This window comes from Electrophorus electricus, chromosome 13 (assembly GCF_013358815.1).
Source record: "Electrophorus electricus isolate fEleEle1 chromosome 13, fEleEle1.pri, whole genome shotgun sequence".
NCBI lineage: Eukaryota > Metazoa > Chordata > Actinopteri > Gymnotiformes > Gymnotidae > Electrophorus > Electrophorus electricus.
In genome coordinates this window covers 16,649,312-16,718,828 of record NC_049547.1, presented here as the reverse complement: position 1 = coordinate 16,718,828, position 69,517 = coordinate 16,649,312, and the positions used below count along the sequence as shown (strand labels likewise).

At 41.2% G+C, this 69,517-nt stretch overlaps 8 protein-coding genes across 18 annotated transcripts in view; 2 read left to right on the top strand and 6 right to left on the bottom strand.

The window, feature by feature from the left end:
• Positions 1–1,594: 1,594 nt before the first annotated feature.
• Positions 1,595–6,868, bottom strand: col10a1a (collagen, type X, alpha 1a). 2 transcript variants are annotated; one of them, XM_027030863.2, is made up of 3 exons: positions 6,781–6,868; positions 6,135–6,276; positions 1,595–3,989 (listed from the first exon to the last, which is right to left on the bottom strand). In XM_027030863.2, exons 2-3 carry the CDS (start codon positions 6,259–6,261, stop codon positions 2,146–2,148), a joined length of 1,971 nt encoding a protein of 656 aa, XP_026886664.2. In that variant the 5' UTR covers positions 6,262–6,276; positions 6,781–6,868; the 3' UTR covers positions 1,595–2,145. The 2 variants fall into 2 exon arrangements, with proteins under 2 accessions (XP_026886664.2, XP_026886665.2); XM_027030864.2 differs by having other exon boundaries at positions 1,595–3,974.
• A 10,717-nt stretch (positions 6,869–17,585) lies between these two features.
• si:ch211-266g18.9 (transforming growth factor-beta receptor-associated protein 1) lies at positions 17,586–24,318 on the bottom strand. Of its 3 annotated transcripts, none has more exons than XM_027030860.2 (12): positions 24,266–24,318; positions 23,298–24,052; positions 22,927–23,121; positions 22,540–22,694; positions 21,943–22,025; positions 21,509–21,853; positions 21,366–21,423; positions 21,107–21,244; positions 20,738–20,878; positions 18,823–18,982; positions 18,265–18,686; positions 17,586–18,120 (listed from the first exon to the last, which is right to left on the bottom strand). In XM_027030860.2, the coding sequence occupies exons 2-12, from the start codon at positions 23,965–23,967 to the stop codon at positions 17,983–17,985; spliced, it is 2,505 nt and encodes an 834-aa protein (XP_026886661.2). In that variant the 5' UTR covers positions 23,968–24,052; positions 24,266–24,318; the 3' UTR covers positions 17,586–17,982. The 3 variants fall into 3 exon arrangements, with proteins under 3 accessions (XP_026886661.2, XP_026886663.2, XP_026886662.2); XM_027030862.2 differs by having other exon boundaries at positions 18,295–18,686; XM_027030861.2 differs by having other exon boundaries at positions 22,951–23,121.
• Positions 24,319–24,430: 112 nt separating this feature from the next.
• fhl5 (four and a half LIM domains 5) lies at positions 24,431–26,844 on the bottom strand. Of its 2 annotated transcripts, XM_027030858.2 has the most exons (6): positions 26,740–26,844; positions 26,351–26,511; positions 26,045–26,219; positions 25,473–25,642; positions 25,123–25,309; positions 24,431–25,000 (listed from the first exon to the last, which is right to left on the bottom strand). In XM_027030858.2, exons 2-6 carry the CDS (start codon positions 26,507–26,509, stop codon positions 24,849–24,851), a joined length of 843 nt encoding a protein of 280 aa, XP_026886659.1. In that variant the 5' UTR covers positions 26,510–26,511; positions 26,740–26,844; the 3' UTR covers positions 24,431–24,848. The 2 variants fall into 2 exon arrangements, with proteins under 2 accessions (XP_026886659.1, XP_026886660.1); XM_027030859.2 differs by lacking the exon at positions 26,740–26,844 and having other exon boundaries at positions 26,351–26,524.
• Positions 26,845–30,114: 3,270 nt separating this feature from the next.
• On the bottom strand, positions 30,115–36,115 carry fut9a (fucosyltransferase 9a). The gene is made up of 3 exons (XM_027030877.2): positions 35,742–36,115; positions 33,903–34,080; positions 30,115–33,751 (listed from the first exon to the last, which is right to left on the bottom strand). The coding sequence occupies exon 3, from the start codon at positions 33,741–33,743 to the stop codon at positions 32,664–32,666; it is 1,080 nt and encodes a 359-aa protein (XP_026886678.1). The 5' UTR covers positions 33,744–33,751; positions 33,903–34,080; positions 35,742–36,115; the 3' UTR covers positions 30,115–32,663.
• A 322-nt stretch (positions 36,116–36,437) lies between these two features.
• On the bottom strand, positions 36,438–39,635 carry manea (mannosidase, endo-alpha). 2 transcript variants are annotated; one of them, XM_027030875.2, is made up of 6 exons: positions 39,448–39,635; positions 39,068–39,239; positions 38,350–38,974; positions 38,115–38,224; positions 37,909–37,985; positions 36,438–37,496 (listed from the first exon to the last, which is right to left on the bottom strand). In XM_027030875.2, the coding sequence occupies exons 3-6, from the start codon at positions 38,864–38,866 to the stop codon at positions 36,860–36,862; spliced, it is 1,341 nt and encodes a 446-aa protein (XP_026886676.1). In that variant the 5' UTR covers positions 38,867–38,974; positions 39,068–39,239; positions 39,448–39,635; the 3' UTR covers positions 36,438–36,859. The 2 variants fall into 2 exon arrangements, with proteins under 2 accessions (XP_026886676.1, XP_026886677.1); XM_027030876.2 differs by lacking the exon at positions 39,068–39,239.
• A 1,473-nt stretch (positions 39,636–41,108) lies between these two features.
• bach2a (BTB and CNC homology 1, basic leucine zipper transcription factor 2a) lies at positions 41,109–56,672 on the top strand. Of its 5 annotated transcripts, none has more exons than XM_027030870.2 (8): positions 41,109–41,390; positions 41,535–41,597; positions 41,751–41,836; positions 45,070–45,177; positions 49,148–49,404; positions 50,754–52,172; positions 53,995–54,201; positions 54,356–56,672. In XM_027030870.2, exons 4-8 carry the CDS (start codon positions 45,171–45,173, stop codon positions 54,800–54,802), a joined length of 2,337 nt encoding a protein of 778 aa, XP_026886671.2. In that variant the 5' UTR covers positions 41,109–41,390; positions 41,535–41,597; positions 41,751–41,836; positions 45,070–45,170; the 3' UTR covers positions 54,803–56,672. The 5 variants fall into 5 exon arrangements, with proteins under 5 accessions (XP_026886671.2, XP_026886670.2, XP_026886669.2 ...); XM_027030869.2 differs by having other exon boundaries at positions 41,535–41,613; XM_027030868.2 differs by having other exon boundaries at positions 41,535–41,836.
• Positions 56,673–59,317: 2,645 nt separating this feature from the next.
• Positions 59,318–63,757, bottom strand: cx52.7 (connexin 52.7). The gene is given in 4 exon segments (XM_035532926.1): positions 59,318–59,485; positions 59,488–59,783; positions 59,785–59,839; positions 63,694–63,757. Coding segments are annotated over 4 exon segments (516 nt in total). The 3' UTR covers positions 59,318–59,384.
• Positions 63,758–67,370: 3,613 nt separating this feature from the next.
• Positions 67,371–69,517, top strand: part of rragd (ras-related GTP binding D) — a 10,086-nt gene continuing 7,939 nt past the window's right edge. The window contains exons 1-2 of one of the 2 annotated variants that reach the window (XM_027030879.2): positions 67,371–67,676; positions 69,110–69,405. In XM_027030879.2, the coding sequence (XP_026886680.2) occupies positions 67,475–67,676; positions 69,110–69,405 (498 nt within the window). In that variant the 5' untranslated portion in view covers positions 67,371–67,474. The remainder of the gene's footprint in view (positions 67,677–69,109; positions 69,406–69,517) is intronic. The other variant, XM_027030880.2, reaches the window with a different exon arrangement.

Sequence of the window (69,517 nt, the reverse complement as noted above, 5' to 3'; positions counted from 1 at the left end):
AATAGCATTTAACATTCAAGGCATTACATGTATCACATTGCAAAATAACATACTTAAGCCTGTGTGTACACAGTATACTGGAGTGCTCCTTTCACTTCCAGTGATGAGTAGACAATGACAGTAGGCATACGGTTTGTAGATGGGCAGATAAATTGTATATTACTTGCTATAAATTGTATTTTGTTACCCCATGCAAAAGCATTATACTGTATACAGAACATGCACTATTATCTATTTTTTATTTATATTACAATATGTTTTATTTTTATGTTAATTGAAACAAGTTGTTATCTGATATCTAAATATTCTGACTTACAGATATTGAACTCACATCCTTCCCTGGATTTAAACTGATTTTTTGTTGTTGTTTCCTCTTCTCTAACATACCTAAGTTAACTTGATTGAAAGTGAGGGGTTGGATCCAGAAAAGAGTGTATTGTACAGTGCCGCTCACTATGAGACTGCAATGAGAAACCCCTGTTCTAATTTGTTTTTACTTTATGCTGAGTTAGTGCAATAGATGGGATGTAGTTGAAAATTAACAAAAATGTGAACATTTTGTAAGTAAAACTTAGCCATATTAAACCTATACAATAGGGTTTGCATGAATGATTAAAGTTATATAGGGTTTCTATGCTTCCTATTTACTTCCCTCACTTTATACTTGGACTAGAAATTACAAAGGTTTCAGCTATAAGGTATATAGATTTGACATTTTTCTCTCAATCCATGGAAAAAAACATCTCCTTTCCCTAACCCATAAAAGCTCAAGTGCTTTCTAAGTATAAATGAGATGACAACAGACACCACTGGTGTGTTTTTAGTACACCACAGCAGTTAAAACCAATTTTAAACCATGCAGTTTCTATATTCCCAGATTAATCTAGGAGCCACAAGAAGGGTGTGTTTTCATCCAGTATCCTGGTTCCTAGGTTGTGCACTGGATGTGCCTTTTGGATGATTGCCTGTAGCCTGTGGTTTCCATCTCATGTTTTTCTCACAAGGAAAAGCACTGCTTGCCCTAAGATAGGAATAGCTCCTCTCACTCCGATTCTTTCAACTCGACCACAGTCTCCTCATATGATCGCGGTGCCTCCGTCTGCCTGTGGCTTGGGGCTACCAGTTGCTTGATTAAACCCCACCCAGTGGCTTCTGTTTGACTTGTCTCCCCAAGGTTGATGGGACTGGCATAACTTGCTCACCAAGGAATATTCCCTACTTCACCCATTGTTTAGATTATATACACTCAAACCAACTAAATATATTCCCTGAGAACCTATTTGGCTTAATCCAGCACAATCAGATATAATTATGGTTTCAGTATTTGTACTTTATCTTTCAAAAACAAATCAAAAACATTGGTTTATCCCTATTGAAAGAATAAACAATTGACTAGAAAGATGATGTGTAAAGTCTTAGAAAGATGCGTAAATGTTAGATACTTATTATGCCTCTTTGGACAAAAGGGGGCATATTATAAGTATTTGTAGTTTGATTATATTATGTTTCATTTGAATAGAATGTCTTGTTATTTGTATGTATTGTATGTTGTTTTACTTATGGTAGCAAGCCAAATCATCAGAGCAAACCAAAATTCTTTAAGACAGTTTATTTCAGTCATTATGGTTTATAAAGCACAGGTATTTTTTATGCATAACACATTTGGAAAACATTAAGTGTTTAGTTTGTCTGGTGTGTTTCTTTATGATCAATTTGACCATTTCATAATATTCAAGTCAGATGCAAGGATGTCAGGAACAACATTCTCTTTTTGTAACCAACAAGGTATTAAAGTCACCAATAACAAGGTTAAAAAACAGATAAAAATTTAAACCACCCTCTGTGATAAAATAAACAAATGAAAAGCAATTGTCAGGACAAGAAATAATCATTAAACTTCACATGCTTTCTTCACCCTCAAAAGAAAATAAAGATAACTGTTCAGGCCTTTTAACTGCCTTTCTCTCCCTGATAACCTGTTGTATAATGTCCTTCTTATTGGCACCCACTACTTGGAATTTTCAAGTCAAGATGCTTCTATTTCTCAACACTGAGTAAAAGCCTGTTTAATTAAACATGCCATTTTTTTCTTGTTTGAGAAATAGCAAGAGGGTTTAGAAGATATGATATGGTCTTACTACCGTATCACGTAGAGGCGATCAGGAAGCCACTGAAAGAGCAGTGGACATTATCAGCGGCAAAGACGCCATTTGCCTCATCATCGGGGACCTGAACATAAACTGTGTCTTGCTCATTAAGATGAAGGACAACACTACCTGACATCTGATCGAGGAAACCCTTGTTGTACTCATCGTAGGTGAACATAACGGGATCACTGTTTTTGTACAGTGCCACCAAAGCATTTGCTCCATTCACATGCATGCTGTAGGAGAAATAATAAATTCCTGGAACCTGGCAGGTAAAGAGACCTGTTTCAGGATCATAGTGATGATCTGAGTTGTAAACAATGTGATCAAACTTAATGGGGGTCCCAGATGGAGGATAAGGTGTCAGAATTGACACAGTAAATGCAGACATTGGCGTCTTGAGCATGATGGCAGCCGGTGCCGGGCCCTTTTCAAAAATTACCTCACCAGGAGGACCAGGTAGGCCAGGAGGACCAGGTGGTCCATTTTCCCCAGGAGCTCCATCAGCCCCAGGAGGTCCAGATGGACCTTGAGGTCCAGAAGCTCCTTTAGCAGTGATACCTGCAGGGCCAGGGAGACCAGGGAGACCAGGGAGACCAGGGTGACCTTTTAGACCAGCTGGTCCTGATGGCCCAGGAGGACCAGTGGGTCCTCTTGCTCCTGGGGCACCCTCAGGGCCTCGCTCGCCAGCTGGCCCAGAATGTCCTGTAATACCCTTAGGTCCAACAGGCCCAGGTGCTCCTGGAGCACCAGTTGGACCTGTATGGCCAATATCTCCTTTGCTACCTGGACCACCTGTAGCTCCTCTTGGGCCTGGTTGGCCTGTTGCACCTGGGTAACCTTGTTTGCCTTCAACACCTTGTGCCCCCTGATCTCCCTTATGCCCCTTTAAGCCTGGAGATCCCATTGCACCAGGTACACCCTTCTCACCTGTAGCCCCCCTTTCTCCTTGAAAACCTCTTGGTCCTTGAGCACCAGTTGGACCCATGGGACCAGTTGCACCTGTATATCCAGTGGGACCCTTAGCACCTGGCTCACCTTTCTGACCTGTTACACCTGGGCTACCTACGGGACCAGTATCACCTTTAATACCAGGTGCACCTGGCTTACCATAACCTGGAATGCCAGGAGCACCAGGTGCTCCACTGGCTCCCTGATGACCTTTAGGGCCAGAAGTACCAGGCATACCTGGAGCACCATTTTCACCTGGTTTACCTGGAATTCCAATTCCAGGAGATCCACTTTGGCCTTTTAGTCCAGGTGGTCCCATAGCACCTGGTTCCCCATCTCGACCAGGTGAGCCAGACTTACCTGGCTCACCTGGGTATCCAGGTTTACCTTGTTTACCAATGCCAGGCTGACCAGGTGCCCCTGCAGGTCCCATAGTCCCAGATGGCCCCCTCTCACCAGGTGGTCCCCGAATACCAATTCCCCTCTCTCCTTTCTGTCCTGGCTGCCCAGATACACCTGGATGCCCCTTAGGACCTGTCTCTCCTCTTGGTCCCATTGCTCCAGGCAGACCTGCTGGTCCAGGTTTGCCAGTTGCAGATATACCTGCAGGACCAGGGATACCAGGAGATCCATGTGGTCCCCTTGGTCCCTGAGGACCTGGTGTGCCAGGCTCTCCTTTATCTCCAGGTGCACCTGGTACACCAGGTTTGCCTGGCCCACCTGGAGTTCCTGGTTTTCCATGTGCTGAGTAGCCAGCAGGTCCAGGTGGTCCAGGTGGTCCCTGAGGTCCTGGCAGTCCTTCAGCACTCTCTCCTGGGGGTCCTGGGGGTCCAGGAGCTCCAGGTATGCCTGGCTCACCTGGGGGACCTTGCTCACCTGCCAGAGGAACAACTGTAAGGACATTTAAATGTATCTTAGTGGCAAAATTGTTAATAAGCTTCCAAATGATTTCTTGACATATTAAGTCATTATATGATACTAAACACAAAACCATTGTAGGTCTATGCATATCTTTGCCAGCTATATTGTTTATTATCATTCTCATAATCAATTCTTTCCACATTCTTGCATCAAGATTGCAAATATTAATGCATTCCACAAACAAATACTTTTCACTCATAACACATAATACAAGCTTTTAATATATTTTAAATAATTTCCTATGGGTATTTTGTCTTCCAGTATTTATAAGGATCTCCTGCAGGAAAATGTTGTTTAGCTGAATGCAATGAAACAAATAATTGCCACGAGGTAATAACCTTATAGCAATTAATTTGTCCCAATTTCCTTTTAAAATTGTATGCAGAGCCAGTATGTATTATAATAGCTTTTGTCTGTTTTCAGTTAAAGTAAGTAAGTTTATAACACCATCTGCTGCAAATATCAGAAGTGTCACTTTATAAGAATAGTGAAAAGCATTGGTGGCTTGAAGTCAAGGCAGTTGATTAGACATAATTTAAATGCATACGATGCATCTTATGGTCGGGATACATGTTAATTAATCTTATGTTAATTAATTTATGTGAAGTAACATGTTTTGTGCATGATTTGATCCCACCCATAAGATGCGTTATATATGAGCCCTGCATATTCTCTGCTGCTTCTGAGATGACTAGCGTGTAGGTCTGATATTTCTAGGCCCCGAGGGCACTCCTAATCCCACTGTGAATGAGAATCAGGTTCAGTTCTCAGCCTCTGGTCAGAGGTGCTTGGGGATGTCATTGAACTTGGATGAGAGAGACAAGTGCACACTGAGTGCTCAACAACACAGCGCGGCTGGTAGAGCAAGAAGACGTAGTGGCAACCTGTGCCAGGGTAGAAGCATGAGTTAGTTTTTCCACAACCAGACTGACAGAGCTGTTGTTTGATTGCTGTGAGACCTACTACTGCACTGTGAAAGTATAAAGTATAATAAACTTTGTTTATTGGCTTTATTTGTTAGTTCTGCAACTGATTTTTAAAATCATTAGTTAATAACAGCAAGCTTAGATTTATAGTCTTTTATAAGTCTGGAAAATCATAAATCAAAAGTATAAATTTCTGCTTTCAGCCTCCCTAAAGTCAGTAGCACTTTGCACTGGATTTTCAAACATATTGCATTGCATTTACAGTAAAAGAGAATTAAACTGAGGCCCCAGGTTTTATGAGTGACTTGATATGGTCACACACACTGGTGTGTAAAGTCCTTGGTTATTATGACCAAAACAGCTGTCATTGTGACACATCCAATTAAATTATTTTTACATTACATGTTACAAGCCTGTTATTCCAGTGGAGAGGTCATTCATATTCTTTTTTGTTGCTGTCATATGTCTATAGTACTAATTCTCTTAAATGTCACTAAATTAACACATTTGCATATCCTACACCATAAGTGTGATCATGTATATCTCTTGCTGATAAATACAAATATCTATTTTTATTTCTGTGAATCTTGTTCCTAATCCAGTCTATCCAGCATGAAGTTTTTAGGTAATAAACTGGTAAGCTCAAAAAACAAACCAAATGTTTGTTATTTCCTTCTCTCATGAAAGATACAACTGAACAAGTCCTTCCTAAGTTCAGTATTAGAAAAACACGTTCAAATGTTCAGTGCTGTGTTTCTTCAAGAGTTTATTTTAGGAAGACAGAAGTGATGCATGAGACTACTGGTTTAAATCTCTATTTGTTGTTCCCTAAAACACCTAATTGTATAACAGTAGTTTGTATTATCAACAGGGCTTGTCTTCCACAGTCTCAAATTCCCTTGAGAGTTTTTAGGCATATACTGAATCTCTGGATATAACATAAATCTAAGCCTGTGCTGCTATTGAGAGCTGAAGACAGAAAAGCTAACACCATTTGGTGATCCAGTGCTTTGCTGTAACCAACTGTGACAATGAATTTCCATCTCAAATTCAAGCATATGCTTTTATGTTCATTGGCTAATTGCAACTTTATTTTTTAGATATGCTTTGAATTAGGAAAGAACATAACCTTATGATTTTAACAGTACATATACTATATATATATATAAAGTTTTGAAGTAACACATACCATGGCTTTTGACTGAATAAGGCTGGTACTGAGGAGCTTTCATCACTTTCTTGACAACATATCTCTCGCCATGGGCAGCCACCAGTGCCACCAGGAGGAGAAGGATGCTTGCTACTCGTAGATCCATTTTCTGAGGTTAAATCTGTGGATTGAGGACATACAATGTGATTAGTTCATCTTGAACAACAGAGCAGAAGTTAAGTTTTGTGGATTAACTTTTTTTGGATCTCTTTTAATTGTATGTAGAAATATTGGAGCAGAAAAAGCAACAAACTGGAAGGAAAAACATCAGGATTAATTAAAAAAAGAGCAGACCTATTTGAAAACATTGTGCTCTGTATTGTCTAACTGGTGGCTACTTTTGATGAAGGGATTTGAAGTACAATTTGGAAAAATATGTTCTCATATCCAAGTACATTAAAAACATTTTAAATATAGCATTTCCCTGCACCTGTCACTGACTGTTATTTCTCATAGTAAAGACATAATTAGCCATAATGAAAAGTTCCAGAGAGAAAAAGGAAAATAGAGAGAGGGATGCACGCACACACACACACACACACACACACACACACACACACACACACACACACACACACACACACACACACACACACACACACACACAGACATACATGATACATACCGGCATGCTTAAGTTCCAAATAAATTAAATAAAAATAGTCAGCACCACTGCGGCCCCCACTGCTGTATATCCTTGTGCTAGGAGCAAGTTAGAGCATCTGCTGGCCTCCACTACAATGATGATGGTATTTATACCATAGCTGGCTGCTGCATCATTAAAAAAAGCACCTAGTACCTCCCTCCTCTTAGCTACACTGTAATTAGGAGGCAGATCTGCCCAATCTTGGCATGACACTTCACGATGCCTGTTTGCTTTTGAGCAGGTGGAGCTGTGATTAGACAAATTTCCCCTCATAAGTAAAAAGTGGCTTGATGAATTCAGGTAAAATTGTTACATTTGTCTGCATGTAGCCAGTGTAATTGCACATGTATTCTGTGAATGTGTTCGATGGATTCTAACCCATTTGTACTTGTGGTTTCTGGTTTTGAGGACATGCACATTAACTGCTAAAAAATATATGTCTTTATTGTGCTTATTGTATATATTTTGATATGTTTCTTTGTACAAATAAAACATTATTTGCATACAGTCATGCATTCAACAGCTTAACGTGACTCCCTCATCTTTAGCTAATAAAGTTAAAGACTAGAAAGAACATTTTAAGTACATGTTCTTTTTGTTCTGTGTAAAGGTATTCTCACCGAATGTTTTGCCAGCATATGTTTAGCATATAAAAGCATGTGTATACATGCTTCACAAAAATGGTGTTGACAACTGTGACTACATTTCCAATTTTATACTGAAACATTTGGCCATGAGATAAACAAATCTGTCACCATTTTTGACTGTCTGGTCCACTTCAATCACTCCCACAAAAAGGTCAATAAAACAGTGGGTCCAGTAGAAGGATTAAACTGGCAAGAGCTGAGCCTAGTTCACCATTTGGTTTTACATCACAACAATCAAAATTAAGAGTAATAAACTCTCTGACCACCAGTAAACAAATTTTGCCTTCTTTCCAGACTCAGGGTGGATACAGAAGCTTCTTGGGCTATGGTTGGCTTGTCTGTCTGGAGTATAGTGAGGCATTCATTACATTTACTATTTTTGACATAGGAGTTTATAGTCTTTTACTTGTGTATTTTTGTGAGTACTTAAACCTAGAAACAGCTAATAAAGATATGAACAGATGCTCTGGAAAACATCTCACATTGGCTTGATTTATTGAGTTCAGTGAATGTTGTGTGAGGACGTGTCACCCACATCCACTAGGGGGCGCACAGTCCCATGCTGTACTTAAAAGTGTGTAAGGGAAAATATGGTTTTTGAATCAGTGTGTTCCTCATCAAGTGTCTCTTGAAGCAGCTGCCCTTTTATCATCCCTTATTCCCCAATCCAATAATATATTCTAATCTACACCACTCTCCTATGCAAATGACTTGCTTGTGCTGTTCCTGTAGTTGAATATTTTTGGTTACGTAGGGCACACAATACTAATGCTCTACAGAAATCTCCATAAAGCGACCTGGAAGCACGACCATCTGTGCTCTTTCTCTGCTTTTTTTTTCTTTTGTATCTTTAGCAATCTTTGTAATACATATAAAATCAGCTTCCCACTTGAAATTCTGTTTCTACATGCCTGTATGCATATTTGTGTTAAAAGTAATGAAGTGGAAAGATCAGGTGGTGTGGAAGTTCCCTGTGCTTCAGATGATGGAGATTTCTGTCACATAATGTATTATTAAACGTTCCGTACAACCTGCTTCAACATCCACAATTTTCAGAATTAGACTCAATCAAGTGCAATTTTCCAAAATGCTGTCTCAACATACACTGTACTTAAATACTTGAAATATAAATGCACTTGAGAAGTATTGTTTGAGCATGCTCTGCGTGTGAAAAAGCACTTCTCTCATTCCCCTGCCTTCATTGCGCACTGTGTTGCTCTGGTTGATAATGTGAGACACCAAGGGGGCCTGGATTCAACCCTGTAAAAGACATGAATAGCAGCTGCCAGCTTCTCAAGTGACTACCTCTCTCCCTCCATCATTGTCATTTTGTATGTTTTTTTTCTCCACCTTTCTGTGTGGTGTATAATTTATCCATTGCATTCAACGGGACTAGATTTAAGAAGTGTTGAACACTCTCGTCTGCCAGTGTTCCTTTCAAAATGGGTTGTTTATGCCTGTCCCCTGCAAACATTTTCTTTTAAACTAAGTTTGTGTTTACAACCCACAAGGGAGACTTGAGACTCCAAATGCTACTAACATTTACTTTAATGACAGAGCAGGAATGGGTGGAGTCTTTTTTATGTTTATTTGTTCATTTCAGTCTTTCTACATTTAAAAAACTGTGAAAAGCAAGCACTGTGAAACACAGCTGTCATTCATTGGTTGTATTCTCTCTAAGCAAAAACGTTTACAGCTGATAAATGCCACTTCATCTGATTCATTTCAGATGTAAAAATTAGTGCCATCAGATCTGTGCCCCATACACATAGTACAATGTTTTGATGACATGTACTGCTTTGAGCTATATTAGGGATAAACCAGAGTGAAGGGTATTCTGGGTATTCTCAGTTTTGGACTTCTCTATGAGTCTAGATTCAGGAATAAGTGAAATATATAGTTTGGAGGGACTCATGTGAGTCTGCTGAAGTCATTACTGCACTTGAGTGTTTTGATGTGGTCGATGAAATCCTTTATAAGAGAGAAATGGCCATTATTAAAAATTTAACAACACAAATGTGACTCCATTTTACCAGCTACAGTATGAATCAAGAGGTGTAACATTAGCTCATTAATTAGATTTTTTTTTAAACCAAATCTGTATCTGCCATAACTAGCACATCATGGTTGATTACCACAGATGGCATTTAGATTTAGAAAAGAAAGGAAAAATGTGTCAACATGAAAGACACTTATAATTGGACCCTAAGGGCAGATGCCGCTGTCTTGGGTTACAGTATAAGCATGTCTCATATCATAATATCAACAGAGGTTTCTATTCTTTTCTAAGTACAGGAAAACACATTGAAATTATGGTCCATCATAGTCATCTACATGCTACAGATACAGTAAATAGAGATTAGATTAGAGCATTGCTGGAGTATTACTTTGACAAGCAAAGAAATTCCATGACATTTATCATGTAAATGTCAGTCAGAAATCATTGGGGTAGAGTTTTTTCATATGTTAAAATGGTTTGAAAATGTCTGTTTTAGACAGTGCTGTAGCCTTAATGAATAACTGATAACCCTTATGAAAAAAAACTGATAATACCTGTAACTTGGATCTGCACCATGACACTAGTGCTCTATCTTTAACGTTAGGAAACACAACGTCTCAATACTGTATTTCTTTCTTGAGCAATATATGATTCTAGCAATGCCTGGAAAACCAGATGGACTCATTTTGTATTTCAGGACTCAAGAAAATATGTTTCTGGTTTCGCTTCCCGCCTAGCACAGGTCTCCCACACCCAAGTGGAGAACAAGTTGTAATTGCTGGTTGATGCAAGATACAACAGAATGAGAGCACTAAAGATAACCCATCTAGATTGGGATACAAATTTAAGCTTTCAATAAACTTACTGCACCACTAAGAGGTAGTTTGAGTTTTATGAATGGGAGGGTGGATGGGGACTTCTCAGAGTTGGTTGAAATTATAAGGTTGCAAAAACAAGTATCTAGAAATGTGTGTGGAGGTGAGGCCCGTCTCTGGGGTGGTATTTAAAAGCAGTGGAAGTGTGTCCCCAGTTTGAATTCTCATGACATTTAACCTCATGGCTACAATTATTGCTAGGCAGCCTTTCATGAAACTCAGTTGTTGTCAAAACTTACAGACACACTGCGCATGCACTCAGTAACTTAACGGTTGATTGGTTGGTTGAACGTCGTGAAACCAAATCACAGAGGCAATTGTGAATTCACAGCAAAAAGAAATGAGTGCGTAGAAGGACCAGTGTCAATGAGGTGAGCATAAAAAAGCTAAAGTTATTAAAAACCTTCAGAAATAAAAAGTGAATCAGATATGAAGAAGGATCACAACTGGCTGGCATGTACTGCTCTGCATGTTTTGAATATAACAAGGCTCTTTCTTCCTGGGACATGTGTCTGGTCCTCTATCTTAGAGTTTTACTTTATCATATACACCCCCCACCACCCCCCTTTATGGCTTGCCAGTCATTGTATCATTTATTGGAATAGGAGCTAAATAAACCTCTTCATTGGTTTTGTTTCCCTTTCATTTATTCTTGTCAGAACATAAATGCCAGTAGTGGAATCTTATACTTAACTATGATGCCTAAAAATAATATCTTGCATTTAAGAATGCTACATTCTTACATTATTAATTCTGAGTTAAATTGTATTATAACAGGGACATATATATTTTGAGAAAAGGTGATAGACTAATATTCAGGAAATTTTTGGGGGGTTGTACATTAATTTTTTATACATTTCTGGTATATGCTGTGATTAAAGAATGTAATATAACAGTCTTTGGAACTCATGAACTTGAAACACATGAAATAGACTATCTGGCATCAGTTTCCTAACACTTGTACAGTATTATTGCTCTATCAAATAATAGTGGCCATTACACTGAGATGTGTGGTTGTTTTACAGATGTGAGCAGTAACCTGCTAGATAGGCCTTGAACTCACCACTGCCAGTATGGAGCCCACAGCACTAAATGTGAAAGTCTGAGTCCTTTGCAAATAAAAATTGTATGGACCTGTCCACCAGAGAGTCATCTACAAAGCTGTACATCTTTAAAATAAATTTTAAAAAACTAAAAGAGGCCAAATCTGATTCAACCATTCAGTAGATAAAGTGTGTACTGGTGTACAAATACAGCAAACCAAGACAGCCATGGACCGCTGGGATCTGGATGTGCAGACAGATTCTCAGCAGAAAGTTTGGGCTAATCTGAGAGCTCTTTACTGTACTCTGCTTCGGCTATATGGCTTCAACCTCTGAGAGTCACATCTGTAATTTCAGCTGTGCCAGAGCTGCACTTCAGTTATAACAGCTGAAGGCCTTTTTGCAATCAGGATCCACATTTAAGACTCTCCCTTCTTTCCCACATAATAATAATACGTCATCACTTCCGAGATTTCTCTTTCTTTAACAGCACAATGCAGTCCGAGTAGCAACACAGGGATGTTTATGATAAGACTTAGCAACCATTTGCGGATTCAAACATTTCTAAATGCGATGTTGTTCTTTTGCTTTGAAATTTAAGCCATCGCTACGAATTTAGACACTTGTACACACACAAAGTGAATGCACTTTTAAGGTGTTTATCTTTGGTTTCAAAAGATACCTCAGCTATTTGTAGTAATATGTTTATAAATTCAAAGGAGGTCATTTGTGGCTAAATAGAGGCAGTTGTGGGTAAATGGTGGGTAAATAGGGAAACACAAACCATTAACTGGAACATTCTTGCCAGGCTCTTGGGCCTCACGCCTTCAGTAAGTTATGTTTGGTAGATATACAGCAATTGGTGGAAAAGAGACTTCAGACTTCCTCTGCTACCAACATTCCAACTTAGAACAGACAATTGCAAACAAATCGCCTTTGAAATATTTTCTTGCTCTGTTTAATTTTCTACACCTCAAAGGCTTGCCCCAAAATATAGCCATGAAACTAACAAAGGATTCTTTGTGTTTGTGCCAAACCAGTAAGCCCAACCTCAAGCACCTTAAACAAGTTTTCTTTATCCTTCATGACCACTTTTGAGATGTCCAGTGACAATCAGACTGGTCAGTTGTTTAGGTTACTTCCAAAATATGCCAGACACACAATTTAATAGTGTATTGGTATGGGACCTTCGGTTCTCTATGTTATCATGTATTAATATGGTATAAATAAACCAGGTTGCTACAATGACTGAAAGGTCCATGAAAGGCCTGTGAACATGTGTGTGTGTATATGTGTGTGTGTGTGTGTGTGTGTGTGTGTGTGTGTGTGTGTGTGTGTGTGTGTGTGTGTGTGTGTGTGTGTGTGTGTGTGTGTGTGTGTGTGTGTGTGTGTGTGCGTGCGTGCATGTGTAGGGTGCCACAGACTTCTATCACACCAGACCCATTTCCATGCCTTGCTTGAAAACCAGCAGGGGCAACTATGCGTTTCCTACTGTAGATGAAGGTTGAAGTTTGCTGGCTTGAGTCATTGTATTCAGTGAGCTATTTAAAACAAAGTCAAACCTTTAACCGATTCTGAACATTTTCATCATTGTTAAACCCCATTTATAGCTTTCAGCCTTGCGGTTTGTTCCATTGAAATTAACCAAATTATATTCTTTTAATTCGGAAACCCACTGTAATCTATATGTTTACTCTCCATTATGCCTAAAGTTCCATGACGTTTCTGAAACACCCTTTTGCAAATTAAAGGCCAGAAATGTGCTAGAGCCTTAGATTATGAGCTGTGTGCTTTATAAACGACATCCACCCAGTCTTCTCCAGCTATATTAACATGAGATCAGTGGGTGAAGATTAGCTTCAGACAGCAATGTGCAATCATTGCTGTCACTGAGGTGTTTAAACTTGTCTGAATCGTTGCTGAAATAGACCAAGAGGTGTATGTGGCAGTATATTATGTAATATTATATTATGTAAATATAATGTCCACGTTCTGTATGCTATGATAATACAAGAGTAGACCAAAGCTACACATTCATAAATCAAGCTAGCTTGCCTTTGATTTTGATTAAGATTTTTAAAAAATCTTGAGTAGGATTCATTCTGTCAACTGTCACAATCAATATATTATTTTAGGGTTTAATAACCAACACATATCATCCCATTCCACCTGCGTAGACTGGGGTGCTGTAAGAATTACAAACAAGTAGTGCTTTAATTTTTTTCACTCTGTGTTTCTTTTTTAACTTTCATTGCTCTAATTAAGGCTCTAGTTAATTGTGACAATGGGGTCTAATTTTCTAGTTGTTAGAGGTGTAAAACTGGGCAATTCACCATTACAAAAAAATTATTTTGAAATAAAAATTTTTGATGTGGATGTGATGAGAATATCTGAATCAACCTGCATATTTGATCAAACTTAAAATCTAGTCAGTCTGAACTGATTCCGTAAATCAGAGCTGTTGCAGTGAATTTGAACTGATGCAGTAAATCTGAACTGGTGAAGTGAATATGAACTGATGCAGATAAACAAAAGCTGCCTGAGCCCAATATGTATTCTGGGAAGGGAGCACGTGCAGAGGACTGAATATATAATTACTATATGTGTGATGGTGAGTTTCTAAGAGTTTGAGCTCAGACAATTTAATCATAAATCTTAAATTCCAGATGACCTTAATCCACATATTTACATCCAGAGGGGTTTAGGTCAAAAGAACAGCATTAAGTGGGTAAGCAAGCATCAAATATCAAGCATCACAGCATAATTCAGGATTTCTACAAGAAAGGGGCTGTTTTATAACGTTGCGAGATCTTGTTTAGAAGCTAAGGGAAGATTCAGACCATAGCAGAACTAAAGGCAGTCGCCAATATGCAGGTCTGATTAGTCAGCACAAGTGCTTGGAGTTGCTCCCAGAAGGATGAATGACGTGCACTAAAGGAGAGCTAATTTAGCTGGGCATGTACTCAGGTTTACAAGTTCAAGGCACAGCTAGTTGAAGAGCCACACCTCACATTACTCTATACTATACTGCTTGCACATATACATTCTGAAGTCATAAACTGCAAAATACTTGCCACAAACACAGCAAGAGGTCAAGTTGGTTAAATGTTAAAGGGGCAGAGAGATGAGGCGAAGGAGGTGAAGCAAAAAACGCTGATCAACGTCCAGTCCAAGTTTAAATGCTATAAGGCTCAACAGTGATGACGTGATGCAGGTATTTTGCTATAGACATCAACTAAATATTATATGGAGTTATTACTGCCAATAGTACAGCTAATTGGGTTAATAATACAGGCAAACAGGTTTCTAGTTGACTTGAAGTCCAGTGCAGAATTGCAGTCTTTTCTTAAATCTATATTAACTCACTCCCTAAATACATCTGATTGCCCACCAAGGGGCCAAGAGCAGTTGCACAAATGTTCCCAGCCAGTGAAAGTGTGCAAACCTGTCCAATGTTTTCATTGTCTAATTACGTTTCCCTCTTTAGAGCACCCTGCAAATAGCATAAATATGATAAATGACGCGGCTATTATGCAATTAAAATGATATACAAAAAACTGCTTTAATAGCAGGTCTCTCCAGATCTTAGTGTCATGGACCCAATATTCTTCTTTGTTGTGAGCGAGCTTCTTATTGTCTTGTCGCAGACAAAAGAGCTGTTGTCGGTTGCAGCGAGCGGTTCCCACTTCAGTAGCGGTAAAAAAGACCAGTGTGTGCAGGATGTATTGGGAGTGAGCCCTGTCTGCCCCGTGGGTTTACGCTACACACTGCCCTGTAGCCCGAGGCCCCTGGCTCAGTGCCAGGGTGCAGGGTGGTGGAGCCTGTGGTCTTTGCCCATCCCCCTGGTGCTTCCAGTGGTCCACGCAGTTACTCTCCTCTGTCGGCGTGTCTCCCAAACCAAAGGTAAAGAAAGCTGAGGAAATGACAGTGTTGCTTATAGCAGTCGAAAAATAGATGTTTTGATCATCCTTAAAGCTATTTATTCATATACTCATTCCACTCAGCTATAGCATTAGTTTCTTTACGGAAACTAGAAATTAAAGCAGGTTCTATCTTTAAGGCAGCCCTGCAACCTTACCATTATTGCTAGCCAATGGCTGCAAATTGAGATTGTCCCTGTCTCTGTGCAACCACTAAGAACCAGAAAAATGCGTCAGAAGAGACAGCTCAGTCGTTTGTGGCTGGTTTTCTAAAAATGCCCATAATGCACTTTCTCTTCATCTTTCCATATTAATCTGTATGTAGCTACCTGATTTTGCCAGCATTTGGCTTGCTTTTACCATAAAGCACCTGAACATAAAGTGCGTCTTTATCTTTTAATATGGTATATTAACATTTTCTGTTGTTTACATTTGTTCCGCTCAGCTTGAAAAGAGTGATAAAGTAATCTGTGAGCATATTATTTTCAGAATGGGAGACACATTGTGGTTCGTACACCTTTTTTTTTTTTTTTTTTTTTTTTTACATCAGAGTCTCAGTAATGCAAAGCTTCTTTTAATAATGATCTCTCAGAAGCACTGTACCACTGAGCAAAGGCACCACTGTGATTGCAATGCACCTCACTGTGTACTGTATATGTTTGCAAACACAACTGTTTTCCTTTCAGGGCACCTTCAGGGTTTTTGCCATTGACAAGTGTTAAAATAAATTTGATATATATGTTTTGAGGTAAACTCACATCTCAAATCCTGTGTTTTTATATTTGGAAAAGCAAAAGGAAAGAATCTTTCTGTTTTCCCTTCTCCTCTGTCTGTGGTATTTATAAAAAGGGACCCATGTCTGTTTTTTTTTTTACCATGATTTGTTCTGTGTTGATTTTTGCATCTATCCTGTTTCCTCGTGTGTAAAATGACCATCTGTGCAAAAGCCTTTAAAGATCCCGGATTCCTCTCCAGTGGATACACAGTCTGCTCACACATGCAACCCTTTACACCAGACTTCACTGATACCTTATTCAAGTTCTCATGGGTGCAGCTTCACCAGTCACTGTAGGTTTAAACAATGTTTCTAAACCCTCATAAAGACCAGTTAGAAGCCTCAGTTAACACAGTTTGAGTTTGAACACCTGAGTATATGAGTTAGTTGTTTATTCTTAGCTTGCAGAAGCTTTGATATAGGTCTTAAATGTAAATTTATAGCCAAGAGGCAGCAGTCAACACAACAAGTGGGAAGACCCTAAAGTGAACTCTGAACCTACCCCATGATCAACAGGCCAAAGCACAGTATGTACATGGCCAAAGCACACTCTAGGGAGAGGCTTTGTACTGCCGTGAGAGTAGGCCAGTCAAGACCTGGATGGCAACGCATACACACAGGCATGTATGCGCACATGTGCATGTGCATGCACAACCAGTATGTACGTAAGTGCAAGCACATGTATACCAGGTATGCTTGTGAGTGCATGCACAGGTACAGTAGGTATGCACACGGGTGCATGCACATCTGCATGCACACACAGACACTCACATCACCTATATATGCACAGAAAGTCCAGTTGCAAACAACACCTCCTTGGCTTCGATGCATGACTTAAAATTTCAGAAACAAACAGAATACAGCAAATTGTGCCCATATCATTGGCCCTATCTAAAGATCTGTGAAGACATGTAAAGGAAATGTATGCATGGCTGTCCTTACAACTGGTAAAAGGAACTGTGTTTTAGTTTATTTGGGCCTTTCAGTACACTGGCCTGCGATGTACTGTTACATGAAAATACCAGGGCTATATATAAACTGCTTAATTATATTTATATTTAGATACACAAGGTCTGTTTAATTATTGCATCTGCTCAGTCAGTGAGATGTATTATGGTGCATTATACAATGTCCCTGCTTTAGAATGGCTGAAGCTCAGTTAGCTGAGGTAACATGGTCCATCAAGGCCTGATCTATGAGAAATACTGCTAGTGTGGTTTTCTGTTATACCTCTTCACAGCAGAACATGGTTTTGGCATTGCAACAGCCTATGTGACATATATCACGGCCCAAGAGTGTGTTTCCGAGGCATTTATTTACTGAGATGTATTTAGTCATTTCCACAACTGAAACAGTCTAGACGAAGATATTATTCATGTACAATTTCTTTTCTGCCGTTTTAGTGTATAGTCTGGGTCTGACAATGTTCTGTCCATGCCAGAGCTACATGTAAATGGTTTTGTGGCTGCAAATGAGATGTTGCAATGTTTATGATATGATTTAATCACTCACACAGACTCATAAATGTTTATGTAGAAATGTTTATGTAGACCATATTATGTGACTCACACTGTATGTTCAAATAAACTGAATGGAACAGGATACAATAAAATCTGCTAAATATATATGAAAACTACATATGCACAAAATAATGGCTATATTAAGTGTAAGATTATACATCTGGGATTATATATCCAAGATTATATATCTAGGCATTGAAACTCTAGTCACTGTGGGAATTCCTAATGAAGAATCAAGATATCTAGTGAAGAATCAAGAATCAACTTTTCATAACCCATTATTATTTCCATAATCCATTATTTTTGCAGGATTCTCCTTTGTTCTAATGCTCCATCCATATTGTTTACATTAATTTTATTGACACGTTTGTCGGTTTAGGCTGTTTTAAGCATTCAGTGGTCCTAGTCTTCACTGTAGCAGTGTATATGAATAACCTCACTTGTAGGTCTGCGCAGAAATTCAGGCCCTGTGAGCTGCCTCTGACAGCAATGACACACGCAGCTTCTGTCTAGTTTGACCTTTTCGTGTGCTGCCTCCATCTGTGGGCATAAGAAATGCCAATGTTGGTAGTTATTGAACAGAAGCCAACATAGCACAGGAGATCGCTTTCCAGATTCAGTAAAACGCATGGGCAGTAATAGTTAGCATGTCCAGTAATAGTTAGCATGTCAAGAGATGCTCACCCAGGCACACTTTTGTCTGAGATTCTCTACCTTCGCCAGGCTCTTCTCCAGGCCCCTCAACCTCCTCTCGTGCGTTGTTGCTCTCAGTGACTCACGCAGGAAATGCATCACCAGCTGGAGGGACCAGGAGCCAGGAAGCACCTCCAGCACTCTGGCCGGATTAAAAGCCATGGCATTGTTGTTGAGGAGATCTACCGCAGCGGTCACATGGTGGCCGGACCCGAGATAGATCTGGAGCAGGCAGAGGAAGAGCTGCTGGGTGCACTTCCTGTCTTGTCCAGCAGAGGTCCTCCAACAATAGGTTTCTGCAGCGCATACATCTTTTTCTTGATTGACCAGAACCTGCAGGGCCTTTTGGTGTTCTCCAGCTCTACCCAGCAGGATAGCTTTCTCCACATGGAGATGTGAGGACTTTATTTTTGCTGTGACATTAATAATTGTCGTGAACATTGTGCATTGCTTGTTTTGTTTTTGTTTTTTTGCTGCAAAGATATGGATCTATTTATAAGTAATGTGGCAGAGATAACTTAGAGGAGGCCTGTAAGGTTTTATTGTTACCATGTATAGCACTGGTGTCGTAGATGGAGGATTGCCATAGGAACTGCTGCAGTTTCTCTCTTGTCTCCTGGGTGGTTACATCATTGACCTGCATTCCCTTTGCAGTCTCTAGGATCCGTGTGGCATATGTCACGGCGAGCAGGGTGTGGTGCTTCTCCTCCTTGTGAAAGAGGATGTACATATTCATATCAAATCAATTTGCTGAATTCTTTGGTAGTTAGAAATTTCCATTAGGAACAACTTTACATCAGGTCAATAGCCCCCACCCACCCCCAGACCTGCAAGGTCATAGTGCACCAGGAAGCACTTTGTCTTCCTTCTCAGAGATGGACCTTGGAACACTTACGAAAGTGACTTTTCACTCTGAAACACTGCTATGTGTCCCCTAGACTATATTCTGTCCAAATTATTTCAAGAGGTTTTTAGCATACTGGTGAATGATTGTAAATGTTAATCAGTCACTTAAACAAGGAATTTCCCCACAGAGACTCAAAACAGTGGTTATCAGGCCCGCAAATCTTAACAATTATAGACCGATCTCCACTGAGAAGGTGGTATCTCTTCAATTAAAAATGACTTGTAATTTAATGAAAGAGACTTTTCAGTCTGGCTTTCAAAACTCATCACAGCACAGAAACCGCACTAACCAAGGTCCTAAATGATCTTAGGCTTAACTGTGACTCCAGTAACCTGTCTATACTGGTTCTTCTTCACCTCAGTGCTGCATTTGCTACAGTGGACCACTGTATACTGTTAAACCGTATGAAAGCCTGGGGTGTCCAGCACCAGTCTAAAGAGTGCTGGTGCTGTATTCTGCTGCCTGGCCCCCAATCTCTGGAACTCTCTTCCAGATGACTTGAGGGCTCTCGATGATCTAAAAACATTCAAGAAGTGAAGAATTTATTCTGGAAGGCCTTTAGTTAGACAGTTTTTACTGCACTTTTTGCTGTACTTAAGGTTTATTTCCCTTTTATTTAATTGAATGAATATTATGTACTGTGTAATATCTGTTCTTTTAACTTTGTTCTTTGATTTATCTTAATTTTCTGTAAAGCACTTTGTAAACTGTGTTCTAAAAAGTGCTATATAATAAAAATGATTGTTAAATAAAATGTATTACTATTAAGTCACCTTTACACAGTGACATTAACTGTGTTGCATGAATCCAAATGAAGTAAAATGTAGCTTTGTAGGAACTAAAATACTCCTGTCAGTATTACTGTGCATAACTGTACAAAGTTGGCAGTATAATCTTTTTCTTTTTTAAGCAAAAGAATAAAAGAGAGTGAAATATCCTGTATTCTCATAAAGTGATCCATGACCTCAACGTAGTAGCCTACGAAGGTCTCCGTACCAGGTGCAGAATGATGCAAAAAAGTGTTTAAGGCAAAAAGATTTAGCCATTTAATTAGAATCTCTAATATGTTCCTAGGGGCATCTGAGGACATGGAGCAGACAACTTCAAGCTCAGAGCACAGGAGCAAAGCGGATTATTCTGGTTTATTCTAACATCCGGTACCAGGTGATACAGGAAACAATCTTATCAACAGTAGGTGGCCAAAAAAATTCGCTTTTATTTTTTTAAGGAAAACCTATCATTGTGATATAATGGTATCAAACCTCCATTTACATAATGCTGAATAATTAATATTTTGGACATAATGGTGGTAACTTTAAAGATAAGGATGTAAAAAAAGAATAATTTGAGTTCTTTGTGTGATTGTCAGACATTCTCCGGAGGCTGCCTATTCTCCGGAGGCATGCCTAAATGCATGTTATCTTTAACTTGCAAGAAAGAACAGGACCAGCTATTCTATTCAACTGATTATTGAATATGCATCTTTATTCTTTATTTGGATTAATACCCTTAAACCAAGCAAACTGGGATTTGGGAACGACACGTGGGAGAACGTACCTTGCTATGCAAGTCATGGACCAGAAATTCCAAATATGAAGTCAGAGCAATTGGGTAGTGTGTTAAAATGGTTAGAACTTCATTTGGAGCAAACATGCTTTGGGTGTCTGGATCTCTCTTTGTAAATATTAATGCCCCAGCCTGCATAGAAATGGGAAAAAGGTTATATCCTCAACACAAATATTACTATTTATCTTGTGCAAAAATAATTTAAAGGTGTTGCTGTTACTGAAAATACACTGCGTTGTTTGATTTTCTTTTCAGATTGCTGTACAAAGAAAGAAGATCAGATGACTATAAACCTCAAATTACCAGCCCTGACTGGGTTTGGCATCTGGCACTGAACTTTGTGGACATGAGAATACTTCCCTTTTGGTCTTTCAGAAGAACCCAGTCCATGGTCTCCAAAATAACTGATTTCTGCTTCAGCTGACTTAGAGTCTTCACGATGTGCAGGAGAACAGTCTGTGAAGAGTCACCCTCACCATCCACAATTCGGGCCCAGGTCTGTCAAAATGACCCTTTTAGACTAGCATATACTGTATTAGCCTTAACTGGTGGAGCATTATTATTTGTTATTAATTAAATACATTATTATTATTATTCACCAGATTATTAAATTCAAAACCTGAATTGCATTGAAAGGTTGACCCTGGCTTTGATACAGCAATCCAATTGCGAAAAATCTGAAATGGCAAATTGAAATGTTTTTATTAGGCATGACATGCTACAGCTACTGATCCTGGCTTGCCTTTGCAGAGTCAGTCTAACCTTTTGTGATGCTGCAGATCTGGCTCACACACATGGAGTACGCAGTGGTTAGGTGCTGACACAAGCTGGTTCAAGTTGCCGTAGTCTCCCTGCTCTAAGTACAGTTTTAAAAGGGCCGTGTCAACCTCCCGAGGGCAGATCTGGCCCTGAGCCGTCCCACGGACCTCTCTTAAGAAGTGGCTTAAGAAGCTGAGATATTGTTGAAATGTTGTCCGGTCCTCCTGATTTAGCTGCCACAGGTCCCTGACGTTGCTCACTGCAGGAAGCTGATGTTCGAAGTCGTTGACAATGACAACCATTGATGGGTAAACGCTAATGATTTCCCTTGGGTCCAGTTCACTTTTACTGTGGAAAATTGTTGTAACATGTTTAACAGTAAATTACATAATGAAATGCATGTGCTCGATGTATGCAAATTAATAATTCTAAATTACATGAAAAGCTCTATGGCCTCAGGAAAAGCCTCTTTGTAGAAGTTTATCCATCCAGATGTGCGGACAATTTTCCTGTGCAGCTCCTACAAGTGAATTTCAAAATGTTTCAATGCTTTTCCACTTTGTAATGAAACTAAAAATCTAAGCCAAAACTAGATTGCAAAACTTCAAAATGACATGGTGAAAGAGAGATCGGAAAAGTGATCGATGACTAACTGGAAACAAATTTGTCCTGAAACCTTGAGCTTTTAGTTTAAGACATGGTAATGGTGGAATGAAATCTCTGTATCTGTTGCCAGTTTTTATGCAAACAGCTCCTGTAATGTGGTTATAAGCAGATCACAAATTGAGCTGCTTAACTCAGCAGTTCCATCATAATCATTAAAGATAATTTACATTCTAAATGGTGATCTACAGTAATCAAATGTTTTTCAGCTTTTGGCTGGTTGTTGATGTTAATTACGTGTCATCTAAAGTCAGACAGAGTGATAATTTAGCAAGATATGCATTTTGGTATGAAGTGGATTGTGGTTTGCTTGCATCCAGAGGATAAGGATTAAATCCAGTTTGTCTACTGCCATATCATCACCGTCTTACCTTATAACAGTCCCCTGGCAAGAGAGCTTGAACCCCATCCAGCAGTGTCAATGCTTCCTCCACTCGCTCATGTTCAAGCAGGCTTTGGACCTGATCCCCCAGGGGAGTCTGGGACAGGCAATGAATCTGCTGCTCAGCAACTACAAAAACACTTTCTAGACAGAAGGGGCAAGAGATGAAAGAAGAATGATGCAAGACAAATCACAGCGGTAGCTCTGATCTTATCTCACCAACATTTCCATGTTGTATATTACAAGCCTTCACTGTCAGAAGTCTAACTGGAAAAAAGTACTCTTGTAAATGTTGTACAGTTGTACATTAAACATAATATATTATATTGCTCAGCAACTGAATATTATACCACTCTATAAATAATTAAAACAAAACCTGAGGTGGAAAGAAGTGCTTTGCCTCTTTGTATGGAAATAGTCTGTTTCAGCTGCTGGTCCAGCATGCTGTAGATATGGAGTGTCTGGCTCTGCAGAGCCAACAGATAGGGATACTGCACTGCTGCATCCAACACGCCTTCAGGCCACTGAACCGGAGGCCTCTGAGATATACCGTTCTGCATCACAAACATGCCTGCACAAGAAACCCTCACGTTCATTTTGTTTCACTTCCATTCAGTTTTATTCAGTTCAACTGAACTCGATTTAGTTTTGGTTGTAAATGATCAGTGTGCTATTTTCTGATGCGCTTCTACGGTCTTGAATGGTTGTTTAACATCTTCCTGCAGTACGAATATAAAGCCGCCTCACCCAAGTTTCCTGGCCCGTTGAGGAGGAACTCCCCTTTCACGCTTTCCTTCACAATGACGTTTTGTTTTCCCATGTTATGTGTGAAGAGCTTGAGAGTGCTCTGACTCAGGTAGTCGTGGAGGATGTATCTGTCACTCGTGGCCACGCACAGACGTGTCTCGTGCACGACCAAAGCCACGGGGTCCTGCGGGAGAAGCACCTGGCCCACGCACTCCCATCTGTCCACGCACACCCTGTATATACATACCGTCCTCCTCCTGGCACAGGCTATGAACAGCTTGACGAACACAGGCTGCGCCTGAGCAGCAGGCTCGCCGGCGTAAAACAGAGACACGTTCTGGATGCTCTTCAAGCCTGGGACAGGCTCCAGGGAGAACATGTTCACCACGGTGACGGTGCCGTCGCAGAGTACGAGAAGGTGGTTCAGAACTGGCACCGTCTTCAGCTGGGTAACGGTCCCACCACGGCCCACCTGCCTCCTCCATACCTCCTGCACTCTGGGGCTTTCTCCTCTACTTGAGTCTGTGACAGCGAAATGCTGGATAACTGCATTCTTCCGTCCGACATAGAGGTTGTTGCAGAAAAACTCCACACACTGAAGGGTGGATTTGGTTTTGCCTTTGCCAGCTGGCGCCTCCTCAAAGACGAGCGCAGAGCTGAAAATGCTCATCTTTGTGCGTTTTTGGTTTGTAGTCAGACTATAGAAAAAATATGGATGACAAAAAACGTCTCCACCAACTTGGATCGCCCCCTCCCTCACCCCACAAATTAAAAAAACAAACAAACAAACAAAAAGAAAAAACAAAAATCACTTTCAAACATATCAACGAGTTGTTCAAAGTTGAATGTGTGCAGTACTTCAGATCCAATCTAACAGGTTACATTTCTAAAAACATTTTTCGGTTTTAGCACAAAATTATATACACATATATATTTCTACAATTTAAATGCGTATTTATTTATTTCACCTCTGTAGTTGCGTGGTCGTCGTGCCCCACTCAAAAGTGCTGCTTTTCTCTGCGTGTACTTCGACCTTGTCATGTGATTCACACCGAGGGGAAGCTAGTGTCAGCAGTTTCCTTGGTCGTAGTGTGGAGAGTTACACAATGTCATGGAACTGTAAGTACATTAACTACAGAGAATGTGGAATGTGTAAGCGAATGTATTCATTTTTCAAAGAGTGACAGATCTTCCAACACCAGTAAGCATTTTTATTTTGCAAATGAAATATTTTACAGTAGATGTTGACAATTGCTCAAAAGTACCCTGCTAACTTATAGAGATGCCACGAAAGAACAAATTCTGTGAATAACAAAATCTAATTTTTTTTCTACAGACTTAATTCAAATCTACTTAACAAATACAGGTTATTGTAATTCAAACTGAAATGCCCCAGTGTATAGTAAAAGCCATACATTAGCTTCGCAGTGAAAAAAACGGCTCTGCAAACAAGTCTGAAGGTAAAGTCTGTCGGCTTGGACAGCGGGACTCGGTCGGCTCAGGTTGGATGCCACGTTTGCACAGTGCGGAGCCGCGATTCACCATGTGAGGTCACTTCTCACGGCCGCATTCAGTACAGAGAATGTCGTCGCGCTCGGTGAGAAAGCCGCGGCCCACCAGAGACACGGAACACTGCATGCAGGCGAAACATTCGCTGTGCCACTGTCGCTCCTCGAACGAGACGTACTTTGCTCCCGCCAAACCTGCGGCAAGTTCAAAGTTAGCTCAGAGTCAAACCCCCAAAAACCAAACCCTACAGCAGATTATGGTATAAGTCATGCTGATGGTTAATTGACTGTGTCTTTTTCAGGCCATAAACACTTACTCGTGATGGGTTTGGTGCAACCCACACATTTCTTTGCATACAGGTTGCTGAAGCAATCCAGGCAGTAGGGGTAGTTTTCCCTGGACGTGAAGCGCTGTCCTGCCAGTTGCTTCTTGCATCCGATGCATGTAAAACATTCCCGATGCCACGGCTTGTCATGGTAAGTGACCCCACCAGTAGTAATGGCCTTCAGAAAGCATGCACAAATGATTTAGACTCCTGTTGAATTCAGTCAGCTTGCAGCATTAGTCACAGTATATGTAGCAATGCTATATACTGATATCAAATGGCAATGGATGCATAATGCTCTCAGTTTCCCTGGCAACGGGTAGATATACTGCATCACTCACTTTTTTGCAGGCACAGCACTGATAGGCAAACTGCTTCTCGAAACAGGGGATGCAAAAGTAGCTGTTATCTTTGGGGATGAAGGACTTGGTTCCTATTGGCTGCTGACAGCGCTGACACAGAAAGCAGGTCTCATGCCAGCTGTTTCCTTTGTACTCCATTTTCCGTGAGCCTAACCGAAACCCAAACACATACAGCTCTTAAGAACAGATGGGGATTGGCAACACTTAGACTTAATAGCAGTGCATTTCTCTAACAACTGGGCTGGCAATGTACAAATGAGTGTTCCCTAATTCTGGTCCTGCACTACCTCTGTACTGTAAATGTTAATCATCTCTCAGCTCCAGTACTCATCAGAAAGTTAGCAAGCACTTCAACAGTTGGATCACATTTGTTGAGGAAATCAAGTAAAATTCACCAGAACTACAAAACCATCATATACCTCCATAAGCTTCATACATTCTAGTGGGACGGAAATATGACCTTAAATGACTGATATCAACGGCGCACCATTGGATGTCTGTCAGAGATAAATCACTGATTTGGTGCGTTGATGTTGGGCAGCGCATGATACCTGGTATGATAGTTTTCTTGCAGGTAGTGCACTTTGAGGAGTACTCATGGGAGTAGCACTCTGTGCAGAGGAGCAACTCATCCTTAGCAGCAAACGCTTTCTCCACCAAGGAACGGCTGCATTTGGCGCACTTGAAGCAGTTCTCGTGCCAGTGGCGGTCCTTGTATGATAGATCCTTTCATTTACAGAGAGAAAAACTACAGTTAAGAACGGCAATCTTTTTGCTGCCTTTGCTACCTTTTTGTTCTTTTTGTTAGTTTCTATTTGCAGGAGATGGGGGTGCATGAACGGAAGAATTTCTCTTACCTTGCAATTGCACCCAATTGGCAAAGAGCATTCTTCACAGGAGTTGGCAAAGAGGTTCTCATAACACTTGGTGCAATATTGCGTGTCTTCTTTTAAAATGTATTTCTTACCAAGCAGCGAGTCTTTGCAGTAATGGCAATCAAATCGTTCAGTGGACATCGCTGTTGAGGAACAACGAACAGGACCGTACAAACGTTAGCACTTTAGGAGCCCTCAGCAAACAAGGACGTGCTTTTCTGCAGCTACACCATGAAATTGCTATTCTCCTGTTTTTGCAGTGCTCTTGGCAAGCTTCTTTTGCAGATTACTGCAGAGATAGCTACAGCAACATCTTGAAAATTCCAAATGTTTGGCAACAGGATGATTAGGCATGGTGAGTAAAACTGTACCTTCAGTGCAGTGCTGAGCAGTTCAGAGGTGCTGTGAGTGGAGACGTGCAGGGTGACAACCAGGCATAGGGTGGGATGGGATCAACTGGATGCATCGAAAAGACCATCTATAAATACTATTCCCATTATAAGTTGAAATCCCCAGGGAGAATCACCAAGCTGCACATATCTGCACCTTTTATGGGAGTTCACCCACTTAACACTACTTGTGGCGTGTGTGTGTGTGTGTGTGTGTGTGTGTGTGTGTGTTCGTGTTCGTGTTCGTTCGCGCCCACGTGCGCGTGTGCACGCATGTGCATGCTAAATCACTGAAATAATGTTCCACAGATTGTTTCTTTTGGGTGTTTTTGTTTACCTATTGAGTGAAATAGCGTTTTAAGTTAATCTTATACAAGTTTTTCATGCCATCAGTTTGATTTGTAGGGAAATATTTTAGTACTATAAGCCAAAGCAGTATTTTAAAAAGGTTTACATTTTTCTTTGCTCATGAGCGTATTAACCTGTCACTTACTGCTCTATTTGCCTCAGGTATCTGACATTTGGATTGTTGCATGTCTGCAGACACTCGATGCCTGTGTGTGTCTGTAGAAAAGCCTACAGGCAGTTGCTGGGGACTTAGTATGAGGTAGTGCCAAAAGCTTACTGGATGCCAAGTGTCATAGTAACCACTTCCACTGCCTTGGCTTCGCTTGGCTAAGCATCATCTCAAAGGAGCTGTGAACTGATTCTGCAGAGCCAGATTTCCCAGTGAGGGGCTTTCTTTGAGTTCAGTCAATAATGGCTGAATAAACATGCCATTTCATCACAGAAAACATTTGTTGCAAGCACAAAGTTTATTTGGTAATTAAACATACCTGATTGCAGTGTTTGAGAGTGGCCTGTGTAAATTTTTTCTTTTGTGCTTGGAGTTATGTGTGAACTGAATCCAACTACTTTAAAAATGAATCTTTGAGCATGTAGACATATACCTTTTTAGCTGGATAAGGAATTCATGGACAAAAATAGCACAGGAAGAGCAGCAGTTCAACAGCTTCATCTATCTTGCCTCCACCTAGGGATGTCTTTTGCCCAGCTACAGCAGAGAGGAAATGGCCTCCTTTACGAATACTTAGCATTATTGTCTGTATCCTTATGCTCTTCCAGCATCCATGTCTTCAGTCTAACATGTATAACCTGTTATCATGACCAGCTATGTTTGTGAGTGGACTTGTATTTTTATCCATCACCAGAGGCCTTTTAGCTTGGACAAGTCATGCAGCTGCCGTTTAATTAATCTTTGTGGGTGGCTGATAGCCCCTCCCACAATAAACAAAGATACACAGTCAGAGTTACTAGGCATCAGTAATACCAATACATCTTGCGTTTGTCATTGTATGTATCTTGTGTGTGTGTGCGCGCGTGTGTGCGCGCGCGCGCGCGTGTGTGTGTGTGTGTGTGTGTGTGTGTGTGTGTGTGTGTGTGTGTGTAACAAAACAGAGAGGAAAAGAGCATTAGTTTTGATGTGCCTAAACATATCAATGATTGAAGAAGGAAATCTTTAGCTGTTATCTAATATGCAAGGCTACATTTTGATGATCTTCACTGTGGAATTTTTAAAGCTTTAGCTGAAAAGTGACTGTATAAGAGAGACTCTGTATGACCCTTTTAGCTAATTTCAGTGCCTGACACCAGTTTAGCTCTATCTCAGTCTTAACTTGTTACCTTCCTGAGGAAGGTGTTGGTCCACTGAATGATAATTTAACCCCTTGTGAGGACAAGTGTGAGAAAGCAATGCATTAAAGGCTTCAGGCAAACAGCACAGTGATTCCCAAGAAGGACAGCTGCTTAACCTGGTGCTGACAACATAAGTGGGGCTGTTGGCTAGAAATTGGGTACGGCTCCTTTGTAAGGACTGACCTAGCCCCAATCTGGTCTCCCAAAGCTGGGCGATACCCTTACCCAGGCCTCCCCATGCAGGAGGCTTCCTGCTGGAACACAATACACTCAGGAGAGAAGGAGACAGGGAGGTGCGGTGGTGAACCCTGTGATCTTGCAGAATTGTACACCCCCCTCGAGACCCAGCGCACCATTGGAGACACCCAGACCCCCTCAGAGATGCCCATAGAGTAACTGTGAGACAGTGTCGTAGGGCTGGCGGGGGGAACCAGCAATCTTATCATCTCACAGCAGGAGCAAGGTCAGATTCTCCTAATGCACACTGCCATTCTGAAGCAATAATGCTGATGCGCCTTGCTGAATTTGTGACCTCCTGAGTCCTAAGAAGTGAAAATATGTTTGGGAGAGTTTGTTTTGGAGAGTTTGCTTCAGGCAGTCAGGGAAAATGATAATCCCATTAGGGAATTTGCTGAAAAGAAAAAACATTTTATCTATGTACATTGTCTTTCAATTGGGAAATTGTAAATGTCAGAGTTCTAGGAGCCAGCTATCAGGGCTCAGATTAAGTTTACCAACTAAAAAAGACATATTTTGTAGAAAATCCATGCAGACAGAATAATTAAATCCTTAATCTGCACCCAGAAAACAGGCCTCAAATATAATCCATCATAATAAAAGGGGTTCTTAATCCCTGACATTTATGCAGGTACAAAATGATCAGGCCTTTATCACAGGACACCCCCCCCCCCCCCAAAAAAAAACAAAACAAAACAAAAAACAACAAAAAAAAACGGTATCATGCAATACTACACAGCCTTGTGATATAACTTGCCAGGTAGGTTTACTACAAAGTTGGAGTGTTCTAAGTAAGTATCTATGGTGATTTGACTGAGACCTTAGAGTTGGCGAAGTAAACCCAGTGGGTTCAGGAGGATAACTTCAAATGCCAGAGTATCACTTACCAGCGGAGTTACAAACAACAGCCGGAGGATTTAATGGTTAGCATGGCAGCATTGTCCCCTTGGAGACATCAAACAACTTACAGTGCATGTGGTTGGCTATTTATACCATCTGAGATGCGGCTGAAAAAGCACAGAGCTCACTGCAGGATTGTGATTGTAGTGAAGACTATACGCTACTACATGTACAGTGATGCCTTGAAATTCAACACGAAATACCTATTTTTGGGGTCCTCTAAACCTTACGAGCCACGTCTGGGTCAATGAAGGTACTGTAGACTGGAAGTTCTACCACTCAGGTTACTCCTGACTGTTAAGTGGTTCTTGGATTGCCTAAAAAGTATGACGATTCCATTTAAATGTAAATGATATAAGTGGTATGTAGAGGTACGAGTTTTGAATGCATATGTACTAATAAGACAGTGAGAGTTCCAGTGAGCAAAATAGTATCCTTTTTTTCCTCAGGGAATAAGGTCATTTGATATCCTGGAAACACCATGCAGTTTTGAATGTGTTAATATTTATTCACACCACACAGTGGTACACGTGGAATTTAATTTAGTCATTTTATTTTCATGACACTAACAGACGTCTACAGTAAATCATTTGGCAAATAATGTTTTGGCAGAATATTTTGCAATGATTGGTTCAAAACACCTTCCAGTCCTTTTGCACATAGGGAATGTAGGTCATTTCAAATGGGAGTCCATAATGCATAGAGAAATACTCTGTGTCACCAGTCTAAATGTACAACCCAGCAGAGACACGCAGCACTAACATACTCAAAATGCAAAGACTGTTTGTTAAAGGGAACCAGGAACTCACAGCAAACACTGCAAGAGCGTACAAGAGCGCGAGAGAGAGAGAGAGAGAGAGAGAAAGTGACAGAAAGAGACAATGATACAGTACAAATGCATTCCATGAATACAGTCAGGAAGCAACCTCTGTTTCACATAATTGTGAAGAATGCAAATGTATAAATAAAAGTCTCCCCCAACCCCCTTTAGTTTGTTTCTTTTTGCCATGTCGCTTCTGACACTGATTCAGTATGCGACCGCTGCACACTCAAAGTCAGGTGGACATGTCAGCTCTCAGGTGAATATTTTGTGGAAGGTCTCAGTCTAAGAGTGTCAGAGGGATTACACCTAATCCCCAAACTATTCATATTTTCCTTAGGAACACTGCCACGTCGGAGAATGCCCTTTCCAGTTCGCTGTCAGCTCTGCTTTTAAGACACCAGAGTTTTTTTCTCGTCCACTTCTTGTCCTCTGACAGAGGACCTTCTTGATGGCCTACATCATACATCATATTTTAATGCGTTCACTTGTCCTCACAGTATTTGACAGCTACAGGTTAGACATCCTCACACAGCTATTTACAGTACATACAGAGTGATCACAGCTTATTCTTATTGTACAAACATTAAAGATTGATCAAAGAATTGTCCTGTGTATAGTACATTTAAAGTAACACCATCTCTGTGTTTCTAAAAAAAAAAAGGTTAATGTAGAATTTGATCACACAAGTTTGACATTGGATAACAATAAAAACACAGTACAGATATACCAAACCCAAAAGCGGTTAAAATGGCATAAGCTTCTTTCAAAAGTCACCCAACACATATAGAATACGAAAGATAAGTAAGAAAACAGGTATTTTGCAATATCTTCTGCAGTGAGGAGCCTGTGACAATTGAACACCATAATACAGTTGATGCACAGCTACATAATAGATTCGAGTTTTCTTGCATGTTGTTCCAGCAAAGAGAAAAAAAAAAACATTCAAAAGGTGGGATGTAAATGATGTTTTAGCTCTGTTCACCTGGGCTGACTTTCTACATTGTTTTTAATGGGCAGTAAAAGTGAACAAAAGTCCCTGACAAGAAAAATTTGTCATTGCCTTCTGAAGAGTATTGAGCAGTGTTTTATAAGTTTTTGCTCACAATACTCTGTAAGTGCTTCATACAGCATTGCATTGGTTGCACCTATGCTTTCAGTTAAAACCTAAATTAAACCTTTGGCACAAAACAAGTTTACTAAGCTTATGCTTATCTAGGATTGGTGTGCCGCCTTCATCACCATCCATGAATCCACCCACCACAAGTTTGCTTGTAGAACCATAAATGTTCATAACTATAGAACGATAACTGAACCATAACATATAACATCTACAATAAATCTAAATTTACATGAAAGAAAAATTGTCTACATTAATCCGTGGAAATTCCACTGAACTCCCACAAACAGAGACCGATTGAAACAAGGATGGCTCATGCACCAAGCCCATATGGTCATTGCTGAAAGATGATTTGTAGGTGTGTGGATACAATGGTCCTGCACACTTCCATCTGCATGTCAAACTTGGGCTCACAAATCAGCATATTACCATCTGTTTGACAAGAGATAATGCAACATTTAAATATTTCAAATGATGAAATATACATTGGTGTTATGCAGACCCAAGCCAGATAAAATTATGCCACATATGACAAAGGCTGTTCGAGTTACTTCCTTACAAGGTAATGGAAAAAGTGAAAAGCAGATTTTCCCAAAATAGACACTACACACTTTACAGCAGGTGGGCTACACACACGGCTTCAGCATCATAAACAATGCATAGATGACTGATAAATGCTAACATCTACACAATATCAGAATGAAATAAATAAGATACAAATAGTTCATATTGAACAATTACATATTACTTTCTCTGGAATACCTGTTTTATCGCCCGTTATGAATAGTCATACAGCATGTGCACATGGAATGCCATTTTGAATCACATTTGATAAGTGGATATCTCATGAAATATGTTAAATAAGAAGGCATTAAGAAAAAATACAGTAGCAAACGTTATCACTTAATAAAATATGCTCTTTGTGTCCAAAATGAATAAATATGGAAGATGATGTAAACTAAAACCACCAAAATAAATTAATGTCTACTTTGGACCATTTTATAAAAATAAAACGGAGCAGTCTATGCGGCTAGTGGTAGTACCTCATTTGAAGCGAATTATATCCGGCTCTTGTTGCCTGCCTATCATTCGTTCAACTGACCATCAGATAATCTGCATTTATCTGATCCTAGATTAAGCCCAATACCATTTGTCAAGATTGTTAAATGCCTTGTACTCATTGTGCCTTCTGATGTAATCGCAGGCAAGGCATGTGTGTTCGGCCCAGAAGTAGGCTTTCTTAACCTTGAAGTGTTTGCGCCAGTTAAAGTACCTCAGATACAGCTCCTCGTTTTTGTCTAGAAGAAGAAGGTAATCGGCCAGCTCTTTCGGGGAGGAGAAGTCATCGACGTGGATGAAAGCATCGCCCTCCACAAAATTCTGATAGTTCTCCCTAGGTGGGCCCAGAACCACTGGCACCGTGCCAACAGAGAGAGGGTTGTACAGCTTCTCTGTGATATAGTCTTTGTGAATGGAGTTTTCAAATGCCAAATAGAATTTGCAGCTGGCGATGGTGGGGAAATAGTCCTGGTCGGATATGTACTCGCCAAAAGCTTGGCCGTATGCGTGAATCTCTATGTGCTTGTACAACTCATTGTAGTACTTCACTCTGACATGGTCTGGGTTCCAGTTGCTCACGATCCAACAAATCAGCTTGTTCTTGCTCGGTGGTACAAAGTCTTCGTCTCCATGAGCTGCAACGATGGCTCCATAAGGCACTTCAATATCAGAATCCTGACGATAGTTCAGAGTCAGATTGAACAAGTTTTCAATCCCGGGCAACTGGGATGAATGCGACGGTGACTCGAGGTTCATCCAGATCCATTTCTGGAGAGGAGGTCGATATGCCGGTGGTATGTTGGACAGGTCAGCGCTGATGTCCCTGTGGTGAATAACAACGGCATCGGACTTATTGTATAGGTTACGGTCTGCAGTTATGAAGCAGCCCTCAATATTGAAGAGGGAGCTGCAGACATTCAGGTCGTAGGTCTCGCCAAATGGCCATAGCCAGACAAGCACTATGGTCTGGTTCTGGTCGCTTCTGTTGGACAGGAGGCTCTTGACTCGGGCAGTGGAGGTTTCAGATTCAACAGGGCCTGACAGCCAACTAGTGGATGGTTTGATGTACATCAAAAACACAGTCACAAAACAGCCCAGTAAGAAGGTGCCGAGCAGAAGGGGTCGTAGAATTCTGTGAGTTGGTGCAGATGGCATACTCTGGCCTTTAAAAGATATTACATAAAAGAAAAAAAAGCATGGCTATGAGGAAGAGCAGTGACATTAAATGTTATAAAGAAAAAAACCTGAGTATTCAAAAGTGCACATATTCAACCATGTTGCTATATCAAATGTGTGGCTTATTCTTTTTTGTACCTGGTAGGTTTGCTGTTATTCAGGAACAGAAATGATGCTATGAAGCAGGTGCTAGGTTTTGGATATTCTGCTTTTTTAATGGTAAAAAAAAATAAACCAAATTGTAGCTACGAAGAGCTAAAAAACATTTGAATCTCTAGGTGGTCCAGCGTTGGAAACAGGTTCTCAGCGAGGGTCCCTTTGGGAAAGATGAAACAACAGTTACCTCATTTCTTCTTGGTGAACGCAAAACAAATTACAGAATACCATAAATAAAATCCTAACGTAATCCTTTACTTAGTGACTGAAAGAATAAATTAATTGTCCTACCTAATAATAAAAGACATTGCATCGTTTTATTTTATTTTATTTTCAATTTTAGCGCGTGGTAATACTGCCATCTTCAGGACAGTCGTATGATTAGCCCACCTACGGACTCGGGGGTGTATGCATCCTGAAGACATTTCCAAACAACAACAAACAAAACCGTGGGGGATGAGCTCCTCACCTTGAGCAGGGCATCGCCCAGTTTGCTTCTGCTCAGTTTATTTAGACATATGTTCCCTGAGCTTATAATATCAACAAGACTTTTCATAAGCTTTCCATTTCTTGCCCTGGGTTTGTATTTGAGATCTCAACACAGATGGGTTACTGATATAAATGCAAGCCCTAAGAAATATGACAAATTATTTTTAAAGGCCTGTCATTTGTGCATTACACTCCAAAGCCCCTTAGAAAATAGCACTGAATCAATACAATCTGCTCGTGGTGGTAGAAAAAAAAGAGAAACAATGAGTTTACATAGTCTATCTTGATCCGTCAAAAATATTTTTATCTTAAATAAAATAAACTGAAATGTAATAATGCGCAATGGATGCAACCACTCACTGATAACCACTCACTGACTGGCCTTGTATAATTCTCAACGGATTATAACCTTTTTACTACTTTTATATTTTCCCTTCACTTGCCTTTCCGTTTATTGCAGAAAATATTATGCGTTTGGGCAACTTACTGATAAAAATGTCCATTTGCATATAATGCACATGCACATTATGCAGTAAAATAAAGATGTTGGGTAAGATAGAACGTTCCTAAATTGGTGTCTAACTCCTATTCTGTAAAAACAGAGACTCGTTTTAAATGTGTGGTGATTATTTAGGGCATATAGGGGGAGTTGCATGGGTGGTAGTAGACTAGTGCGCTCACGTGTTTTAGGGCGAAAAAAATACAGTAGCAAAGGAGACCACGGCAGGAAAACCTTTTTATAAGAATGTGTGCGAAGGAGTGAGTACATTTCATTGTAGTTCGTTATAATTCTGTTAAACAACATTTTAAGAGAGAGCAAATGAAATCGTTTCCTCAGTCTCCGCTTTGAACCCAAACGTTCTCGCTATAACAGATAGCCTACCCATAAATGGTAGGTTATCATCCACAGTGAGCATTTATTTTCAGAGGTGGTACTGAAGGTCACCTATAACAGCTTATAACACGTATGACATCAACGACTGACATGGCTGTGTCCATACTGCCTATAAGATTTTTTTAAATGCATCTAACCGCCTTGATGTATTTAACCGCCTTCCAGTTTTAAGCAATACCGCATCGTACTCAAAAAAGGTCGCAAGGATCCCGCGAAGAACGTGTCTGCCTGCTCCTTTAGTTATCCCGACGACTCAAAAATCTCAGAAAGCTCGAGAAATAAGCGATTGTAATAACAGTAGGCATTACCCGATTGTATGTTTAACATTTGTGTGTGAAATGAGTCGCAGAACGAGCGTCACTTGCGCTGCTTTTCGCATGAAGCTCACTTAAACCAGGTAACCTTCGTCATATAGCGGGAAAAAGCCGTTCACTCACCATTCCCTTGATTGACATAGCCTAATTGCGGGAAATCAACATCACGCTAGTCCCTTCATTGTAGATTCCGGCCTGTGTATTCCATACAGCATAGAAAAATCCTCAGTGATGGTTGGCTGATATTTGACAGAACGGGGCTCGAAGGGACCCGAACCCATGTCTTGTAATCAGCTGATACAGCGATGTCCCTTGAATCGTAAATAATATAAATTTCGGTGTATCAAGACATAAAAAGTGCGCCAATTGAAAATACGCCGAAGATTTGAGCAACCGCGACACTTCAAAAGATACAAGGCATGTGATGCGATGTGGTATAATGTCCCCACTGGCTGCTCATGCGCCAGTTACCTTTCTGGTGTTTACCGTCAATGCGGTTCTATGAAGCGTATATCGGTCTGCACTCCGATGAAGCATGTACAACACAAGAGATATTTGATGCGTACGTAAATCTGGAGAACTACACCTAATTGCAACAAACTTGACTGATCAAATTGGAAATATCAGAGTTGTGATAAATCAGAGAAATTATCAATAGAAATACTATTCAGTGAGATAATCATTGGCGGCCAGTCCCATAGAATCCACTCTGTATCCGTTGGAGAGGGAGAAAGTGACAATAGCATATTCCACAAACTGATATTCTATCACTCAAACATTGTTCAAACTGCAGTAAATTAATACAGCACTGTACATTGATTATCTCAAACGTTTAGGTGATCTTGCATTTAATTACACAATTAAAAAATTAATGATTTGTGGATCTAATTCTAGACTTTAGAATAGGTCTACTTGCATATATTTCTGGACACAGTTGACTCAGTCACTGTCTTTGACTATATACATAAATTTTGAAGGACAGAGTATTAAGTGTTATAATTGCACCTGGCATTTCAACATTAACCCTAATGCAAAGAAGCAGTCACTACAAGATCTTAATACCCCCCAAAGCACATAATTCTGTATACAAGATGTAAATGTTTGGCCCAACCGGTCATAATTAGATCACATACACATTCATGACAGTATCAGTGTAATGCACATGGGACAAGAAAGAAAATCAATCACTCATAACATTCACCAAATGCCTGAGATCACTCAATGGTAATCTATCTATGCACTCACTGGAGCCATTTCAGTTGCTCTTCTCTGAAATTCTTTGCCCATCTTTTTGTAATCTCTAAATACACAGTAGATTTATGAGGTAGGTAGTCCAAGTAGGCGGTCTGCCTTCCCGTTTTAGGGACAGCTGTCTCGATCTGAGTACCCTCGTGCCATTCGTTAAATGAGGTTATGGAGATTACATCTGGCCTTGTGTCCAGCGCTGCTCTCAGAGAAGTCTCGTAGTATCTCCCGTTGATACGGTTCCGCGTATTCTGTGTGTTCCAAGGCCTAATGCTAGTGTCAATGTAGCCAGGGCCTACGCTAGGTATGAAAATCAAATTGTTTCCATTGCAGAAAGCCTTAATGGACTTCCAGTTACGGTGTGTGGAGCCATAGGAGAAGCCATTAGTTGCAAAGTAAGTGTAAATGCCATCAAAGCCAGCAGCCAATATGTCCTGCATGTGCTTCTCCTCCACAAGCAGAGCGATGAAGACACCATCGTATAGGGTGTTTCTGATGCTTCTCTCACCAGTTCTCTTAAGCATTTGTGCCCAGCTGTCAGGACTTTGCAAATATGAGTCATATATATAATACAAGGGAAGGAGCTTCCCAGTGTTTGATCTGTACTTGAAAAAAGCGGGATGGTCTCCATATCTATGTGAAGCGGAAAATAACATTTAACAATTCAAAGTGACAATGATGCAGCAAATTGAAGTTAGTTTGCAAAGAAAAGGGTGGGTGAGATACAGGCACACATTGTTCATTCACTAGTTTCAGCCTGCTTACACAATGTAGCCTTGTTTTGCAGTTACTCCAAAAATACCTATGCTAAAGTAATGTCCACTACATAAAAGGAGCAAGGGGATTTGACAACTCCTGTTCCTTTGTGGTTGTTGTTGTTGTTTTGTTTTTGTTTTTTGTTTTTTTTTTGGGGGGGGGGGGTAGGGATTTTTTAAAAATTTAAAATCATCCTCCATTTAGGTTATCAAAACCAAGTAGGGGGAGTGATAAAAAGGCAGGACTAAAAAGAGTTTTGTATAATAATAAAATGTAGTATAATACTTACTTGTCTACAATATACTTGATATTTTCAAGCATACTTCTTTCATCTCGTCCTTTGTATGGTTCAATATGAAAAACTACCTGTACAGGAGAATTGTCAAAGTGAATAATTAGTCGTTAAACATTTCTTTAGAGATACTTGGATGAAGTGAAGGGTTGTAGCAGTGTGGAATGTTAAGGTGCACCCTCCAACTGAACATATATTTCTACCTTCACTTGGTACTTATCAGCTACATCCAAGATCAAAGGCATGATGTCTTCAGTTGGTTCACCATTATCATCCTTCATACCGGGTGGGTACCAGGACACTGCAAGAACACCTACATGCCAGAAGTGAGCACCATGTTACAACACCATCACAAATCACATACACATACACTTGGAAACTTATTACAGTTACAGTGCATTGCTCACATCATTTACATATAACAAAGCCACCTCTTACCGACAGCGGCAGCTCGTATCTGCTGCATGTGTGCCTCGATGACAGAGGGATCTCTAGAGCTGTATGCACCCATGGCGGGGTAGAAATTGGCTCCAATGTCATCTGGAGGCTGATGTCTTCCTGTTGGGTAGCCTGCTGCCACTTTTGGGTCCCAGTGTGGTAGGAGAGGGTGATCCCAATGAATGTACTTTCCATCGAACTGAGGGTTTCCATACCATATGTAGTAGAAAATATGCATGCTGTAGTTTGGAGGAGGAAAATCTTGAGCTTCGCTATTGAGCCTTTCCTCTGGAGTTTTTCTGCTCACAACACCTGCTGCTCTGCTGTGAGTCTCTGCATCACTGTGGGCTTGCAGATGGCCGTCTTCCTGCCTTTTCTGCAGCAAGACTCCATGCAGAAAGGCATCTGCTGAGCTATTGTCATCTGGGGTCAGGCTTTTCAGAATGATAGTTATGACAAATATGAGAAAGCACAGGGCAGCTCCAGTGATGCAGGACTTCCGTCTAAATCTCGCCATTCCTATGGAAGCAGGTCCATTCCAGGTAAAACAGCCCAGTAAGCAGTCCTGTGGCAATTTTGACTCTGGCACCTTGAAGACCTTTCTGGATCATGGTGTTTCTTTGGACTGAAAAACAGACACATTCACTGAAGTTAGTCAGTTGTATATAGCTATGCATGCTCATCTACACATGCTTATGAAAACATATCTGTTACTTACACACTTATATGTTCACATGTGAAAAGACATGGGCCTGTTATTGTCAGATTCATCAAACTGCACAATTAATTTGGACTATGTTGATCTCAGAGACCCATTTCTCTTTTAGACCAGCCAGCTAAACGAGACCGGGGGTGGTGGGTGACGTTTTCTTACAAGACAAAAGCATAGCCTATGACACAGATCACAGAACATTATCATCAGTTTGTGGAGAAAGAGGCGCTCTGTTCCTAAAATAACACTGCCTGGTTATAAACGTAGCCAGTAAGGAGTTACTTAGCTAGGTGTACTAAAAGTTAGAAGTTAAAACAACAAACATCTGCATATAAAAACAATGAGGGAATAAGGATCATTAATAAGTAAAAGATGAAGTTGACTACCTTTGGTGACATGAATCAAAAGGTGATCTGCATTGCGGCAAGAAGTGTCTTCTTAGCACTGTTGTAGTCCGACCATTAACACCAACTACCGAAATGTACGCGGAAGTGTAAGCAAAGGAAGGGGCTTCGTATGCTCGCATAGTGCATATTGGGCAAATTCCCTGATCTTCAAATCATTAACTCCCGGAAATGTGTACGACATACAGGTCATATAAGTTCCAATTGGTGGTTTATGTTATGCGCACTCTGTTTCGTCCTTGTTTTTATTTCTATTTCGACAATAAGGAATCGTTACTGCTCTCTACTGGACAGGAGAGTCCTGCGGCATGTTACGGCACGTGATTTTGATCCAAACGCTCCCTTATCGCAGTTTTTATTTATCTTTGGTATATTCTACCTTGTTTAAGAAGAATATGACGTATTTTTCATAAGTGCAATTTCTTTCTTTCGACCATGCAATTTAAAAGAACTTATGTTCAACTGCACGCTTCTTTTTCAGAATAAAAATTAGTTTAGTTTACTTACCATAAATGTTACACATAAGTTGTTGGTGAGTTGGTGAGTTCACATGGACTATAGATATTTTCCTATCTTCATAAATGGTTGTCTAATCTTCATATAAACTAACTAATTAGCCATAATTTGCATTTGTTTAAAAAAAAGACTCTTGACGGTGTAATACATCGTGTGTCTCCTGACACCCCATGTAAAATTGTGTATTTGTAAATAATAGCAGATCAGTCAAAATATACAGTTCTAAAGGTCTTCCGCTGGGAGGCACTGTAAGCCTTCCAGGAAGTCATAACTCATAGCTAATGCTAACAAAGGTTGTATTTAAAGACTATTCATCTTAATTTAATCTCTAATATAGCTAGAATATTCCTTACTGTACGTTGCTAGATAGTGAGTACATCCATATTTAACCACGGCCCGAGTCCTTAACGTGAACGCTAACACTGACTCTATTATAATTAATGTCTAAAATTAGGGTTTCAGAATGATACAGTCCTCATTCAACAACATTCATGAAACTTTTTTCTTTTCAGTTCGAAATGAAAATGACCCCAACTGCAAACAATACTACCAGAAATGATAAGTGTAGTATGAATTTTCCCACTCGTCCACACTGCGAGGTTACCGGTGGTAACAGCGCCCTAGCGTGTAGGATGGCGCTGCATGCCTGCCGGTGGCATCTCTTTGTGTGCGACCCTCGCGCGGTCAGACAGAGCTGCGGTGAGGACTGAGTAAATGCAGGATATGGATGAATACGCTGAACGTGTTATACGTTGGCAGCACTATAAGTGGTTTCTCTCAACCGAAAGTGAAATGTTTGAGAGGAGCGCGAGCTGCTGACCACGTGCAACCATGAGCGAGAACATGCCCATACTGTGATACCCGACACGATTCATATGCAGCATACCATTAAAACGTCCCCTGTTGTGGTGTGTAATGTTGCTTTCTTGTTACAGCAATGCATTGTGTAAAAATAGTCATCTTCACAATACCCAACAGAGCGAGGGTTTTACAACGCATGTTTATTTTGCTTCTAAATGACTGGTGTCAGTGCCACTCTGCGCCTTAAAGAATCCGTCATGGTTATTTTTAAACATTACACTGAGATTACGGACTGTTCGGATCGGAATCAAACGGAATTCGTGAGCAGGCTGTGACAACCCGATAATTCATGATTGCTTGCCAACTCCTTTGGGCTAAAGTGCTATATTAAAGATTAAGTGCTGTCTGACGCTTCTTTGGGCTTTATCTGGGCCGCTTACGCTCGCAACAAAACGCACATGCGCCGCGATGAATCATGTCTGCTATTCTTATTCGTGTGTTGGTGTCCTCACGACTGATTAAGATATTTAAATAGCCGAGAAACTTTATCATGTACCTTGGATGGTTTGTACTTGTTCAGTCAGAAGCGGAACAGTTGTTAAAACAAGGTAAAATTTAGCCGAATCATTCAATGCGCACGTTTGAAATGGACTTTCCGAAAGAAGCTTTGTTGCAAACTTTACCGATTCATTTTAAATTATTAATTGAAGTTCATGCAATATGAAAAATACTGAATGGCTTTTTTTTTGCAGGGCGCATCGCACTGACGTCAGCCCTCCAGTGTCAACAATGTAGCAATTTGAAGAAGACGTGTGGTGAATATACAGTATTGTACGAACCGCGCCAAGCGCTCCCTTTCGGTTTTAACTCGACATAGGCACAGATTTGTTATTATTTGTTATTTCCAAATGTTCCAAAGACAAACAGTTAATAAGTGAATATACACGTTTTCTTCTGTCTGTACTGAGGGGTCTGCGAGACACAACGAAAGAAAACATGTGAAGCCGCGCTGCAGAACATCTTCGTGCAGGAACGGGAACAAGAGAAAGTTTAGGTGAGTGGTCTTTGCATTGAGAGATTTTTCCTAATGGAACAGCTTGGCTTCTGGACGAAGTTGACTATGTTTGAAAGCTTAAATTATTGAAGTAATGACTCATCAAGGAAAAAAGCTTACGTCAAAGATTTTCAGCATGCCTTCGTCTTAACAGTTCTTCGGGCGGCGGTCCGTTAAGACAGCATGTTCTTTAATGATCTGTGATCTGCCACAGTACTCTGCTAGGCCGGTAAAATGTATTGTTTGACTAGTTACACTAATCACAACATGAAGGTTAATTAGACTGAGTAGGAAATGAACAATGTTTCTGCTTCGCGTTGTGAACTAGAATACTTGCGTTTGCCAGGAAATGCTATTGCTTCATTTACGAATCACTTCATGGAGAAACACTTGCGCTAACCTTTTTTGGATCTTCATTCTGATCAGTGAACTAATATGGGTATGTTCTTAAATGTTGGGAAACGATGGTGTAATCTTAAATTCAACCCACAGAGTAACCTTTTCCAAATATAGCTCTAAACAAAATTTATAGCGCTGCATAAATCAACACTTAATTTTTATCATTCATTAGAGGCTCGGTGTGTATGATAAAGTTAAATGGTGAGGATGTGGGTAGAGTTGTGTGTGGTTTGGCTCTTCTGAGATGTGCACAGGTGGATTTTGGTGTAGACTACAGAGGTGTAACGTTCTTCCTGTGCTTTCTGCATAAAAAAACAACTTTTGTTTCCAGAGACTGGAAATTATCTAAAATGTTGAATGATGCATATTTTAATAGGTATTGCAGATAAACATCTAGAGTTTATCCAGATGAAAATGCAGGTGTTTTTTGTTGTTGTTGTTGTTGTTGTTGCTTTTTAAACAACAAATTGGCATAAGATTCTCTTGTGTTTTTGACAGGTTCTTTATAAACAGTTCTCTTTATCAGGCTGCGCCATATCTGAATTCTACACAGAGTCCATTCACTTTGACAGTACTACTGGTAAACACACTGATGGCACAGTGCTCTGGATTTTTCTCCTAAATGTATGGGCCGCTTCTGGAACGTTCAATCAGATCACGGCAGATATACAGAGGGATGACACTGACGGCTCATCTGGGAACATAAATTTTTGTCTTCTGTTTGATTTCTCACATGCAATATGCATGGGCAACGCTGCAAAACTCTGGAATCGTGCAACCTACAGCAAACTGCTCTGCATGACTGACAGACTGAACACTTGCCGTATGCATAAGGAGGTGAACACACCTCTTAGCATTTTAGGGCTCTGTCAATGTCTTTCACTAATTAAGAGGTGGTATAGCACGAATAATCTGACACAATTAACTTGACAGTGACAACTTCATTTGTCAGGCATTTTTCTTTGGATAAAGGCTTCTGTTGTATTACAGATTTACCTCACTTTATCATATGGTAGATTAATGAACTCATCAGGCCTGACATTAACATTCCAACTGCTGAAATGTATGCAGGATTTATGTGTTCGGTTTCCAGTGAAGGAACTGTTTGACTGATTCATCTTGATTTCTATATAAAATATTCAAGTTTATTTCTAACAGGTTGTGCGCTCACTTGTTCTAAGCACACCCATATTATATGAAATTCTGATGTCAGCACACCCAGAAAAACAGGATCTAAAAACATTTTAATCAGTTTTTAAAAATGAGGACCTCATACATTAAGGGTACATCACAATATGGACATGGACAGCAACGCTTGTTTGATTTTAAGAGTGATTTGATGTGATCTTATACTGGATCTCATAGACTATTTTGTTAGATCTCATACTGAATCTCTTTTGAAAATAAATTAATTGTACTATAGTGAGATTTAAGGATTTTTCTCTTATAAAATAAGCAATCGTCACTCAAAGGAGTCAGATTTTTCCAACGATTGCTTAAATTCTTATATTTCTGTTCTGGTATTCTACCTATTCGTTTCAGTCTCATGTTCAGGTTTTAAATGTTGCTGTGTTCTGTCCAGGGTAGCGCTTAGCCTGCTCTGACTGAGGAGCTCCTTAATGCAAACAGACAAAAGGAAGGACATGGGTTTTGAGTGAAACACATGGAAGCTCCAACACCTCCAACCTGTGAAGACAGACATACCACAGGATATGAGGGTCATTCGGTTACCTGGAATGTACTTGTGCATGCACCATGTCTGTCACTTATTAACTGCATGGACCTAGTGAACTCAGGCAAGCCTGACTCACTTCCTGCCAGGCAGCCAGAGGGTTGCCAGTGAGGGAGGTCCAGGCTGTAGACTGAGGAAACATGGCAGGAGTAAAGGGAACAGCGGCAAAGGTGGTTTATGGGATTAAGAAAACGTTTCTTTGAAATTCCTTGGCAGTGGGCCACTCTGGATGTCTTTCAGATATGAGGTGTATTCCTTTATTATTATCATTATTATTAATATCATCTTATTATAATAGTAACATAACTTTACTGTAACAGTATGGAACATAGATCCTGATGGTATTTAGCACAGATTGTATTATTAGTTGCTAATTAAATCTGCTTTTGAGGTTCACTCATATAAACAGTAACACATGGTGCAATGTATATTTCCAGGGTTGCAAAATTCCTTAGACCTTGTTTAGTTTAGGTTCAGCAAAGGGTTACACCCCTCCATATAAACATAGTCAGAGTCAGAGCAGCAGTCAGGAATTAACCATTACACCCAAACCACAAAACTGCAAGTGCTATGAAACCCTCAAGATATCTATTGAAAAGTTCCACTGTAAATGCATCACAAGCTTGGCCATTTCACTCACTGTAACACAAAGGAGGAGTCAATCGTTGCGTTTACTGTTGCGATCACATCTGTTACCTGCTGCCTCTCAGTTTTACTATCACATGAGGAAGTGGTAATGATTCTTATCCTCTTCTGAAATAATGAGCCAATCGGCTGATCTTGGCTCACTCACCAACCTCTCAAATGTAGCCAGGCACGCTGTGGGGTCTGAAAGCATGGGAGGATGACGAGGGCTGTGCTCTTCCTCTCATGAACATCTGCATCGGCCTCAGGTTGAACTGAGGGCCTCGTCTCCTAACGGTAGTTTAGGTAGGGTTTCTTTGTTCCAGGTTGAAATTGTATTAGAGGACAGGTTTAAACAGGACTTAAAGTTAAACCAAACATTTTGAGAAACTGGAGTTCTTCTGATCCCTTTAGAGTTTCCTGCAGTAGTCACTCTTTGCCTTGACCTACTAAATGTAAGTGCTTGGGTCTTTCTCAGGTGAAAGACAGAAGCAATTTCCCTAAGGCAAGAAGTGATGTCATTTGCTTAGCTGAAACAAGAGAGGAGTGGATGACAGCAAAGAAAATGGAGGGAGACAAATGAAAGGTCAGTCCCGGTAGATTGAGACACCTCCCATTACTTGAGGGAAGATGTGCTGAACTTGCGAGCATGTCCGGTGTTAGTGACCGTGCCATTTATCCAAACGGTCACCTTGTAAATACCTTTGCAATCTGACCTAATTATTTCACTCCATTGCACTTTGAGTATGCACACAATTATTAATTTTTAGAACTGATCGGGACAAAAAAAAAAAATCTCGCATTCATAATGACCTCTATAGTGTTGACAAAGAATATAAGATCGATAGCATTTTGTAACAGATTGTAACAACACGCAGTGCTAGAAAGTGAGCACACGCACTGCCGGCTTGTGTTCAGATGTGCAGTAGTAAGTTGCCTCTTTTAGACCATTACATTCTCTCTGCTGCCATCTGTTAATAGCCATTTAGCAGGGACAAGTAATGCTGAGGTTTATGCTTAATGAAATATGATCTCCCTGATTCTCCGGCTGTGTTGACAGCATCTCTCTCTCTCTCTCATACGCACACACACGCGCACACACACGCTCACACGTTGCATTTTTTTCTTATAACCAGAACAAGAATGGTTCTCTGTTCTTAACCAGGTTACTAAATGGTTTGCCTATCTCACATATGGCTGTCCGTGTCTGCTGAATTTATAGTTAGTGTTCTCAGGTGGTTAACCTCATGGTTTGTATTTGTGGTTTTGCTTTCCATAGTTGTTTATGGATACAAAGCCAAATTTCGCACGCAGAATTGGACGAGCCTTTTAAATTCAGTTCATAATATAACTCTGTAACTTTATCTTATGCAGTCCTAACAGTGTTCCGTTTGGTGTTAACCATGAATGCCTTTGAGGAATGTCCATTAGCTGAAGTCAGCACATTAATGCAGACATTTAAATAGCCTGTGCTGTGGTTTCTGTCACATGGCTCCCTGTAACCTTGTCAAGAGCTGTTCTGAGTCACTCTGCACTCTGGGATCCCATTCGAGTGCTGGTTCTCCAGCCAGGGCCAGAAATATCCTGGCATGCAAACTACATGGCCCACCTCATCTGAGCAGTGTGCTTGCTGTTCCAGGAATACCCTGATTCTCAGTCACTAGGCTCCTGCGGCTCCTTTAGTTTGCTTGACCCTTATCTTGCTCTTCAAAGTGCATATACTGCCTTTTGTTTGATTTATACTTGTTTGACTGATTTATTGGTATATGGGATGACGATTTAAAAAAATAGAAAAACACTGCATACCTACACTATAGATACATTTGCAAATTCTTTTCAGGACAACAGACACAAATCACTTAGAGCACTTAAAGCTCTTTTAATATGCAAATTACACATAAATTTTGTGAATGCTATTTAACATAACACACAATAATATTATTAAACCACATTATTAATAACATTTTTCCCCAACTGATCTTGGCAAATTTAAAAGGCTCTCCACATGATAATTAGGTGTGTGTGTGCTCACTCAAACCTTGTGGGAAATATCCCGAGGTGAAGTAAATGATATCTCATCCAGCTTTAAGGAGATCTGTTGGTGCCGGCTCCATTGAATCCACCCTCTGCAGCTCTGAGAGTGATGCTGAAAGAGAGATGCTTAACCTTATTTCAGTACAAAGCCACATTGTTAAAGATGCCTAATGATGCCATTGTAGAACTTCCCGTCACGCTCATTTTGCTGGAAACCCCCAAGTGGGGAGCTCTTATCTGTGCAGTGCAAGACCACATCCACTCTGAACTTGGCACTTCAAATCTGTACTCTTTGATGTCATCGCTTACCAAGCAGAGTGACCTGATGTATATGCTCGTGTAGTCTAGACGGCCGTCAGGTGTTAGTGGCTCGCTTCTGCATTATGGGTCAAGAACAATGACCCTTTTGGGTGGCTCGACAGTCTCCAGCTCGGCGGAGTGGCATGGCCGAGGTGTTTGTGTGGCAGTGAAGGGGCAGCAGAATCCAGCGTCACTTCCTGCAGTCCCTCCCGCTGGACCCTTTAAGGCCACAAGTGTTGGAGAGTGTCAAGAGTGTTGGAATATCCTGTGTGCTCTGGCACCCCAACTCAGCAGGTCCCTTGGTGTTTCTTCAGGGGTTGTACTCAAATTCATTAAAAAGACATTAAAAAAAATCTAAAATATTTAATATTTGTGTATGTGTCATGTTTTAAATAATGTTCTATTACTGTAGAGAAAATCACCTACAGCAGGTTCTTAAAAGATCTGCTAAGCATCTTTTCGAGACGCAAAAAAAGGGCATAATGAGGTTGGTTAAGTGCTGAATTAGGCTCTTTGTGGTGCTTGTAATTGTGATATCAGCCATTAAGTGAGAAACATTGGGTTTTTTTAATAGATATTTATTGGAAACCTCAAGAGAAAAAATGCTGGTTTTGAGCTTTGTGAATTTACTGTGTGCATTAATGAAATTTGCTACCTATATGTAATAACAGTCAAGGTGTGTTCCTAAGATGTGGAATTTGATATTAGATATTGGTTCCGATTCTATTGAGATGGAGTAACGCGATTAGGAACTGATGGTTGTTTTTCTGGTTTCGAGTTCATGCTTGTGACATTCTTTCTGGAGAATCATTTCCTCCTAATAGTACTGTTACTGCATGTAGGTCACGCTGACAATCTGGGCCATCCAAGTCAGAATCAACCCATGTACAAGTTGAAAATGTCTAATTACACCACATAGCCATCGTCCCCTGAGTAGACACCCAGAAGACTTCCTTGAAAGTGACTAAATACTGAGTGTGCTGCATTGCCTATAGCTTGTACAATATTTTGCCAGACAGATCCAGCACCACTGAATCGGATCATACTCAGGACCGTTTGATATGGTTACACATGGCACTGAGGATGATGAAACAACCTGCAATTGCTTGAATAGTTATTTTCATATGATTGGGATTTTCCACTTTGAACATTAGGCCCATATCTGAAGGGGCTGATGTGCATGTGATGGCTCTTTACTCAGGGCATTTGTGTGTGTGCGTGCATGTGTGCACGTGTGTGTGTGTGTGTGTGTGTGTGTGTGTGTGTGTGTGTGTGTGTGTGCGCGTGTGTGTGTGTGCATGCAGTGCTTCATGAAAAATGAAGTAATCATCCACAAGGTGACTGTGTGTGTGTGTGTGTGTGTGTGTGTGAGAGAGAGAGAGAGAGAGAGAGAGAGAGAGAGAGAGAGAGAGAGAGAGAGAGAGAGAAAGAAAGAAAATGAATCAGGGGAAGCAGGCAAGCCGGCAAACCCTGGAGGGTAGGTGGTTGTGTTGTCTGCAGGTGTTAGAGTCATCTCCACTCAACACTTCTGATGTGTGTGTGTGTGTGTGTGTGTGTGTGGAGTCTTCATTCGCCACTATTCCCAGCCGCACCAGCGAGTTTGAAATCATTAGAATGTCCCCTTAAGCTGATGTTCTCAAGCCTTCAGTACTTTCCTTTTTAGTTATTAAAAGTATGTTTAATCGTTGGTACAGCTATGCTGTTTACTGAAGTAAGAAACGTACAGATGTAAAATGTCAAGCCAATAATATTAATTAAAAATGTCAGTAGCATTCATCTGTTGACTTTTATCCAAATGGTTAGATAGCATTTTACTGTTTTTATTATGAGAAGCACTGGTTTGTAAATCGCTTCAATGCCCACTTTATACTACAATTTCATATGTCTGACTCTATTGCAACAAGGAGTGTAAATCTGTGTGCAACTATTTGAGAAATGATTAAGTGCATTTTGAAATCTCAAAATTTAACCACAGCTCAATACATTTTTTGGCATGGTTCACAAAGAAGAGAAAATGTTCAAATATCCCACTGAATATACAAAAAACCCCAAAAGGAATTATTTCACAGCCAATAAAAACAGTACAGCAGTTTTACACTCTTAGTCGCAACACTGCTGCAGTGAGTTGCAGCAGCTGCTCTGTTTGGATCGGTGTGCAGGGCAGTTGCCGTGAAACTGCCCTGAGCCGGTGTGTTTAACCGCTCCCCCTCCCCTTCCCCCAGGTTCGGCGAGCGGAATGTCTGTCGCCGAGAATCCCCCAGGCCCCATGTACGTGTATGAGTCAACGGTGCACTGCGCCAACATTCTGCTGTGCCTGAATGAGCAGCGGAAGCAGGGCGTGCTGTGCGACGTGGCCGTGGTGGTGGAGGGCCGCGAGGTTCGTGCCCACCGTGCCGTGCTTGCCGCCTGCAGCCGTTACTTCGCTGCACTGCTCCACGGCCCGACGGAACGCGAGCCGGTCATCTGCCTGCCGTCCCGGGTGAGTGACTGTCGCTGCGACCATGACGGCGGCACCCGCGCGGGACGCGATCGCGAGAGGAATGTCAAGTTGCGCCGAGACCGAGGCTACGTGTTTTGTCTTTGTAGTCCTTTTCAGTTCAAATGGGATCTGAGAGCAAGACAGAACAACAACAAAAAAAAAAAAAAAAAACGACAGAAGGAAGGAACAAATATAAAGTGAGATGATGCTCATATAAGTCTAGGAAAACAGGCAACATTTAGTGTAGTTTAACTCTTGGCTGAGTTAGAGGTACCAAAGTCACTCTGAAACCAGTATGGCCTATGATTTATTCAATCAGTATAGTATAGCGTATATAGTATAGATGTATAGATGCTTTTTGCTATCAAAATCCAGGTCATTCAGACTCACATTTGTATGTAATGTCCCAGATATGTCGAAGTCCTGGTTTTGTATTTGCCCTTGTGTTAATTTCTATTCATCTTTTGACGTGTCAGAATATGTTCTCTAATGACCGCAAAACTAGGCTATATTTGTCGTTCTCCCTCCCACGTTAGTCAGAGACGACTCCCACCAGCTTTGTAGCTTGATCTCTTTGCTCTGTGCTTCAGCCTGTGCCTTTTCCCGCCTGCCGCCCTCATTAGTATCACTGGTTACAACATGAAAAGTGTCTCGCATGGCGCTGGGCTCCTGTAAAGACATGCTTCTGCAGACGGCAGCTGCTGAGGCAAGCTGAAAATAGATCCAGAGGATGCTCAGTAGTACAGCCCTCCAGCTCTTCCATTTATTAGCAGCTCTGGGAGGGCAGGCCGGCTGCGGATCTTATTTTAAGATAGACGACGTTCCGTGCAGGAGCCGGCACTCAGGATAGGTCCGCTCAGGGCTGGCCACCTGCATGCTTCCACGAGAGCGTTTACAGTGTATGGCCAGTTCTCAGTTATTTCTCGTGTTTTATCGCTCTCTGACACTGACTCTCACGCTGTCTCCATCTCTCCCTCTCTCGCCACTTACTCCATCTCGCCACTCGCTCTGTTTCTCACTGTCTCACTTTCTCCTTGTGCTGATTTGCTGAATGGAGGTGCATACATATGTATTTAATTTACCTCCCATTTGAGTGTCCAGTGAATACTCAAATCAGCCAATGCAATGTCTATGTGCAGATGTAATGTTTAATGTTTTTCCGCCATATTAAGCATCTCTATTATTCCAGATGTCCCACATACTACTTAGATGATTATGATCTCACACACAGTCTTTTATACTAGACCTTCACACTTGAGAAATATGCAACTTGCTGTCGCGTTTCTCAGTTTTTTGTCACAGTGTCACGGAAGCGGCCTGTAGTGACTACATGTTTTTCTTTGCCACAGATCACCATGAGGGGCTTTGCACCCCTCTTGCAGTTTGCCTACACTGCCAAGCTGTTGCTAAGCCGGGAGAACATCCAGGAAGTGATGCGCTGTGCCGACTTCCTGGGTGTGCACAACTTGGAGGACTCCTGCTTCCTCTTCCTGCAGGCACAGCTGAGCGCCGACGGTGAAGAGCCACCGTGCTCGCCCTGTGAATTGGAGGGTGAGAGGGGTCCAGGCTGCTCTCTCATGGACCCTTTGACCCGGACGCGGTGGAATTCCGTGAACCTTAGCAACTCGTTTGATGGAGAGGGTTCGCTAGCCACCAACAACCCGCGCCATCCAGACACGCCTGCAAACCAGGAGGTGCCCTGTTATCCTAAATACAGGAAGCATGAGCGAGCCTCAGTCCAGCACAACAGCACCGCCTCGTCACATGGCAGTATCTCAAGTCTGGTTGGCTCGCTCCAGGACACCATTACCGGCAGTGATGTCCAGGGCCTGGATGTTTCACTGATGAAAGCAGAACTGGGTGATGAAAGACTGCCCCTCGACCCATGTGAACCTGAGGGGGACACAATTGGGGATGACCGGGACAGGGTGGACACTGAGATGGAGTTTGGCACACAGCCACTCAGTTCTCCCCCCACCGAGGGGCCGACGAGGAGGACTTCACCACCCTGTGTGCGCTCGCAGGTCCGAAAAAGCATATCCCGAACTCAGCAGCCTTATCCGTCCACGCTGCAGTTCTCCAGTGCACTCTTCCCAGCTCAGAACCGATGTGTTGCTCAGGATGACTTCAGAAAAGAGTGTCAGGCTCTGGTGGGGGCGCTCGCCGTGACCCCCCTTAAACAGACTCATGTATTCCCCACTGGCACTGCTCGGAAGTCCCTCGAGGGAATTTGCAAAAAAGAGCCAGAGTTGGAGGTTGACCGTAGGAGCGTCATCTTCTCCTCACAGCTGTCCGAGCAACTGCCAGCACTCTCCTACCCCAGCGAGGCGTCTCTGGAGCCGTACGGTCAGGAGGGCCTCTGGAGGGGCTCCAGCCCCTCTCTGCCCCATTCTCAGGCGCTGTTGCCCACCTTAGGGCCTCCAGAGCCCTGCCTGCCATCCCGCCGGAGACCAAAGAGAAGCTGCCCAGTTCCCATTCAAGTGTGCCCTCTCTCTGCGCACGCCGACACTCGTGCCAGGACCTCCAGCTCCTGTTCTTCCTACTCATACGCAGAGGATGGCAGCGTGGGTTCCCCCTCCAGCCTGGCGCAGTTCGACCTCTCATCATCCCCTGCCTCCAGCATGGTGGCACAACACCTGGATCCGGGTCTCACCACAAGGCCCAAGGTGAAGTGCGAGAAATTGTACGACACAAACTCCAGCGACGAGTCTGGGTCCATTTCAGAGGGGGACAGCGAATCATGCCAGACCAAAGAGTGTAAATCCGAGGTTGGTAGTATCACTGTTTCTCAGCCCCCTTAATTCACTTTTAAATTCAGCAACTTCTTTCTTCCAAGTCGTTTTCAGCAAACAGTTCTGAAAGTCTCCCCCACTTGAGGCATTTCTAGCTCAGTTATTATCCTGGGTCTTGGGAAATTATATTCTCAGAGGTAGTGAAGTTTAGTTCACTCTGCGTTATAATTAGGTTGTTTACTTACTAGCATGGTACTTCTTCATTTCTCACCATTGACTGACTCCAGTTATGAAACAACCCTGTGTTTATTTCTGGAACCTCTCTGAATTGCTCAGACTTGAGCCATGGGATCTTAGAGTAGACCTGAGCGTTGCCATGGCAATGGGCACTGAGCCATTCTTGTCTCCTCTCTGTCTCAGAAGTCATCATTCAGCAGGATACTCTCTCGCAGTGCTCCTAAGCTTGTTTGAGGTGACTGGATGTTCTTTGAGCTTTATTCATTTCTACTTGCAAGACCATGTGTTTGGGATTTTTGAAAATACCACTAATGATCATCAACGGGGCCATAAAAGGGGCATCCACATAAAACTAGAACTAATTAAAGAACTAATTATTTTGGATTTCATCATTTTGAATCATTCCGGTCTGTTTAGAACTGTGTGTTTGTATATCATTGCCATTGCACTAGGCCCAATCAGCTGCAAAGCTCCTACTTCCAAAGAGGGCTCGCAGTCGTCTTGCTACATCTCACTGTGTCTCACTCCCCACCGAGCATCAGGCTTGTGGAGTGCTAGGCCGTCTCGCTCCTGGCCCATGCACCTCGCTCATCTTCCCCTCGCCGCCAAACAGACGTGCCCCACTTTTCAGTGCCGGACCCCTCGTCACAGAAATGACCTGACCGCTTTTCTGAGAGCACAAAAAAGAGAGTGGATTCGATGTGTGTGTGAGGGGGAGAAGGGGCGTTCAGGGGGAGAGAGGGATGTGGAGGGTGTGTGATGTAAACTGCCGCTGGAAACCCCAATCTGTCGTTGTAACCTTATTACAGGGCTCGCTGTGGTGGAGTGTCTAAATATAGAGCTACATCTTCCACAGAGTGAGTGTTTGTGCAAGGTCAGGAGCGAGAGAGAGCGAGAGAGAGCGAGAGCATGCAAGAGAGACAGACAGTTAGACAGACAAGTCAGACAGACAGATTTGCCCTCTGCTTAACACACAGCAAGATGATGCTCTGACGCTTCGAGTCAGGTTTCATACCCACATTGATGCAGCGCATTACAGGCAGAAGTAAAAGCATAAAAGCCAGTGTATGAGGAGTAATTACTCGGTATAAGGAGACGCTGCATCTGTGGCAATTATGGTAGGTGTGTGATGACACCATGCGGTAAATAAACACTGGAATGTTAACACTAAAAGACTAAAGCAGAACGAGTCGATTAATTTAAGCTCTATTAATGATTTGAACAGATTTCTTTATTGCTGTATGGATGGCATAAGCTCTAGATGGGATTCCAAATAAAAGTCTTCCCTTGAGAACCAGTGTTAAAAGGCTTGACTGGTATCTCTAATGTGAACATTAATAAAAGAATGGTAATTGGCACAAATGATTTCTCTTCATCATCATTAAAACCTGGGTACTACAAACTGACCATTAGACAACTGAAAAAATACCATGCAAGTGAGGCTGCAGCATCACCTAGTGGTCAGCCTTGACCATATCATATATCACAAGTAGTAGTTTGAAATTTTTAACATTATTAGTTGTTATTATTGGCAATTGGTTTAAATTACTCAAATGTAAAGTGCACATTTACAATAGTGTTACCAAATTCAATTGTAATGCAAAAGGGCATTCATTTACAGGTGAAGCTGCCTTTCCCAGCTGACCTGATCACAGAACTTCCACGTAATGACTTTCAGCTGATGATAAAGATGCACAAGCTGACGTCGGAGCAGCTGGAGTTCATTCATGACCTGAGGCGGCGGAGTAAAAACCGCATTGCGGCCCAGCGCTGCCGTAAGAGGAAGCTGGACTGCATCAGGAACCTCGAGTGTGAGATCCACAAACTGGTGGGTACCTCTTTCCTCACCGTGGGGACCCTATTCGTTTACAAATACATTCAGTATTCTGTTGAGGTTCTTTGCTGTGCATGTGTGTGTGTGTGTGTGTGTGTGTGTGTGTGTGTGTGTGTGTGTGTGTGTGTATTTGTGTCATCTGTTGCAGGTGTGTGAGAAACAGAAGCTGCTGACTGAGAGAAACCAGCTTAAGGCTTGTATGGGACAGCTCTGGGAGAACTTCTCTTTCCTGTCCCAGGAAGTGTGTAGAGAGGAAGAACAACAGCCAGACCACACAAACTCCCTATTCGGCCCAAGGCCAGACTCTGCCTCCTGCAGTCCCATTCATATAGACCTCACTGTGTCCCCTAGCCCCAGAAGCAGCATCGATCTCACTCTGCCGTCTCCTGGGAGCCCTCCACCTTCCCCCAGTCAAGCCGGGGTGCAGGCCCTGGGCAAACCGCCACACCCACACCAGATCTCACCCACAGGGGCAGAGCCAGACACCACTGCCCCTACAATGCCAGCGCCTGGGTCCTTACTCCAAACAAGTAGCCCAACAGTGACGGTAGCTTTTTGCCAGGAGATGGCAGACAAATGTACCACAGATGAATAAAAACTGTTATTTTTGCTAATGTTCAGTAGAAATTTTTTTGTACTGCTTTAGGGAATGCACTGTCCTGTAGTTGCCAAGTGTGTTGTGTTGTTGTGGATTATTAATTTTCTTAAGATGTCTTAAGGCAAGATATATATATATATAAAAAAAAAAACACCTTTTCAGCACCAGTTAGGTGTTTGTTCAGTACCTAGCTCCATTTCTCAAATTTACCTCAGGAATCTCTGAATGTTTAGTGAATTAAGGTGGGGAAACTTTCTTTTTTAAGTCTTCAATTCACATATGCAAACATGTCTTTGATATGTTTTCTGATGTTCAGTACTTACAATTCACCCCACAAAGCATTCCTGTGTTCCTCGCATATAAAGGGGAAAAGACAGTCAGAGAAAGAGAGAAGGAGAAAAGGAGTTAATGATGAGATTTGCCCAGCTGTACACTGCCCAGCTGTACACTGAAGCCCTCGAAACAGTATCAAGGTGCCAGAGGTAGAGAGGTGACTTTCTGGAAGCAACAAATGTCTCTTCCATCACTTTTAAATCTTTTTTATTTTGTTTTGTTTTGTTTCATTGTCTAACCCCTGGTCTCATTTGGGATTTTAGTTAGGGATTACAACACATTACATTAATTTGTTTATTTTGGTTTTTGGTCACAGGCATCTGCATTGCAGATCTAGTAGGTTCTGAGTCCCAAAAGCAATTTTTTTGAGAACTGTAAATGAGCTATTTTCAGTGACTATAAAATTGATGGATCAGGGATAAACAAATTAGAAAGCAAAGGAATCTCTTTTGAACAGTGCTGATGTTGATGATTTTGGCAGCTTCCACAGGTACAAAGAACTACAACATGCTGTATGTTATCTCAGGGGTTGATGGAAAATACTTTTATGTTCTACCTGTAGCCAGAGTTCTAGCTTCAGTTCTCTCTTAAAAAAGTTGCTAAAAAGATATTCATCATTGATTTGTGAAATTAATGAATGTTGTTTCTTTGGAACATCTTCAGTCTGTCATGGCATTTATAGACAAGCTGCCTCTTTATCAAGGATTGTCAAGTGGGGAAACAAAATTTTTCGGTCCTAAAATTAAAATCCAACCACAGAAAACTGCTCGTACTTGAGGGGTAGTCTGGCTCACGAGTGCTGCAGTTCTGCTGTGCTTTCTACTAAGCTTTTTTAAATTGTACAAAGCTAGATAAAGGCTTTCGTCATACAAACATTTGAAATGAAAAAGCTTCATTATGAAACTTTTTCTTTTACATTAGTTTGTTGGGAAGCAGAGAGGTTTGTGAGGAGTAGCCATCATTAGCGTTTAGGTGTAGTGCTCTTTCATTCAAGTCTAATTAACCATTCTTCTGCAAAACTCACTTTACTGTGGAATATTTGGAGCGTTCAGACTACATCAGATAATCTTGACTAATATTTGTCTACAGAATTAGCACTGAATTATGACAAATGTAAATGCAACTCTATTGGCTTCTCTTTAAAAGACATCCTCTGACTTGCCTTAGAAATATGTTGCACCAAGGTTGTGATTTGAAATGAACATGATGAAGGAAATATTCTTCAAAGTTTACATACATCAGAAAGAGTACAGCCTCAACACAGACCTACCTAAACAAATCTATATACCTCTCACATATGGTGAAGACCTGTGTGGTTTACACTGTTTTTAACATGTTTTGCAGATTCATTTTCTGTTAGTTTTGTATAGGTATGTAAATATCATGTTATTTATAGTTATTTGTGGGTTTTCTGTGCTCTCTCAAATATTAAGTGAATGTTGCAAGTTTGAAATCTCAATGTTTGTAATACTCTATGATTTAATTAGCAGACAGGTCATGTTTGTTTAGAAATCAAATAAAATAGTACAGTGAGTTTTGTGGTAATGTTTTGTACAGCATATGCGCTTTAAGAGGTGTTCTCTAGAAAATCCAGTGAGGGCCCTAAATCAATGACAAATGGAAAGTAAAACAAATTATATATTGTTTACAATAGTGTGAGTTCTACGTTGTGTCATATTTAATAGATGTCAGCTAACAGATCTTGTGGTCCCCTATCTCTAAACAATATCAGGTCTAACACCAACAATTGGCAATGATGAAAGCTGTTTGCTTAGTGTTTTACAGGTATTTTAAAATGCTTACAATATAAAACAAACTTGGTATACAGCAGGTCTCCATTTACCTCAACCATGCTGGAGATCATCAGATATGTTTTCTGGGCAACTGGAAAATTATAAGTTGCTCTGGATAAGAGCATCTGCTATATGCATAAAATGTTTTTTTTTTTTTTTTTTAAAAAGTAAAATAGAAATCTGGATCACAGTTCCTTTGACAGACAAGACATAGTGTAAAGATTGTCCAAAGTTGTTTTTTTTTTTGTTTTTTTATTTCTCTGTCCTTGTGCTGCCATCCCCACTTATGGTTTTATGAAGAACAATGAGGGGAAAAAAGGAACCCTTATGTTTAAAACTGATCAGAAATGAGTTTGTAATTGTTCTATTCTAAAACACTAGTTTCTGGCTGTGGGTCTTTTGGCTCTACTTGCCATTGATATATTGTGTGCTTCTGCTGGAGGATTTATGTTCAGGTCATTCAGAGGCCAGAGCTCTGATTTTGAGCTCCTCTTGGTAGGGCCAGAGGTGCTGCCTGACATGTTGCCTGACATGCTGTCTGAGTGCATTCAGGTCAAGAAGGTGGCTTTCCTGGAGTTGGGCCCAAAGTCCATGTTGTCATGCCTCGGGTCAGACATGCAGCTGGTTCTGTGGGTCATGTTACGTAAACAGACCAGACGTTCTATGTGGGTTGACCTGTGGCTGAGCTGACCTGAGTTCGAGGGTGCGCTGTCCTCTGATGAACCTCTGCTGCTGTTTGGATGCCGATCCTCCTCATCCTCCTTGGCAGGAATTTGGAAGCGCAGGTTCTGGGTCAGGCCTTGACTATCTTGCCATGTCTGTCCGGGCTGTTGTTTTATGCAAGAAACAGGGAGGGTAGTCTCAGCAAAGCTACTGTGCCTTTTCCCAGCAGCAGTGGGGTTCAGACCCATTTTGAGTAAACAGAGAGGCAGGTTCCATTTGTCTGGGTGGAATGAAAGTCATCAGCTGCATGGTTCTATGTGGTGGGTGAGTCTGCTGTCCTGCTTAGTGGTTGGATACCTGATATATGCTTTGGTTTGCAAAGGTATATGTCCTGCGTGAACTGTATTCCAGATAGCACCTGTTTCATTTTTCTCATGCCCAAGTGAGATATCTGCAAGACGTTGAGGAACAGAGAAACTCCTGCAATGGCCTGGAAACAGTATATGCTGTTTGGTCAAGGCACCCAGTCAAATGCCATACATGATATACACTGCCTGGCCAAAAAAAAAGGTCACCACCTCGATTTAACTAAGCAAATAGGTAAGAGCCTCCCATTGGATAATTACTGAATTAGTGATTATGTTTCACCTGGCAACAAGTTATATAACCCTAATTGATGCAGTGAGTAGCTTCTCATTTGTTAAACAACCACGTGGAAAGACATCCTGTGGTTGTGGAAAAGATGTTAATCTGTTTTAGAAGAGTCAAATTATTGCCATGCATCAAGCAGAGAAAACATCTAAGGAGATTGCTGAAACTACTAAAATCAGGTTAAGAACGGTCCCAATGCACTATTAAAAAGTGGAAGGATAGTGAGGAAACATCATCTTTGAAGAAGGAATGTGGTCAGAAAAAGAATCATGAATGATCATGATCGGCGATCACTTAAACGGGTGGTGAAATCAAATCATAGAAAAACAGTATAACTCAGGAATATGTTTAATAGTGAAAGTAAGCATTTCCGCCTGCACAGTGCGACGGGAACTCAAGGGACTGGGACTAGACAGCTGTGTAGCCTGAAGAAAACCACTTGTCAGTGAGGCTAACTGGCAAAAACAGCTTCAATTTGCTAGGGAGCATAAAGACTGGACTCTGGAGCAATGGAAGAAGGTCATGTGGTCTGATGAGTCCAGATTTACCCTGTTCCAGAGTGATGGATGCATCAAGGTAAGAAGAGAGGCGGCTCAAGTGATGCACCCATCATGCCTAGTGCCTACTGTACAAGCCTGTGGGGGCAGTGCTATGATCTGGGATTGCTGCAGTTGGTCAGGTCTAGGTTCAGCAACGTTATGTGCCCAAAAAATGAGGTCCGCTGATTACCTGAATATACTGAATGACCAGATTATTCCATCAATGGATTTTTTTCTTCCCTGATGGCACAGGCATATTCCAAGATGAAAATGCCAGGATTCATCGGGCTCAAATTGTGAAAGAGTGGTTCATAGAGCATGACATCATTTTCACACATGGATTGGCCACCATAGAGTCCAGACCTGAACCCTATTGAGAATCTTTGGGATGTGCTGGAGAAGACTTGCAGTGGTCCAAATCTCCAATCAACACAAGCTTTTTTTTTGGGGGGGGGGGGGGATGAATTAATGCAACTCTGGACAGAAATATATGTTCTGACATTGCAGAATGTGTGCAATAATCAAAACTAAAGGTGGTCCAACGAAATTAGTGTGACCTTTTTTTTTGGCCTGGCAGTGTACTACTATGAAGCCCATATGTCACAGTATGAGTAGTAAGGAGCTTTGCAGAGGAGCCCTCTGGAGGAGTCTAATCTTCATCTTTATCTGTTTTTGCTTCTCCAGCTTCTGCAGCTCTCTAAAGCAGCTTGTGCTTGGTCCAACAAGGGCTCTGCCTTCCCCAGGTCCAGCCAAAACTGGGCTTTCCGCCTGTGCCTCTCTCTCTCCAACGCCCTCAATTGGTACAGTGCATGTCCCCCATAGACCGGAAACAGAGTGGACACAAAGACAATCCGCAAGTGGATAAGGCACACAGGGAACACCGGAACATAGCAGACACTCCTGCATCCCAGCTGGTCCATGTTGCAGACAAACCGACTCTGTTGGTCCACCCACACGTCCTTGTCTGGCATGCCCAGAATGAGCTTGCAGAAGATGAAGCAGGATTGTGGAGTGAATGCGGACCTCCTCCAGAACCCTGCGCAGCAGGTTCCAGTCTCACTGCACTCTCACTGTTACATGTCTATGCTGTATTAAAGTAAAAGCATGTCATGACAAAGCAAGCTCCTTTTTTTTTTGTCTTTATAATCAAAACTAGAAAGGAACAAGCAATTGCAAGTCTACTTTTCCAAAAATATTATAGTCTACTTTTACTGCTGTGTTTTCATGACAAATAAATCTTTTGGTAAAAGACAAGAAAAATACAAGACATAAATAAATATAAATATATATATATATAAAACACTAACTTGAATATCTTTGTGATCTATATGTCCTTTGAAGAAAGATGTATGTTGTCTTCACAAAGGAAAAAATTATTTCTTCATTTTACAGCCATAGAGTCTTGGTAACTTAAAGATCCCAGTATAACTCCACAGCTTCTCTCTCAACATGTTTGCTGCAGTAAATGTGCTGTGTCCCACAGCTGTTGCATGCAGTTTACAGGATACATACATTGATCTGAAACAGCCTAGACCACCACCCATGGGTCTTAGCAAGCAGTAGCGCACCCTATAGACACACACATATAGCCTAGGATGCCAGCTGAGTGCCCCTTACATTCACTTAGGTTGCATATCAGTGCAGTGTTACCACTGATAAAATGTGTGGGCTCAAATACAGAAAAAAGCTTCAAGCATATGAGTGTACAAACATGTCATATATGATTAATATATTGCATGACATATAAAGGCAGATGAACTGGTCAATGAGTCATGTGCAATTTCATTCCTTTCTAAAAATTATCCTTACAACCAGTAAGTGTGATTTACCGAAAGCAAAAAGCTCAGGAATGAAATCTGCCTTTATTTCATCACCTTCCCTTGCTGGCTTTCTTACTTGCTTGAGCTTATTTGCCATGTTATTTACATCTGCATGCTGTCAAAGTCAAATGAAAGACTTTGCACCAGATTGCGTCAGGCCTCCTAAACTCAGTCCATCAATGCCATAAAGATTTGTTTAATGCGTCAGTTTCGCAGGAAACTTGTTTTAAAAAAAACATTCACAAAGTTGTACACGGAACCCTTAAGCGCCATTCAGATCCAAAGTCTGTCTCCGATATGATCAAAAAAAAATAAATAAAGGGGGGGGGGGGGGGGGGGGGGGGGGGGGGAGAGATAACAATCGAATAAGCGCGATCTGCTCAACACGTATGCGTGAGCATGTTGCGGTGGTTTGTAGGGCTTTTGAGGGCGAAACGACGGGCCCGCCAAGCTGGTCACTGCACGCTCATAAAATTACCAGCCCTCTACGTTAGCTGCCCATCAGACTTTGACGGGGTCGGTCAAAGGACTGGTTTGATTTTCCCTGGCCCGAGTTTGAACCGCAAATGCCAGGAGTCACAATAGGGATGCTCTGTTACACAACGGCTTCACGCTGCGCCCAGTGATCTGTAGAAAGCCGACTGTTTTACGTCTGTTCATTGGATCTAATTGTTTTGGACGAAACTAAAATCATCGAAGGGTGGGCTAATTTCCTTATTTGTCTATTTTATTGTAGAATTTTACTTTATAATGCAAAGTTTTGGTTTACCATTTCTTTTAGATTTAGTCAGGATTATGGTAACGTAAATGTACTGTAGAAATGTACTACATGTATAAGATTATAAGAGATAAGATCCCAACCTCCCCCACTCTGCTAATAGATTATGTCACCAAAACACTCAATCGAAGCTTGTGCAGTTCTGACCTGTGGATATTTTACAGTAAAAAAAAAAAAAAAAAGACGTTAACAGGATTATTCTCAGCATATGAAATACATAGCTATCTTATAGAGATAATGATATCTTATATCTTATTTTGTAAGGACTGATATTTATGATCTTTGGTATTTATGATCTATATTTTAAAGGGTTTATATCTTGCCAAGATTTAGCACAACCTCACTGATAGCTTTAGCGCATTGTTAGCTTCAGACTAAATATCGTGTACTAAATATAATGTCAATATACAAAATATATTCTAGATCTAATCATTTCGTTACCTCTGTTTGCACTAGTTCCTTTCTTTTAGTCTCTTTTTTTAAAATGACTGGATTTTTCTGGGTTTTTAATTTTTAAAGTGCCGTATTCAATTTATATTAGCTATAATATAAATTGGCAATAATATATAGCTATATATAATATATTGCTATATATAGCTATAGGAAAAAGCCTTGACCCTCCGGCCTCAATAAATACCACCCTGTTGCCCTCACATCAGTCGTGATGAAGTGCTTTGAAAAGCTAGTCAGAGACTTCATCACCTCTTCACTGCCAACCTCCATGGACCCACTGCAGTTTGCATACCACCACAACCGCTCCACTGATTATGCAATTGCACATCTGCTCCACACCACACTGACCCTGTTTGTTGACTACAGTTCAGCATTTAACACTATCATCCCCTCTCTACTCACTACTAAGTTGGAGGATCTAGGACTGCATACATCCCTGTGTGACTGGATTTCCAACTTGCTAACAGACAGACCACAATCAGTACGGGTGGGCAACTGTGTCTCATCCACCCTCACCCTCAGCACTGGAGCTCCTCAGGGTTGTGTCCTAAGCCCTCTGCTCTACTCACTGTACACCTACAACTGCGCGGCCACTTCCAGCTCCACCATCATTGTCAAGTTTGCTGACGATACCGTCGTTATGGGCCTGATCTCGGACAACGATGAGAGGGCCTACCTGGAGGAGATTAAACACCTGAAAAACTGGTGCCAGGGAAATAATGTCCTCCTAAATGTCAGTAAGACAAAGGAGATGATCGTGGATTGCAGCAAGAAGCAGGAGCGGCACTACCAACCTGTGAGGATCAATGGAACCACGGTAGAGAAAGTAGACAGTTTCAGGTACCTTGGAGTTTACGTCTCGCAGGACTTGTCCTGGTCCCACCACACCAACTCCCTGGCAAAGAAGGCTCGTCAGCCTCTTTACCACCTCAGACACCTAAGAGACTTCAGACTGCCCTCCAAGGTACTGCGGAACTTCTACACCTGCACTATCGAGAGCATCCTCATGGGGAACATCACAGTCTGGTTTGGGAACAGCACCAAGCAGGACAGACAAGCACTCCAGAGGGTGGTGCGTTCAGCAGAACGCATCACTCATATGGAACTTCCTGATCTGCAGACCATCTATTACAAGCGGTGCCAGACCAAGGCCAGGAGGATTGTGAAGGACCCCACCCATTCCAGCAATAGGCTCTTCTCTCTGTTGAGGTCAGGCAAGTGCTTTTGCTCCCTGAAGACCAATACAGAGAGACTGAAGAGGAACTTCTTCCCACAGGCCAATCGGGCCCTGAATCAGGGTAACTGATAAACTGTGGGGACCACCACCACCATGTGACTGTAAATCTAAATTTGCAAACTGGAATTGTACATTGTGTACATACACATACATCCATATATACATTGTACATTGTGTATATATACATATTATACATATACTGTACATACATTTTTATATATTTTTTGTATTTTTGTATATATATATTTCCTTATGCACCCCTGTTTCTTTCCTCAGTTTGGACAGAATACTCACAAACCCATTTCACTGCGAGTTATACCGTGTATGACTATGTACGTGACAAATAAACCAAACTTGAACTTGAAATATTCGCTACTGTCCTTGTACATCCTGAAATTATGCTTGTAATTAAATTTAATTATTGATGTGAGAAAAAGACTTTTTGTCAATAGTAACAGTGCACAGAGAACTTGACTATGTAGGCTTTCTATATTTTATACATCCCCAGTGTCATTATTATCACTACACACAACAGGTTGGTAAAAAGCTAATACAGGAAAATGTTTTTTCCATAAAAACTGTATTAAGAGACAGTTGAGGTCCTAATCTCCAATGCCAAACCCTGAGCAGCAGTTCCCTCTGATCTCTGGGACACCCAGACCTTCCTCTCTTGCTCCCGCTGCATGGTAACTGTGTCAGAGAAGTGCTTTGTCAGCTTGTAACGCCCACCCCAATACCCCAATTCATGCACTGAGCTGCCCTGTTGCATGGCCTAGTCTGCTGTTTCAGGCACAGGTGAGGGCACCAAGCTAGGCCAGGTCTTTTGCAGGAATGTACCACTTGCGTCCTGTTGAAAGTGAACTGCTCTCTAGAATTCCTCATTCTGGCAAAGGTTTGGCCTCACACAGCTTTGTATCATGCGGTTCTGTGCACAGCCACTGGGAGGCAGCAGTGTTTAATAGTTGGGAGAGGGGCTTACATCTACCTGCCATGATACAGTTCTCTGACAGATTCAGGTAGTCTGTGTAAAGAAGGAAAAAAACAATACATAAAGTTATTAGATGAAGAGCTACATGACACTTGCTTTGGCTACTTATTAACTATGGATTTTTATACTGTAGCAAATAATTGAGACATCAGATACAAAGATCCATATTTCAGCATTTGTTTTAGATAATTGATAACTGACTTCTAACCTGCTGGCTTACAGGCTCTTTTCAGTGGAGCCACATGTCACTCCAGGACTGGACATCACACCGTAGGTGTAGGTGTAGGTGATCAGAGGGCTGATGGTGTCTAGTGGTGATAGACAGCAGCGCAATACATTCTGGATCTTGAGCTAAGCATGACCACTAGAAGGTGACTGAGTAGATAGGAAGTAGTAGATTTTTTCTTCTAGTGGTAGATATTTGCTGGTGAGTGCACATCAGTATCCTGGATATCATGTATAAGCTCTTCCCTTCGTTGTCTCCAGGTTCCTGTTTGACAAACACTAACAAAGTATTCTTGGAAAACAAAGAAATTAATGCACTGCCTTGTCTTATCTTTGAGTTAACTGATCTTCTCCCAGGCCTTAGTGCTAGATGTGGTTTTATTAAGCAGTAGCCCCATCCTGGCAAGTGCTCAGTTACTGCTATGCATGTATATGTGTTCAGCAACTGGATGTATTGCCTTGTGCAATGAGCAGACTTTGCTATGAAGAGATTACTGTGAGCTGTAGCCATATGACCCCAGGTCACTTAGGGTAAGCCATAGGAGCTTAGTTAACCACTCATTTCAATTGCTTTGGCCCATCTACAGTGCTACCAGTATTAAGAGATAAGAGATTATGGGTCTCCAGAGACACCATGCTAGATGGCATAGAGATCACAGTGATCAGAGAAAAAGCCTAACTTCCCAGGAAACTCTTCTTAAAGGGGCACAGACTGCACAGAAGAAGATCCAACACCTTTTTCCAATACCAAAGGCAACCCTTTTGAACATAGGGCTCATATGAGTGTTACAATGGAATAGATCAGTGCTCCACATCAAGAAAATGAACAGAATTACATTTGTAGCTTCTCTTTCACAATATGTTTTCATGACAAGGACAGTGGCTTTGTTGGTTATAATGATATTAATGACACTGGGCCTTTGCAAAGATGATATATTTGGGAGATGAAGCGAGGGCTATCGCAACAACATTAAAACCTTTGCAGGCTTGCATAGTGTCACTTTTGAAAGAGGAAGAAATTTAAATATGCCGTTATCTAATCAGCATGCCTTAGGACTTCAGGTATCAACTGTAGACTCAAAGCTCATGCATATTGTGTCACAGTTTACTGTGGGTCTCTACTACAATGTGTTATTTGCAAAGAGAAAAAGAACAACGAAATGTTATCTTTAGTGCCTGTCTCCTTAAAATTGCCTATTTGTTCTTCTGCAGAAAAGAGGCTTTATTTATAGTAAACACATGCTGTGCAGAACAGAATGGGTTTGAAATTGCCACTGATAAGTATGTTTTGACATTGTACTGGCACAGCGCTTGAAGTAAACTGGGAGTGCTGTATGGTTATACCGGAGTCCAGTCACAAAACAGTAGGACAGTGGTTTTGCTTCACTATGCTCGGATGCACTGTATCCCAGTCCCAGTCCTTGAGCAACCCACTGTGCTGCACACTAGAATGTGTTCTCTGCCCCTACACTGGCTTTTTGTTTAGCTCGTGGGTCGAACCATGCATGTTGGGAGAACAAAGAGTTCAGCCTACATCCTGAAACAAAGTAGGAATGAATAAGAATCACTGTTGTTTTGCCTCTTACCCTGGTGATGGCACCCAGTCCCTTCTCTGGATGACTGCACCTAAGCTTTGGCATCTGTCCCTGCACATGCCACTAGACATCCCAATGTATGACTTCAAATCCAAAGACAGACCAACCACTTTGAAAACATTGGTTTTACGCCGCACCATAACCTTCCCCCTTCAAGCATCAAGTACTGCTCATCCCTGAATAGGCAGGTAAGACACTCTTAGAGGCTCTTTTCGGCATGAGCAACTGGGTGGTGAAATGAACCTCCACTGTCTGAAGAGCCCTTTTCTGTCTTCAAACAGACTCAAGACTGATCCCTTCAAAAAGCACTTCACTGACCATCACTAAGCAATCCAAAGGCACTTGACTGATAACGAATCCTGCATCTAGTAATCTTAATATATTTTTTAATTACAAAACAAAAACAACAACAATAATGAAAAATTTCTCTATTTCTCTCTGATAGGGCTCTATTTTGATGGTATCCCTAGACTTTGGCCTAATTGTATTAGCATTATAATAACTGCTATAGAGACAGCAAAAGCACTTCTGAAAGTGGCTCTTGCCAATAGCATACTTAAATAATGTAAATGTAAATGTCAGCATCAAATTTATATAATGCTTTTTACAACACTTTAAAAAACAACAACAAATGTTTAAATTCCTTCAGTCATAAGCTTTATAATGCCAACCCCAGTGACATGGACTTGACAGCCACAAACTTTGAGGTCAGATGCTAGTCCCTTGTCATGGTCTACATATAGACAAAGCACTGAAACATGCAACAGAATACACATACAATCAAGATATATAGAATTAGTGCACACACACTCACTATATATATATATATATATATATATATATATATATATATATATATATATATATATATATATATATATATATATATATCCCATTGAAATTCTAAATAATTAAACAAATTCACATTCTATAATTAAGGGCACGATCACTATAATAGGCAATGACGAATGGCATTGAGAGGTCCACTCATCAAATATACTGATGCTGATTGCCCGTCAGGCTTTTTCTGGTTCATGGAGATCAGCTACCTGGTAATAAGTCACTGTGCATACAGCGCCATCCACCGGTTCGCCCAAAAAACACATAGAAATCCATTTTGTTCGAAGGAAATTATGAACATTTAGACTATGGATTACATGGATTTCTTAAGTGTCGGGTACTAAAGGTGAAGTCATCTATAGAGCTATAATGAACTATGAAACCCTGTTCTTGGTACTGAACCCTGATCAAGTTCTGCTCAAGTACCTAGCGAATCTAGCAACTGCCAATTCATACACAGTACTTCTCGTGATGTGCACGCACACATTCCAAGTCTTCGTGAAAAAAACCCCCTACAACTACACTTCCCAGGATTCCCAGAATAATTTATTCCTTAGACGAAGAGTACCCGCACAGTTTCGTTATTTCAGAAAGGAGGCGTCTTTAACAAAATACATTTGTTGCTGAAATTTGCGTATTGCTCATCACTGTGCTCTATTGTAGAGTGATGAATAGTTGCAGTGTGTTGTGACTTTTCTCGCAGGCGGGTTGGTATGTGCCCGTTATGGAAGGAAGAGGGAGGTGAAAGTTCACCATGGCTTGGACATATCAGGTGACAATTTGGAAAAGTTGGGCCGCCTCCGCAGTTAAAATTTCACAGACTTGGAAAATGACATGCGAGGGAGCGAAATACAACGAGGAAGACGGAGAGGACGATGCGTTTGCATTTGATTATTACGATGATGACTTCGATGCATTCACAGATGGAGACGGAGACTCCGGCTGCCATGAAGGGGGTTAGTTGCTACTTTTGCGTTTCTTACTATTAATTTACAATTTAAAGGTCATTATTATAAACCGTATGTTTGAAATGCTGCTTGTGGTGTCGCGGAATGTGTGTCTTTCAGTACGATCATTTCTTTTGAAAGTCGCATTTTAGCTTGTGGCATGTGGAATCTCTCAAGCTCATAACAGCGTAAAATAAATTGACCTTGACGAATTAAAGGCCAGACTTAATTACCAAACCAACGTAGCAGCTGGCCTAAATATTTATTAACATCCTCCTGCTACAGTTGCGGCAACTGTATGAGCCACAAAGCGGCCGTTCTGCTCCCTGGGAAAACCTGTCCCCATTTCGCTACGTATTCCACACCTGACACGCAAAGATGGAAAATGGATGCTGGAGTCAACACTATGTTGGCAGTAAATTACAGGGTAAACTAGATTAAACAACATGAAATTACATAATAAGCAGGAGCTTAATAGTTTATGACACGGTGCTTCGAAAATAAACATGTCTTTTTTTTTTTTTGCCGAACTTGGCGAATGTTTGCTCCCTTTCCAAGAAGTGTCACAGTAAGAACCTCTGACAAACATAGCTGCGGTCCAGAAGCAGGACTGAAGTAGCAGGCTGTCTCCGTAAATGCAGAGCACATTCCTAAGTAGAGCTATCAAGGTCCCAGCTCTTGGAACAGCCAGGAGCACGTGCTTTGGAGTGGCGCGAGAATGCTGACTCTCGTTACCTTCCCCTCTGCACACTTGCACAGACTTTGTTGATGACTTGATCTGTTCCATACATTGCACATACTTTCACTGCTTTGTAGCAAACGATGATTTATAAGATACTGCTTTACGGTATTTAGCAGCTCAGAAATATGAACTGTTGAGTACGATACGATAATGTATAAATGGGTAATCTCACACAACCGGCTCACATTATACATATGCAGAAAAGGCCATGCTTTGGGGGTGTGTGTGTGTGTGTGTGTGTGTGTGTGTGTATTCACAAGATTAAACGTTTTGAATCTTGTTTAGATTCAGTTATTGTTTTGGTTTACCTTGTACGCCCAAGTCACAGTGAGGTGAAGTCTGCTCAGTGCCTCAACATAGTCATCCTAAAACAATGGGGAAGTTATAAAGTAGTCAGAACAGTAAAATGGTAAATTGGAGAATTTAAAAAAAGGCTTAATAATTAAACTAAAATCTAGGAAACTAACATTTGAGGACAGAATTTACTCAGAAAAGAAATTTAAAAAGTGGATGAGTGTTTTAAAATTCATTTTAACTGGGGTTACATTCCTTGGTGAGGGCTTGCCCAAAGGTTGAGAACTACTCCCAAATTCATAAAAGAGAATTCAATTAAGGCAAAAAAAAAAAATAAAAAAAAATATATATATATATATTTCAAACGATCAGGTTATTTCCTGAATTATGCTTGTCTGTTGTGCAGTGCTGGGCTTCAGAGACCCTTTCAGCAGTGAGGTGAAGCCTCGTATCTTGCTCATGGGACTGCGGCGCAGTGGCAAGTCCTCCATCCAGAAGGTGGTGTTCCACAAGATGTCCCCCAACGAGACTCTCTTCCTGGAGAGCACAAATAAGATATGTCGAGAGGACGTTTCCAACAGCTCTTTCGTCAGCTTCCAGATCTGGGACTTTCCTGGTCAGATTGATTTCTTCGACCCCACTTTCGACTATGAGATGATATTCCGTGGTACAGGAGCACTCATTTTCGTCATTGACTCACAGGTATAATGTCTTGCAGTAAAAAATATCTGTGGTGTTTAATTTCTACAAAGGCCAGTGTGGGTCCAAGTTTGTTTTTTTTTTGTTGTTTTTTTTTTGTATTCCCAGCAATAAT

Coding starts and splice junctions, on each gene's coding strand:
- col10a1a (XM_027030863.2), bottom strand. CDS start 6,261: ATGGATCTACGAGTAGCAAGCATCCTTCTCCTCCTGGTGGCACTGGTG. Junction 3,990..6,134: donor TTATTCAGTCAAAAGCCATG/GTATGTGTTACT, acceptor ATGTCCTTACAG/TTGTTCCTCTGGCAGGTGAG.
- bach2a (XM_027030870.2), top strand. Junction 49,405..50,753: donor TCATCTGCCTGCCGTCCCGG/GTGAGTGACTGT, acceptor TCTTTGCCACAG/ATCACCATGAGGGGCTTTGC. Junction 54,202..54,355: donor AGTGTGAGATCCACAAACTG/GTGGGTACCTCT, acceptor CATCTGTTGCAG/GTGTGTGAGAAACAGAAGCT.
- fut9a (XM_027030877.2), bottom strand. CDS start 33,743: ATGCCATCTGCACCAACTCACAGAATTCTACGACCCCTTCTGCTCGGC.
- si:ch211-266g18.9 (XM_027030860.2), bottom strand. CDS start 23,967: ATGAGCATTTTCAGCTCTGCGCTCGTCTTTGAGGAGGCGCCAGCTGGC. Junction 18,983..20,737: donor TCCATGACTTGCATAGCAAG/GTACGTTCTCCC, acceptor CTCTTTCACAAG/GAGGAGAAGCACCACACCCT. Junction 18,121..18,264: donor TCAGACAAAAGTGTGCCTGG/GTGAGCATCTCT, acceptor TTATGCCCACAG/ATGGAGGCAGCACACGAAAA.
- manea (XM_027030875.2), bottom strand. CDS start 38,866: ATGGCGAGATTTAGACGGAAGTCCTGCATCACTGGAGCTGCCCTGTGC. Junction 37,986..38,114: donor CTGATAAGTACCAAGTGAAG/GTAGAAATATAT, acceptor TCTCCTGTACAG/GTAGTTTTTCATATTGAACC. Junction 37,497..37,908: donor ATCAAGTATATTGTAGACAA/GTAAGTATTATA, acceptor CGCTTCACATAG/ATATGGAGACCATCCCGCTT.
- fhl5 (XM_027030858.2), bottom strand. CDS start 26,509: ATGTCCACTGAACGATTTGATTGCCATTACTGCAAAGACTCGCTGCTT. Junction 26,220..26,350: donor CAATTGGGTGCAATTGCAAG/GTAAGAGAAATT, acceptor TGTAAATGAAAG/GATCTATCATACAAGGACCG. Junction 25,001..25,122: donor TTGCACCAAACCCATCACGA/GTAAGTGTTTAT, acceptor AACTTGCCGCAG/GTTTGGCGGGAGCAAAGTAC.